This window comes from Ambystoma mexicanum, chromosome 14 (genome assembly GCF_040938575.1).
Source record: "Ambystoma mexicanum isolate Mex_15411 chromosome 14, UKY_AmexF1_1, whole genome shotgun sequence".
In the NCBI taxonomy this organism is placed as follows: Eukaryota; Metazoa; Chordata; class Amphibia; order Caudata; family Ambystomatidae; genus Ambystoma; species Ambystoma mexicanum.
Genome location: NC_090940.1, coordinates 574765979 through 574838067, shown reverse-complemented (window position 1 = coordinate 574838067; position 72089 = coordinate 574765979).

Here is a 72089-nt window from a genome sequence, read left to right as displayed (position 1 = left end):
TGGAGACAGAGGTGAGGGAGGAGAAAGACCCCAGGATAACCTGGGGGGGACGATCTGTGAGGAATGAGCTCAGACAGTCCAGTGCCTGCTCTGAGATACCAAGTGTATCATGGAGCCATTTTATGAGGATGGAGTGGTTGACATTCAGATGCAAAGGAGAGATGAAGTAGAATGAGAGCAGTGGGTGAGTTAGAGTCAAGAGATGCAAGCAGTTCTTCACAGGTATTCAGGAGAGCAGTTTCCATGATTCTGGATGCTCAGAATCCAGATTGATGATCATGTAAGCAACCAATGAGCTCAGTATGCTGGTTCAGTTGGGGGAAGACCAGCTTCTCCAGAGGTTTTCCAAGGAAGGGAGTTATAGAGATCGGGCAGTAGTTAGCTGGAAACAATGGGCCAGCGGAAGGCTTTTTCAGGAGGGGGCGCACAAGGGAATGCTTGAGGGCAGAGGGGAAAGACCTGGTAGTGATTGCAGAAATCAGCAAGTGCATGGTAAAAGGAGCAAACGTTGTCCTTAATAGTTCTGGAAGAACAGGGAAAGACCTGTTTGAAGCATACCTTCATAGAGTGGACAACCCTAGGCACCTCATCTGAAATGATAGAAGAGAAGAAGGAGAGTGTGGCTGAGGGAGGATATGAAGCTAGGGGTATCAGGGGAATGGGAGGGAGACCATGGGACTGGAATGATGAAAGAGTACTCAGGATGTCTCAAGGTTTAGCAGAGAAGGGGGTGGCCAGTGCAGTGCAGAGGGCCTAGGAGGGAAGAGGTGAAGTGGTGACTGCTGCAGGATTGGCTAGTTCTTTGCAGATTTTAAAGAGTTCAGCCATGTTGTTGGTTGCTCCAGAGATGCAAGCCTGGATGTCGGCCCTCTTCTTGGAACGGATGGAGAGACGATATTGCCTTTAGAGAAGGAGACAGGCCAGTTTTTCAGAAGAAGAGCTTGAGGTCTGCCACTTCCGTTCCGCAGCTCTGCACTTGCGTTTCAGGCTGCTAGATCAGAATCATAATAGATGTTATGTTTAGAGGCATGTTTCAGGCAGATCCACCATACTGGGGAAAGAATGAGTGTTAGTGATGGCGAGACGTAGGTTGCAGAGAGCAGAGTTGGAGGTAGAATCTGCAGTGGGAGGAGAGGGGGGATGAATGTGGATGCAAAGTCAGCAGTTGACACTCATTTAATTGGGCAGATGTCGGTGAACGAGGTTGGCAGAGCTGGGGGAGGTGAGGTCAGAGGGGCGAGAGGACCCAGGTGAGAGGAGAGGAGGGAGTGGTTTGACCAGGCGAGCGGGGTGGCAGGAGGGTGGGAGAGCAAAAGATCTGAGTGGAGAAAGGCATCCTGAGTGTGTCCAGCCAAGTGGGTAGGACCAGAGGGGAGAATGGAGAGGGAGAGTGAGGTGCAGAGATCACAGAAGAGAGTGAATTCCATGATAGAGGCATTAAGGTGGATGTTGAAGTCACAAAGGAGGAGGAGATTAGGAGTAGATATCAGGAGAGAGGAGGAGAAATCAGCCCATTCTGAGAGGAACAGGGAGCTAGAGCCAATAGGCCTATGGATAGGCGCAATGGTCAAGGAGAAATTGGAAAGATGACCAGCTTGCAGACCAGGCTCTTGAAGGAGGAGTAAGGCTGGGTAGGTACGAGAGAAGAAGGTACCCACTCAGGGAAGATAATGGCAACCCCTTTGCCAGCACGGTTATGGTGAGACTTAGACATTATCTTGTAGCCTCAGGGAGAAGGGAGTTAAAAGCTGTGACTGAGCTGGCATTGAGATTGAGCATAACAAAGTCAAGGTCTTCGAGAAGGAGGCAGATGTCAGCAGAGTGTTTGATAGCAGAGCGAACAATGTGCATGGCTAGACGAATCAGGTCTCTGCCTTTAAAGGTAGTCTGAGGAGGGGTTCAGGGACATGGCACCAGTCAAAGGAGGAGGAGGGACAGAGAGAGGAAGAGGGAGTAGCAGGCATAGGAAGGGAATTGATGAGGGACGGCAGGCACTGATTAAAGAGGAGAAGGGTGGGTTGAGGACCCTGAGCCATGATAGTGCCATTGCGATAGACATTAATGATACACCTGGATGATTAGAAGCCCACCAAGAGTACCTCCAATATAGTTCCACCATTAATGGGAGAGGAGGAGAAAGGAGAGAGAGTAGAGATCATATGAGGAGTCCAGAGATCTGGAGAGGGGACTCTCCAGAGTCCAGAGAGGATATGAGTGACAATCTGTCTGGAAGTTGTGCTGATGTAGGAGTCTAGGATGGGTAGACCAAGGTTAATGGCCAGGAACTCTTTTTAAAACTTTTTTCTTCCAGACCTCATGAGACAGTGAGGATAGGCGATAGCATAGCAGTCAGAATAGATAGGGGAGATCATGAGTGCCATAGAGGTGGAGGAGAGGTGAGGTCACTGGAACTCTTGAAATGGGAGGACCACACTCCGGGTGGAGATAAAGTTTGTGAAGTAGCTGGCTGCATACTGGGGAATTGTTCCAGGAAGGTGAGAGGTGGTGTGCAGGAAGATGTGAGAGGCCCTCCGAGCCCTCTCCAGGCCTGGACAGGGCCAGACAGGGGCCTCATAAGTGGGCCTTGTAGAGGGGGGCCGGCTAAGCCTGCCCGCTCCCTATATTGGCTTTCAATGAATAGCAACAGCCAATAGGAGGTTGGGGTGTACACCAGGCTCGAAAGGAGACTGCAATGGGAAGAGAAGTATAGGCGGTGGCCATGTTAAGAGGAGCATGATATGCTCAGGAATAATGGAGCCCAGCTAGGCCATTGCATGGCTTCAAAAAAAGACACAGCGCTTTCACTACACGGCTGGCACAAATTATATTCCCTTCAAATGCCTGGTGATACTCTCCTGCCAGGGCTTCTCATATGTCTGTGTTTGTCAATTAGGGTGCAAACCCCATGCCTGCTTTCAATGTGCCTGGTATACCCTCTAGCCAGGACTTTACCAAACTTCATAGAGTGTTCTTTTGAACCAGTATTGGGTTCTTGCCCCTTCCCTGTTGGCTGATGTTAGTGCTTGTACTTGTTCACTACTTCCCCTGATGGTTTTTCATGGTTTTCCGAGTATCTTGCTTGCGATAAATTAATTGCTTTCTTAAATGTTCCAGCTCCTTTGTTCATGTTCTCTGATTGGAGCCCTCCAATCTCAATCTCTGTGCAGTTCACTCAGTGAGGCGCTGCAGTGTCCCCCTTGCTTGTCTGGGCTCACCAACAGTTTCTGGCTTTTTTTGGCGTCCTCTGCAGGTGGCATTCGCTGCAGCAATCTTCTTTGCCTCTGCATCTCCTGTACTCTCCGGGCTTCTCATTGCTCTGGCATTCATAGTGGAGCCTCCACTGCTTCGTTTCTCGTAGCAGCGGTCTTCCCGGTCTAACGTTTCTTCTGCCAGTGTCCTCCCCACTGCTCTTCTGCTTTGCTGCATGCCACAACCTTTCTGCTTCCCAAACTGCATGGAGATTCTCCATCTTCCTTGTTGGTCCTGTTTTTTAAAGTTCCCGGCATAGGTCACATGATCAAAATGACTAGACTGCATAGCATGCTTCCTGCTGTTGTTAATCTGCATTGCTCTTGTCCTCTTCTTCGTCTAGGTGGCTTCATAGGGATCAATATGTTTTTGCTTATGGCTTTCCATATCTTCTACTACACAGTATTCCATGCAAGTTTGAGAGGAATATAGAACAGTATGTGTCCTTTCAAAGGCAGAGTCCCTAGGTATTTTCCATGATGAACTGCCTCCATTCTCCTGAGGTTGGTCTCCCTCCATGTGGTCCTCCAAAATATAGCCACCGCCACCCCCAGGGTTGGAGTCAGGTAGTTTCTGCCATTCCCTGGTGACATGGGGTAAGACTTTCCACGGGAGTCAGTGACGACTTTGTCAGATTTGTCACAATTGTAACCATATAAGGCCAGGAAAGATAAACATGTGAAGTATTTCAGGTTTTTTTTCCTTTTTCCCAGCAGTTTCCAGGCCTCCACTTTCCAATGTGCTTAGCAAAGCAGAACTAAAGCCCAAAGACTGCTTCAGCTTTAGTCTTGCATTTCAGATTCACTTATTTACTGTGCACTTTTGATCATAAGATTCTAAACTAAGGTTTCCGATAAGGCTACAATATGGCTTACACGGTTTATAAATTTGATTGAGACTCTAGAGAAAGCCAGTTAAAATACATGCATTTTTCACTGCTTAAAGCTGTACTCAGCCTTGAATCTTCTTAATATTTTGTTCTGCACTACAAATATGTAATATCCTGTTCTTGACACGTTGGGCTCAGGAATTCACACACAACAGAAATATGCGTTACCAATTATATGTGCTCAAACACCTATTAAAGGAGGACATCAAATAGGAAATACATTTCCAATACACTTTCTGTAGATTGCTCAATGGCCGAAAGAAAATATGTAATGGAATTGTATCTGAGCAAGATAGTGAGCACATTATGCACTCAAAGCTGACATCCTTTTAAGTTAGCAAGTGACAGAAATCCCAAGAAATGCCAAATTGGGTTCATTCCCTCGCTCTGTCAAGAAGGCCTTTCTCATTTTATTTCTTCCAGGTCTCATTTTTATTATAAAATGCCTAACAAACTATACCCCATTCTGTGCACACCACCTTACTTGCAGAAACAATGAACATTCCTTGACGGGTTAAAAAAGGTAAGTTATCACATTTCTTCCTTGTCAGTGGTAATTCTAAAAGCCTGGTGTGATGATTGCTCTAGAGGATCATGTAAGTGGTTTCAACCCAGCACTCCAACTAAGTCGATGGCTAGCTGTAATGCCCAGCTGGAACCCTTATTTATATATTTTTATTTCAAAGGTTCTTTTATTTCTGGATGATGTACCCTTATATAATGCCCCTCTCTTTGAAGCCCCCGGTTTCACAGAACCAAGAAGTAGGTTTGTTTTGCAAATTGATAGTTTTATTTGATGAATTGAACAGTATATAGATCACAACTTGGCCCAGAATCTGCCACAAACTTTTTTAATATGCTCACAATTGTTTTGTTATATCTCTCCACTACACCACTAGAGGCTGACCGGTAAGAAATGTGTAGCTTCCTTTTGACCCCAATTATCTCCCACATCTTTGTCATTACTTCGCTGGTGAAATGGCTACCTCTGTCTGACTAGATCCTTTGTGGTAGTCCAAAACGCGAAAAGATGTGGTTGATCATCAGGGCAGCTGCTGTTTCTGCCTTGCAGTTTGGGGCCGGGAGACATTCCAGCCATTTAGTAAACAAGCATGTCACGGTCAACATGTACTTATTTCCCCTAGAGGAGCGAATCACGGGCCCAATGAAATTGACTTGTAAATCTGACTATGGCAGTGTCATCCCCCTCTTTTGGAGAGGTGCAGGGTGTGTGAGGGATGTTGGCTGAAATTATGCACACACAAGACACCCCTTCAAGTATTGGTCGAGGTCCTGCCTCATGTGTGGCCAGTACGCAACTTCTCTTAAGATTTCAAGTGTTGTATGAAACCCCCTATGACCAGCTGTGGCCGCATCATGGGCATGACTTAACATCAGGCTTCGGAATGAGGTAGGAACCACCCACTGATCATGGCCATCTAGGGATCTCCTTACCAACAAATTGTCTTGGATTCGGAACATTTTTGGACATTTCATGAACACTCTGAGGTCCTCCTTCCCTATGTAATCGGTATCCGTCGGGGGAAAGTTCTCAGAAACCTCAATGTGTTGATAAAACTTACCAATTATTGGATCCCCTTTTTGAGCCGTAATCAAATCAGCTTCTGGGGTCTCCTTACTCCATTGTGCAGTTGAGAGTTCATTGTGAGCATTTGTCTGGGACCTAGTGATAGCAGTGACCTGGATGTCCCCCAACAGGGACTCGATCTCTAGTAGATCCCCTTGGATGGCCCCGGTTTTGGCCAGCTGATCAGCTAGGTCATTTCCAGTTTTGTCTGGTCCCTCTACTTTAGAATGACCCTTGATCTTTTTCCAGTAGATGGTCATCCCATTCGATGTGACCAGATCATCAGTATTTTGAATTAACTTCCCATGTTTCAAGGGTTTGTTATTAGCACATAGCATGCCTCTGGTTTTCCAGTTAACTAGGTGCTCCACGAACCCGTTCCGTACATAATCCGAATCTCTGATTATGACCAGTTTGTGGAGTTGATGTTGGACAGCAGTGAGAATGGCTTCATGCACAGCCATCGACTCTGTCAATTGACTACTCCGGTGGCCAATCTTGTACCCAGCTGAGGGTTCTGGTAAGAGCATCCATCCAACATAGACAGTGGGCATTCCCTCACACTTGTCTTCTTCAAAGACTTTGTGTGGGGAATTAAGGTATGCCTCCATGTTGTCCTTGATTTTTAGACTCTCGTTCTAGAGACAGTTTTCTCTGGCACAATCATGCAAGTCATGCAGACCGTGCGTGAGGGGACTCTTCTTGTTTTGGCCATATCTGACCTCCACAGGAAAGCCTTACATTGACAGAATCCAGGAAGTAATTCGGGAATTACTCACATATCCGGCCCGGATTCTGTCACTTTGGAGATATTGCAGAGGCTGGTGTGGAATCTCCACTATGATGTGTTCCCCCTGGATGAATGGGCGGTAATTATTCAATGCCCACACCGTTGCCAGGAGTGCCTTCTCACAATCGTTGAATTTTTCCTCCACAGAGGATAAAGTTTTACTTGCATAGGAGATTACTTTATTGACCTTGTCATGCTTTTGGTATAACACTGCAGTCAATCATGTATTAGAGAACCCTGTCTCCAAGAAGAACTCCTTGTTTTTGACTGGGTAAGCTAGGCAAGGTGCTTGAGAGAGGCTTCTTTTGAGTTGTTTTACTGCCTCGGCTTGTTCTGGACCCCATTCCCACTTGACCCCCCCTTCAAAAGATGAATCAGGGGTCTTGTGATCTCTGCGTAGCCCTCGGTGAAGTTTCTACTGTAATTAGTCAGTCCAAGGAGGCTCCTTAGTTCCCGCAGAGTTGTGGGGTCTTTTAATTTCTGGATTGCTTCCACTTTATTTTCCTGGGGACAGCGACATTGAGGAGTAATCTCATGCCCCAAGAAATTAACACAGGTTCTACACCACTGTGCCTTTTGAAAGGAAAGTTTTACTCCGGCCACCCTCAACTGTGTCAGAACATAACGGATCTCCGCTAAGTGTTCCTTCACAGTTGAGCTTTTGATGAGAACATCCGGAGGCTGATACAGGGTTCTCATTTCTCCCCTGGGCTGATCCCGGTTGGGTAGCTATCCCTTCTCTGGTTATACCCTGGGTTGGGAAGATTTGGGTACCCCTCCACCCTTGGCCTCCCCTCTCCTGGATTAGGTTGTCTGGGCTCAGGAAAGTGGGGAAAGAAGGATGGATTGATCTGGGGTTGGAAGTTTTGTGGGTACCCGGGGAAAATGTTCTTCCCACGATTTGGGGAATTTCTGCTCTCCTGGTGGAAGTGAGGAGGGAAGTTCCCTGGGTTAGGTGCTGTTTGGTTGGATCCCCCCCCTTGGGCTGGAGGAGTCCACACATAACCCAGGATGGGTCAGTTCCCCTTGTAGCAGGGACTTATGTAGTCAGGGGAGTGAGGGATCCCATTTGTGGGATACCTCCTTGGCTCCCTGTCTGTGACTGGCCCGAGGGCCTTCTGGGCTTGGGATTATTCTGCTGTTCAGGCAGGTTTTTAGACCCCCCATCTCCAAATCTAAAATGGGGGCAACCTTCACCTCTGCCACCTTAACAGCAGCAGGGGTGTTGGTTGGTTTGGGGCTTTTTTGAGTATTCTTGTTTTCCATGGGTTTTTTCACCTCATAGATTTGGGTGGCCTGTTCAATGACCCAGTCTAGTGATCTTTTCTCATGAAAATCTCTCACTAGCTGGGTCATGATGTGCTTTAGTAGAGCATGGAAAAAAGTATTGACAAATTCTTTGCTGTCCGTGTGCACCCTTCTGGTAGTCTGCACAAAGGCACACTTTAATTCCTGCACTAATTCTTGTGGGGCCTGATCCTCCCCACATTGCAAGTTGTCGGCTGCTTTGCGAGCCTCTTGAGGATTTCTGTGAACAGAAAAATGCTTCAAGATGGCCGTCCTATATGTGGACCATCTAGAATGATTTTGGTCCTCCAGCGCTGCAAAGAAGCTGGAGTATTCTGGTGAGACAGTCCATTTCACATACTGAATGCAGCTACTGCTGTCCTTCAAATGGAAAGTTGCCATCATCTGCTCAAAGAGCTCTAAGTGCTCCCAAACAGAATACTTAGCGTTCTTATGATAAGGCGTGATGACGCTCATTATTGCCTTGATTTGCTTTAAGGGGTCCTTAAGCAAGGCCCTTTTTTGCATTATTGGCTTTCTTGGTTCGGGTAACCCTGGTCCAATCCTCCTCTGACTCAGAGGCACTGCTCCCAGAGGTGCCCGTCTGGTCTTCTAGGTTCTCCCGGATTCTGCGAGCATGGGAATGGCTGACAGAATGTGAGTACCTAGTCTGCTGTGTCCTGGGACACTCAGAGGTGTCTTCTGATTCCTCCTTGCTCCCAGGATTTGATGGGTACCCCCCCACTGTCCTAGCTGGACAGAGGTTTTCAAGATGCCCTTATTGGGCCTACTCTCTTGGGGTATCCCACTAAATCTTATAGTACTTGGGAACCTTTACCCAGATGCCCGCCCATCCATTCCTGGGAGGTGCTGGTCTATGAGCCCCATACTTCTGACTGGATTGAAATCTGCCATCCCTGTGGCCCTCGGCTCATGTGCGAAGGTGGACATGGGGGTGGCAGAGTCCAGGGACTGGGAGAGATGAAGGCCTCTGGTACTAGGGTTCCTGAGGTTATGCTCAGGTGTTTCCCTTTCCCAGCAAACCTCATCTCTATCAGCCCCTGCTCCCTGTGGCCATGCAAGAACCTGAGCTTTCTGTTTCTCAATCAAGGCCTTACTAGTCTCTATCAGTCTCTCTTGCATGGCTACCTGCCTGTGGAACCTGTCATTGTTCTCACAGAGAGCCTCATTTTCTCTCTGTGCTTCCTGGGTTGTTTTTGAGTACTGGGCCAGTCTTTGCTGCAGCAGGGTTACCTCCTGAGTCCTGTCCAGATTGGCCTGTTCCTTCCTTGCCAGAGCATCTTCCACCCTCCTGGTGTGCTCTAGCAATATTTCATGCTCTTTCTGGAGGTCACCCAGTCCCTGAAGTGCCATGTGATTTCCATCTACTTTCCCTTTTAAGTGACAGACTTCATGGCCTAGGGTGTCCCTTTCCTGAGCAAGAGCCTGTCTCTGTGCCGCCAGGTCGTCCCTCTGTCTTTGAAGGGAACCAGCTTTCTGGCGCTCTTCATCAGATTCTGCCTTGGTGTCCATGTCTTTCCGAATTAATTTGTTGCTCTCTGCCTTCTCTCTATCTAGGTGGCTTTACAGGGTGACTACCTGCTCTGCACATGCCCTGTTAAAGTTTATTTGTTGCTCCAGCTTTTTCTGGCTCTGCAGTAGGGAGTCCAAACTTTCTTGGTACTCCTTCTGCAAGGCCAGAATTCTGGTATCTTGTTCTGCCTTTTCCTGCTGCAGGATAACCATGTCCTCTTTTATTTTGACTATATACTGCCTGCTTTCATTTTCTGACTCCTGGCTCCTCTGCAGCCTCTGCTCAGAAGAGTCCAGATCGGTTTGAGCCTTTTCTAATGCCATCAGTTGCCTACTTGCCAGATCTTGGCCTTCAGCATATTTATCCTGAATGGCTCCAATACATAAATATAGATATGCCGCTATCTTGGCAATCTTATTTTGCTCATCCTTGGCCTTGGGTGCCATATATAGTTCACTCAGGACCACATGTAAGGGACACTGGTCTTTCCAGATATCTAACCCTGTTGCAGTGATCTGTTGTGTGATTGCCTACAACCACACATTCTGATCCCGCTCCGTCCATTCACCTCTCACAAATAACTTATGCAAAAGGTGTTCTCTAGCCATCTTGATGTCTCCCAATGTTGCCATTCTGGAAATATTAATTTCCTTCCTGACTTATAGAAGTTTATTTTATTTTTGCAAAACAGACTGTTTCCTTAGAGTGTTTCCTTTTGAGGGGTGCTTTTACAGTGTAACACAGCGTGGTAGCCCAACAGGATTTATGTATCCTATTAGTTAGCACACTGTGTTAAGCTGTCATAAGTGGTATTTCTAATCCTGAAATCCCGTGACGAGCCCCCAATCTGTAAATGGTTTCAACCCAGCACTCCAACTAAGTCAATGCCTAGCTGTAATGTCCAGCTGGAACCCTTATTTATATATTTTTATGTCAAAAGTTCTTTTATTTCTGGATGATGTACCCTTATATAATGCCCCTCTCTTTGAATCCAGCTGGTCTCACTGAACCAAGCAGTAGGTTTGTTTAGCACATTTAAAGATGTATTTGATGAATTGAGCAATATATAGATCACACTTTTATGAATATGAATAATATCTAAATATCACACTTATTAATATCTATAATGATCAGCAATGGGCAGTATGACAATAATCAACAATCTCTTCAATCAATTAGGAGTAGGAATAGGAAGAATAATGTGGCAGAGAATAACTTTGTGTGTGTTCAATGAAATGCAATGATATGAAATTAATGCAACACAGAAATAAAACCTCATATGAATTCAATCAAAGACAATGTAATCACTCTTTCCCCCTGTTACTCAATCCCCCCTAATATGCAGTATGAAGAGATGGAATGAGGGCACACAGGTTTCAGGAATAACAATCAACAATTGCAGTTTCAATCCTGATTCCCCCAGCATGCTTAGAGAACAGGAATCATTTTAAACAGGTCGAATGCTTTTGAAATTTAATATGAAGTGATGGGAAAAATGCTAAAATGACTTTAATTCGCTAAATTGATTCAGAACTAGTGAGCGTTGCTTGGGATTGGTTCAGGTAGACACTAGCACTGATTGTTGATTGATGACAGGGTAAAAACAAAATTCAGAGCTTGAATGCAAGAAATGGCTATTTTTATATGGACTGAAATTGAGCCAAATGCAAATCGCTGCAAACTTGATTACAGAAAAACTATAAGGAATAGGGGTGCGGTTCTTAGTTCATTTGAAAGCTGAGGATGTTAGCTCCGTTCCTAGAATGTATGGTTCAGAAGTTACATAGATTTTATTAAAGGTCAATTTTTCTCAAAAGAGTCAGGATTTCAAATGAGAGATGCGCTTTTTGAAAATTACAAACAAGGATTTTTTAACACTAACGGAGGCTATGAATATGCGAGATACCAACAGTACATCCACCAGGCCTGAGGCGCCTCTGTTTGATCTTTGTCCGCTGCGACACTTGCCTTCTTCAGCAAAAATATTAGCGCAAAGATGATTATCACTACAATTATCACAGGATTATATAGATGAGAGAAGAAGTCAGGATAGACAAAAGAGATTCAATATTGCAGTCTGGATTTGTTGGAATGGGTTGGATTGGATTACTTAATACTAAGAAATTGGCTATGGACAGTTCTATGCTAAATACTCACTACTATGGCTTTGGAATGGAATGGGCCCGTCAAAGATCTAGTCAAAGGTTTGGCTGGAATTCACTCACCACCGGACAGGTCTCAGGCACTTGGTTCTGCTCTCAGCAAGGCATTCTGGTCTGCACGGCCTCTTGGACTGGATCTGATGGGTTGGTTCTGGGTACAGCTCTGCTCTACTGATCTGGATCTCGGGGTTCTAGCAAGGGTTCTGAGCCAGAAGCAGCCAAAACTGCACACCCAGGCTGTTGAATTGGTTAGGCCCTGTGGAAGTTTAGGGGTTAAAATCAAGTTGCAAGATTTCAAAGGCCTGCTGAGAAGGGTTCAGCTTTTTGTATTGGGCCCTTGCTTCAGGGTTCTGGAGTCTGGATAGTTCTGGAGTCTGGATAGTTCTGGAGTCTGGATAATTCTGGATTCTTCCTGCACGGTGCTTCGCCAGTGGATCAGTTCATGAGTGAATGTGTGTCTGTCTGTCCTCAGCAGTCCCTATGTATGTATTTTCCAAGGGGGTGGGCAGGCTGATTTTCCTATACCCAACCCTCTAAGAATCTGATAGGTCAGAGAATTCCCTGTCCCCTGATTTGAGAAGGGAACAGTGTGTCATGATGTGTCATGATGTGTCAGAGTGACAATGTGTTTATGGTCCAGAGAAAAACCCTCCCCTTTGTTTTTACCCAGAAAATCTATTTTTCATAAAAAACAAACATATTTCCAATATCCCCAACTTGTTAATAATACATATTTACATTATAGATTAACTAAGATACGTTTCTGTCAAAGTCTCCTCTTTCTACGAGTTTTGGTTCATCTGCTGAACAGTTTATCCTTGTTGGTTTCAAGTAAAGCTCTTTTTCGCCACTGGGCCTCATTACACGGAAGGCGGTGAGCCATGGCGCTATTAGCGCCATGGCTCATGCCGGTAAAATACCGGCGCCGCCTTGGCGGAAAGGGGATTTACCGCCCCATTCCAAGGTTGGTGGGGCGGTAAATCCCCCTTCCGCCATTGCCCTTCCCCATTCCCATTTCTGCCCCGTAGGGCTCTATGGGAATGGGGAAGGCGCTAATTACGGCACCGCAATTTTGCGGTGCCGTAATTAGCTCCGAGATCCCTTAGCGGGTTGGTTTTTAACGCCTGCAAAAAGCAGGCGTTAAAGCACCAACCCGCTAAGGGACCTCGTAGTAAGGCGGTAATGGTTAACGGTCACCGTTACCATTAACGGTGGCCGTTAACCATTACCGCCTTCCGTGTAATGAGGCCCACTGTGTCCTTTGTGATGTAGAAAAAATAAAAAGTAACAGAACAAAGGAGAATTCACAACTACTGTGCAAGGCCTAACCTGGAATGCAGTAACGAAAGCCACTTCTCAGGAACAGGGATTTGACAAGCTAACATGGAGACATATATTCCTATGCAGGCCCCGCCCATTGCTCATTATGGAGGAGCCAAAGCCAGCCATGGGAATATGCTCCGAAGTGCTACTGGGGGACTTTAACTGTCATAGGGAAATGTGGCTTCCATTAAACAGTATAACTCCCCCAATTTGCATTCCAAAGGGGTGATGCAAGGCCAGGGGCAATGTTTTGTGAACTGCTTGCCTAAATGGGCATAGGGAGCGATCAGAAGCCTCCTCTCACAGTTAGGCCTCCCTAGGGGGTGCTTAAGAGATGCTCCAGACGCCTGTGCATGTCTTCAGGAACGAGGAAGTGCTCTCTGCTTCCTGGTTCCTGTTAATACTGTGTGGGAGAAGGAGGGCCTCCATGGATAGATAAAAATAGATAGATAAATACTTTATTTTGGTTCTCACCATTTACAAACAGAATAAATTACACTACAAAATGCATTATGAAAACAGTCATGTTGAAATATACAGTACAGCTATTGGGGGCGAGACTTGATTAAAAGAAGAACAATATGAACTTATAATTTTATTTCCATACAATTAAAAGAGACAGTAGTGTACTTGTCTAAATCGTTAACAAAGCGAGCATCAACACAAGAAGGGACACAATTTAATGCATCAGAGACAAGCCTAACTTTGTTGGCAATAAAATATCTGCTCAGCCAGTGGTGTCTCATCTAAAGTTTTTTCACAAATAAAAAGTGTGTTACATTCTCTAAAGCCCCACTAGCACATGTAAAGAGCTTAGTATTGCTCGTAACTGCCATGACATCCGGGCCCTTAATGGTAAAACATTCAGTCGTGCCATAGCCATGATACGTCTCTGCAGTGGTGACCGAATAGAGTTCACAGAGAAATTCTTGTTCTAGATCTGACATGCCACCATTAGGTGTCCCACTGAGCGTGCGTTGTTCATCCTGTTTATATCAAAATCTCTTCTTCTTGCTTTCATGTTCACCTGCTGTTTAGTAATCAAGCCCACCCTCAGTTCATCAAAATCTATCCCCCACTTTCTACACAATATGGAGCTTTGCTTATACCATGTATGTGTGACATAGGTCTCAGCTTTTGCTAACTCTTCCATCACATTCATGATGTTAGGGATCTCCAAAGGGCACAAATGTAGTTTATGAAAATATTCGAGCAACCTAAGTTCAGCCCGAACCCCAATATTTACAATGCCGGCTTCAAAAGTAAGATGGAGCCCCGGGGTGCTCAAAGTCGAACCCAGCAAATTTCTCAGATACATTTGTAGAAATGCGATCACAGGCAGTACAATTGGCACTTCCCCAGATTTTGCTGCCATGCAAGATGGAAGAATAAACCTTTGCTTCCAGCATCTGAATGCATTTATCAAAACGGAAGCCACCATATGTTTGGTAAAATCTTTTTAAACTGCTCAGGCTAGTCCGTAAGCGATTTTCTAATAATGCTAATTGAGCAGACCACAGGCATTTTCTGGAAAACAGAACACCCAGATAGCAATATTATTCAATCACCTTTAAGTTCACATTGTCTATAAGCCGATTATGCTTACTTTTATTTAGCGCCGAACACCACTGTCTTTGTTTTCTTCAAATTAAGTTTTCATCAATTCGCTTTGAAATAGCTAGATGCACAGTACAAGCTATTAGCAAGTTCCTTTGTCATCAACTCCAATAGGATTTAGTTGTCTGCATATAAAAGAATATGGCATATAACCCCATTCACGCAAGGAGGAATTGTACCCATTTAAAGTGGGTCAGACATGAAATCTGAAAGGAAGATGATAAACAGCAGCAGAGCCAGTGTACGACCCAGGCACACAATGTTATTAGTTGAAAACCCATTGGTGGGCCTTGCTCTAGAGTTACCACCAACAAAAGCCCTAGTGTTAGAGTACAGGCAGACAATCAGTTGAAGTAGGGGAATTAAGACACCCATTCTTTGGAGGTTATTCCAGAGAAGGGGATGATCAATAGAATCAAAGGCCTTTGCTGTAGTGAAGCCTTTTCTGAACCCAGCCTGATATATGAGTTGTACATTAATTTAATTTTCCCAGCCCATGTGTCTAGCCTATACAGAAGGTAGTTAGTAAAACTGTTGTTGTTGAAAAACCTTTATGCAACAAAAAGTCATCAGGTTCAAACATCATAAAATACATAATATTGCATTAAAAAATAAAAAAAAAACATTACAAAATCAGAGTCCTTCCATATCTCACATCAGTACATCAAAAGCAGTGTTAACAGAGCTTAAACATCTTATAAAAACACCTACTATGAGAGCTATGCTCGCAGCCCAGAACACTTATTGGTTTTGCAATATTAGTACAGAGTTGGGATATGGCATTGTTACATTGTCAGTATCTTCCTCCTGTGCAGCCATGCTCTATGCAAATAATGAGCAACAGCACACATTACTGAAGAATTCAAAGATTGACTTAGAATTAGTTGTGCGGGGCCAAGTGAGTAGATACCAGCCTCCAGCAGGATAGGACTCAAATACATCTGCCTTAGCCACAGGGAGGACTTGCAGAGGGGAAGAAAATGTGAAACTGTCTCCTTGCCAGCACAACACACAGGGCCCTTCCATGTGTGCGTAAAAGCACTGATGGGCAACGCTCCTAGTCCAAACCTCACATACAGGAATCTTTTGTGAGCTGGTATAATTCCATCTACGTAAGTCTTAGGGCTAGACTCCTGCTCATGTTCCAAGTGCTTCAAGCCCAGCTTTAGTCTCAAGGCATGGAGCAAAAGATGATCCCATGCTCTTTGCTTAAGACAATGATTAAGCCAAGTCAGGCTTGAAGGACGGAGGCTCTGTGGATGTTCCCAAAATGTGCTCGCTTTCAGGTTGATCAATATGTTTTTCAAATGGGACATCCATTTCAAGCTTTTGCCTCCATCAAGAGACATAGGGCCTCATTACACGGTAGGCGGTAAGGGTTTACCGGTACCAGTATTTTACCGGTACCAGTAAATCTTTACCGCCTTACTACGAGGTCCCTTTGTGGGTTGGGGAATTTAACGCCTGCTTTTTGCAGGCGTTAAAAACCAACCCACAAAGGGACCAGTGGATCTAATTACGGTACCGCAATTTGCAGTACCGTAATTAGCGCCTTGGCCATTCCCATAGAGCCCTATGGGGCAAAAATGGGAATGGGGAAGGGCAATGGTGGAAGGGGGAATTACCGCCCCACCAACCTTGGAATGGGGCAGTAATTCCCCTTTCCACCAAGGCGGTGCCGGTATTTTACCGGCATGAACCATGGCGCTAATAGCGCCATGGTTCACCGCCTACCGTCTAATGAGGCCCATAATATGGAGCAGTGCATCCCTACAATGCCTTAGTCAAGGTTGAGTCCATACTCTTACCCTGAAGGACACTGGTCTGAACGCTATTTCTGCGCACAGAGGGGTGATGCCATATTCTAGATGGACAAGGGCAGTTGGTGCACTGACGGGTAATGATAATAATCTTTTCATAAAATGGGGTTCCCTAACAAGCATCCGCTCAACATTCGCAAATCGCCATAGTTCTTATCCATAAAATACTGCTTACATTGCTTACTTTTTTGAAAATCATTTTTTATTATCATTTTGAGTCATAACATCAAAAGCCATACGCAAACTTGACAATCCCAGCATAATTATAACAACAAAAGAAAACCCCCCACGATCCCAACCTGCCTGAGCTCATGTTTACATTTTATCTAGCGAGTTCATACATAGTATTTCCACTCCAATTCAGTTGTTACTTCTGCACACCAATGTGTCAGGTCCCGCTTTGAAGGCCTTTCCTTTTTAGTCCCTTTACCCATAGTTTTCCTCATCGGGGGGTGAGGGGGCCCGTCATGGTGTTGTTTCACTGAGTCAAGCGTCCATATTTTTCAAAAAAGAAGAGCCATGGCTCTTCTATGTTTGTCTTGGATTCAGCAATTAAGTGTGTGAGAAACTCCATATCATAGATGGTTCGTACTTTAGTGACCCACCCTTTTTCCCCCGGCATACGATGACTTTTCCACTTCTGTGCCAGATAACACCTGGCCACCACCAGCATAATCTGCAACATGTGCTCTTGAGTTCCCCCGTGTCCCTTGCCCACGTCTATTCCAAAGTGGAGGAGCCATGGGCATAGGGGTCTCTCCACCCCATCGACTCCCTAAACCCAGGACAGTACCTCCTCCCAGTACACCTGAACCACTGGGCATTTCTACCACATACGGATATGCTAGCCTTTTGCATTCTTACATTTTCACCAGTGTGGATCATATCCCTCCCATTCTCGCTATGCTTTGCGGGGGATAGTGCCATCGGTGTAGCACCTTCAGAGCCTGGTGCCGAAACTAGAGAGAGGCCATGGAGCAGTTTGCTCTCCTGCACATTTTAGACCATCTCTCGTCATCTATTACCTCCCCCAGGTCCTTCTCCCATTGTGTGCGCGCTGGTGGGGGTTCCCTCGGAGCAGAGATCAAAGAATTCTGTAAACGTGAGATATCATCCCCCTCGAGCCCCCAGCTGAAATAAGGAGCCTCTCAGATTTGGTTAGGTCTCTTCTAAAGGTGTCCCCCATGAGGGTTCCGTAAGAACTCCTTTGAGCTGGAGGTAGCGGAACGGTGACAGTGTGCCCAACCCTATAGCCTCCTCTAGATCCTTCAGGGGTAGGAACGAGCCCCCCACCCAAAGATGGGCAGTCCTGCTAAGGCCGACCTCGAACCATTTTTGTAAATGCAGCTGGTTCCGCTATCTTATCTATGAAGGGGGGGCCCAGATACAGCTCAGGGGGGAGGGCCAGGTCATAAGCCAGCGATAATAACCCCCCTCCCTCCATAGTGACCACAGCACTTTCAAGATTGGGTAGTTTAGGACCCTCCTGGGGATGTTTTTTCTTGGGACCCATAGCCATTCCTCCACAGTGACAGGGGCAAGAACCTTGTTGTCCATGGCTACCCATTGTTTTTCCGTACCTGGGGTAAAGTGATCAATCAACACCCTTAGTTGGGAGGCCCTATGATATGTCTCCAAGTCTAGATAACCCACCCTGCCGTCCTCCTTTGATCTGGTAAGCACCTCATAAGAGATCCTATATTTTTTGCCAGACCAGAGGAAGTTTAAGAGGATTTGTTTTACTTCCACAAAGAATGTCTTAGGCACCTTTACTGGGAGCATTTGGAATAGGAACAGAAACTTGGGGAGAATCACCATCTTCACCAGGTTGAGTCGGGCCATCCAGGACAGCCCCAATCTCGCCCACCTCTCAATATCCCTCTTGATTGTCAGCCAAAGTGGAGGAAAGTTGGCAGAGAAGAGGTCATCCAGGTCACTTGTTAAGTGGATACCCAGATATCGGAACCCATCCCTTTGTAATGTGAATGGGAGCCCTTTTACATAATCCACCTCTGGGTCTGCCAGGTCACCCCCAATGAAAGCCTCCAATTTCCCGAGGTTAACCTTAAACCCAGAGAGCTCTCCATAATGCGCCAGACCCTGCACCGTCTGGGATGGTTTTGTGATGTATATCAATGCGTCGTCAGCAAATCGGCCAATCTTACATTCTGTGTCCCCGATTTGTACCCCTCTGATGGCCTCATCCTTTCGGATGGAGATTGCCCAAGGCTCCATTACCATTGCATATATTAATGGGGACAGTAGACAACCCTGCCTCGTGCCTCTTTCCAGGGGAAAAATATTGGATTCAGTCCCATTCACGACCACTCTGGCTGATGGGGAGGAGTATAGTGCCGACATCCAACCAAGCCACCTCGGCCCCATTCCCAGCGAAGGGAAGACCTCTCTCATGAAGACCCAGCTAACCCTGTCAGAGGTCTTCTCTGCGTCGAGGGCCAACAAAAGTGCCCCTTCCTCCCGGACCACCTTTGAACTCATTACATGGAGGGTCTTGCGCATATTGTCGGAGCCCTGTCTGTTAAGGATAAATTCTACCTGATCAGAGTGGATTAGGCGGCGAAGGCAACCCTCCAGTCTGGTCGCCAGGATTCTCATAAACATTTTGGCATCTAGGCTCAGAAGGGATATGAGTCTATAGGATCCGCATTCTGCCTGGTCCTTGCATATTACAGTGATGATAGCCTGTAGAAACGTTGGTGGGATTGACTCTTGGCTTTTAATTTGATTGAATAATTTGGCTAGCGTTTTCACCAGAATGGATTGGCATTGTTTATAGAAATCCGCTGTGTAACCATCTCCCCCCGGGGCCTTCCCTGCTTTCAATCTCTAAATGGATAATTCCACCTCCTCTTCCGATATTTCCCTCTCCAGGGCTGCCTGCTCAGTGTCAATTAGTTGAGGTGGGGAGTGTTCGGCTAGGTAGGTCTGGATGTTTTCCAGTGATTCACCTTCCTGTTTGGTATAGAGTTCCTTATAAAAATCCTCAAAGGGTTCCGCAATTTCATCCCGTCCCTTGTGGGCCCTACCGCCTCTGTCTCAAAAAAGACCCACCACTCTCTCCATTCTACATCCCTGTGTCCTGTGCACCAAGAGAGTCCCCACTCTATCCCCCCATGCATAGTACCTTTGTTTGGTGTATCTGACTTTCTTAATAACTTCCCCTATGAGGACAGCATGCAGTGCCTGTCTTTTCCCCTGCATCTCCACATGGAGGGCCTCACGATCTTCCCCCGGTAGGCCTATCCTGACTCTTAGGGTCCCCAGTTCTGCCCAGATCTTATTTTCAATTAGGCCCCTTTCACGTTTACGCCGTGAGCCTTCAGCGATTAGAAGGCTCCTAAAGGTGGTCTTCGCCGCTAACCACACCGTGGCCATATCCGTCTCCCCGTTGTTGTTATTTTTGAAGTAGGCCACCATTTCCTTTCTCATAAATTCCAAGATGATCGGGTCACAGAGGAGCATATCATTACACCGCCATCGGGACGATCTCGGGGAGACCGGGAGTGACCAGTTTGCCACCGCTAATTCATGATCTGGCCATGTTTTTGCCCCCACCGGTGGGGACTCGACCACCCCTCTCCCTTCATCCGATATTAATAAGAGGTCGATTCTTGTGTACGTATAGTGTGGTGGCGAGAAAAAGGTGTACCCCCCCGGACCCGGCCATGCTCGGCACCATACGTCAACCAAATAATGTTCTCTAAGGAGAGTCTGTAGGGCCAAGTTATCCTTGGAGGCCCTCCTTGTCTCTGCGCCCTTTGCCGACCACCAGTCCAATCGGGGGTCCATTATGAGATTGAAATCCCCTCCCAGTATCATGACCCCTTCTGCCCATTCGTCTATTACCCTGAAGATTTGAGTCAGGAAGCCAATTTGGCCCAAGTTGGGCGCGTGCACCGTGGCTAGCATGATACGCTCACCCTCGCAGGTGCCCTTAACCCCTAGGAATCATCCCCCAAAGCCCCGCTTGGTCTCTTTTTCAGTGAGGTTGATGGCCTTGCCCAGGAGAATGCCCACACCCTCTTTTTTAGTACTTATATGGGAGGCCCAAAAGTTGTGCCCAATGTCTTTCACTTTTATCATTGATTCTTTTCCCTGTTTGTAGTGGGTTTCTTGTAGGAAGAGGACCATCAGTCGTTGTTTGCGGAACATATTGCTAGTGAGTGATCCCTTGTTCTGGGAGTTTAAGCCTTTAACATTCAGTGTGCCTATTTTCCCTTCAATCATTATAATTTCTCTTTTCGTATTCTTTGAACCCCTTTGTATCATCTGCTCGTGGAACACATTGTGAGGCAGAAAAAGAAAAAACGGCTCGAACTGGTCTTCCCTTGTACCCTTATCCCCAAAAGAACCCCCCCTTTTTACACCCCCTCACCCTCCTTTTCCCCAACTTCCCTTACCCATTTTGCGAGGCGTTCATCTATGTCTCCCAACACTTGTTGGGGTTGGTCAATGAACCACCAGGGATGCTACCCTGGCCCCGGGATGCTTATTTACGAGGGACTTCCCTCATACCATTTTACCAACAAAAATGAAAAATTTCTTCCAAATTTCTATTGACCTTGGAATCCCAGTGGGGGTCCCCCGAACCTGTATTCCCCTCCGTGCCCACACCATGGAGTTTGCCACTCCGATTGTGAGCCCCTCAATGGCTTGACGTTCAGTGTGGATCAAGAAATTCCCATGGTCCCTAAAGCAAGGTATAAAGTCCTCAAAACTTTCCAACCTCTCAGGCCTTTGTTCAGGCAAACTTTGTAACTTTGTTTCCTGCCCATTAAACAACAACCGGCCAACTGTGGCAACAACTTGGGGCTTCATTTGTCTCTCCTGGTCCTCAGGGCCCCCGGGAGACTGTGTAGTGAATTACAGTGTAGCGATTAATTCCATTACCCTACCATTGCATTCATGGGGGTCCCCCTCGGCCCGCGGGGGGATGGCCAGTTTTCTGGAACTTACGAGTACCTTTAACCTTTAGCTTCCCCTGAATCAGGTCCGGACCCCGAGGGGCCTGGACCGGGTCCCCCATAACCCCATTGCGTTCTCTTGATGTCCCCGGGGGATCTCCAAGTAGGTCTTTGGCGGTTCTCTGGATGTCCTCCTCCGTTACAAGTTGATACTTGTGATACTCTCACCTTGCCACTCAAATGCCAGGTGGAATGGGTGCCCCCAGTGATATCGGACCCCCTTCTCCTGGAGCCATCTGGTGATGGCCCCGCATTTTTTCCTCATCTGCATTCTAAGGGCCAAGAGGTCCTGGAAGATCGCCACCCTAGAGTTCTCATATTGTATGTCTCTCAAGTTTTTCGCCCTTTCCAGTATCTTGGCTTTGTCTTTATAGTAATGGAGGCGTGCCAGCACCGATCGTGGACCCCTTCCGCCACCGCCCGCCTGATGGGCCCTATCGATCAGGACAGTCTCTCCCGAATCATTTCCAAGGACGATCCTGATGACATCTTGTACCTTGCCCTCTAGGCCCATCTGAGTCTCCCCCTCTGACTCCACAAGGCCAAAGATCTGCAGGTTATTTCTCCTTTCTCAGTTTTCCATATCATCGACCCTGAGGCGGAGTTCCTCTTTGCGGCGCTGCATTTCCTTAAATCTCACCTCCATCTGTGTCTCCAGGAGGTCTGCAGATGCCTGGTTGTTTTCCACCCCCTCCATTCGGTCTTCCAATGTGGAGACCTTGGCCATGAGGTCAGCTAATTTAGCCCCCATGTCTGTTCTCATTCCCCTTATTTCATCGAGGATTGCCTGAATATTGTTCTGCATGCATTGCTTACTTTTGATATAATTCCAATGCTGGTGTCCCTTAAAGCACGTGCCTTTGGCAAATCTTGCTCTTGTATTCTAAAATCCTTAAGGACGAGCAAGAGACTATCTACTCGGAAGCACGAGAGGCATGCTATGCTAAGTCTGGGTAAGGCTCTGTTGGATTTCTACCTAAATTGAAATCCAAGAGTGAATCAGTACTTTTGGACCTTGGCTTAGACGATGAAGCCCTGAAAGGCACTCTGGGTAAGATCAAAATTGCCCTAAACAACCAAGATTAGAAAGAGACAACTGACAAATTGCACGGCTTTCCCTCATTCAAATAGCTTCCCCATGAAAACAAGCCAGAGGATTGGTAGCCCCCTGTCTCCTGATCTTTCCAAATAGATACTATCGATCCCTGTTGTTACATCTTAGATGGAATCTACTTCACACTAAGGAGATCTTAATAAGGAGGGACACAATTGATTCATTGGACACAGGCTGTGGACATTGTAGCGATACAGTGGCTGTAGAGCCAAATAAATATTTATTTGTGGACTGTGTCACTCTTCAACATGAATGAACCCCCTACTTCTATAAAATCATGAGTACCACTGACAATGTTGACTTGAATGAATTGTGGAAAAGTACGCTGAACCCAAACTCAACTGCGGAAGGGGTATGGTTGCAGCATTTGTTAAGGCATGGGCAATCCCCATTGTCAAAGAATTAACTTAATCTCAAAAAATGTTGGAAATGTAAAGTACCAAATGTTTGGCTGTGAAGTGATTTTCTGTTTATTTCTTTTTTTTGCAAGTTTGTACCTTGTTTTCCTTTTTTGGATACTTTTTTATTTTAATTCAGTTGCCATTCTATGTGAAATGATTTTACGATGTTGAAGATTCATGAATTTTAATGTTAACAGGTAATTATGATGATAGATATTTAACAGTTTAAAGTGCAATTCAGTGTTAACTAGTTGATAAACCAATCACAAATAAAAAAATATAAAAATTAAAATAATCAGTTTAATTATGCTCAGCGTCCAGCACCTTGGAATAAGCAGCAATCAAATTAAACACCCTTAACAAGACCAGCGTCAACCATTCAGGGAACCACTTGTATATTTCTGGCCTAAGTCCGTCTGGACTTGGTGCCTTGCCTGGTTTAGCACCTATAATAGCCCTCAAAACCTTGTCTGCTGAGAAAATAAGGCTTGTATTATCACTAAAGGGATACTTGGGTAAAGAAGTGGAAGGTGCACCATCTTCAAACAAAATGGACGTACAATGCTACACCCACTCGGGATCTGATATTGGACAGACAACGTCCTTTGCACCCTCGCGGAATCTGCTCGCTACCAAATTTCAAAATTCTTTTATGTCTCTATCCCGTATGGTCTCTTCTAGCCTTTCCCACTGTGATTCAAAGGACAGTCTTTAATTCAACCTCAGCAGTTTTTTATAGTCACGCTTAAACATATGCCTGAACGCGGATGTATTATTTTTGGACATAGCAGCCAACCACAAACCAAACATAGCTTTGGGACATTCTGTGTCAAACTATGGAGCATCATTGTGCTCTCCTGTACAACTATAATAAAAGGGGTACAGGGATTCATACACCTTTTGGAGATGAAACCAGTTAGTTTCTCACTTGCCATTACGATAGACACTGGGAAAAATGTTTTGCTCTCACAGTCAGTGCATTTGCCAATATTTCTGCCAATTGTTCTTTAGGCAATTTTATCAGGTGGGGTACCATAGGTGATTTGTCGCGATTCGCGAAAGGCATTAAACCAGTATGTGAAAATGCCATTATCCCCAAAATTAGTAAAAGGTTATGATCACTCTTGGGGTGGGGACATACCTCGAAATGATGCACCCTCCAAAAGCAATAACAATTGACCAAACAATAGTCGATCAAGGAATTTCTGCCAGCTAGGCTATAGGTGTATTTTGGAGGATCATCTCCCAAACATCTCCGATTCAATTCAACAAGAGAAGAAGCGTCCAGAAAGGAATCCAGTAGAGCCCGCCTGGATCACCAATATGCACATTTTGATTTCTCTTGGGAATCCCACAAGCTGCTTCTAGAAGGAGCCTATCCGAGGGCGCCCTCATGCCCGACAATTTAGCATTCAAGTTGCCCAAAACGGCTGTGCTTGATGCGCTCTCAGATATTAGAAGATCAGCCAGCCACCCATTTGGAGTTAATAGGTTATTTCAATCCTCCTTTGGGTGCAGGTAAATATTGTCTTTAAAGAGCCTCCCATTGACCTTGTTACCCTGAATGATATACTTTAATAGAATTTGGTCTAAGAGGACAGGGATATGGATTAGGCTCCAATAAACCCAGTATTTGGGGAAGAATTTCACCAGCAGAGAGTCATGGCACAGCCACTTCTCTTGAAAACACAATATATCATAGTTTCTTAGCTACGTTAACCAATCAGGGTCATCTAATTTATTAGCAACGACAGCCACATTCCAGCTAAGCAGTTGTGCTATGGGTGGACAGAGGCTAATACTAGTGTTGGTCTCTGCAAGGTTAAGCACATCCTTGGTGGTTCAGCTCAGGACTGATTTGGCCACAGCTAAAGTGACCCAGCAGGGATGCTCTGTTTTGCAAAGCTGTACACTTTCTCCTTAGCTTGTTTAGTTATATTCATCTTTGGAGAAGATATATGAGCCAATCTATGCTCTAGTTCTTCCCTTGTCAGATCTATAATTAGAACATTCCCATATTTGGAGTGTACCAAAGTATATGGCCGTAGGGAAGTGGAGCAGAAAATAGGTTTTGCCAGGTCACTAAAGTCTACCAAGTGTCGTGGAGGTGGCAGACTAGGGTCCTTTCATGTTTATGGACCCGATCCCTTTATCTGTCAACACCACAAGACAATTTGAAATACATGAACAAAGGTATGAATTTGCAAAGGAGAAACAAACATTACAACCTTTGCAATACATACAATTGGAGAGAATTCAAACACAGGGAAACTATTTGAAAGAAATGCCATTAATTCCTACAACATCTGACAGAACTCTGACTAACATTCTCTTATACGAGTTTTTGTTTCCATGAGTAAGACCCTTGAAGCACAATATTCAATTGTTCTTGCTCCAACCCTTCAAAGGGTCTTCAGTGTGTAATGTTTGACTTGTATTCAATACACACTTACAATTGGAAGTAGAGGTCCTGGTACGCCTGCAGGCCATATCCAGTACTGAGTTTTCTGCCAGCTGAGAGCCAGAATCTGCCAGATATTTCCAATCATGATGAACAGAGGGGGAAGGAGTGGAAATGCTTATACAATATTTGGTTCGAGTTGTGTAACTTGGATACAGCCACCTGGTCACCAGTAGAGCTGGGATGAGGACCTAGTACAATATAACCAGCTCCCTCAGACCTGCCATTTCACCTTACATTGTTCATAGATCTAGCCCCTGTAGATTTTGGGTCTTTCGCAAGCACAAACTACCCCACAGACTCAGGTGCTGTGTGCTTTTAAAATCCCTCCAACATCTAAGTCAAAGAGCCAATTATGTCAAAATATGTATCCATATAAGCAACATCTTTTGCTCTCTGATCAGCCAGCATTCGTAAAAATATATTAATCTCAGAGTAGGCGTTCATTAAGTGATTAACACAGTCTACAAGAAACCTGGAATTGCACAAGACCCTTTCCGGTCCACTATTGTTTGCAGAGTTAGATAGCGCATCGTGCACATCCTGTAACATAGGCAAAAACTGTGCCCCAGAATTCTGAGTACAAAGGTCCAGCCACCCTGGTTGGCCCAGGAAAGAATGCTTTATTTTGTCCCAAAGAGAGGCATTGAACATTAGAAGCTGAGCTGAGTCTACACCAGCTGACGCATTTAGAGACTTGTTATGGGTAATAACAGATAATGGTGATCAATCGATGCCTCCAATGCCTCAAGAGTAGCTCAATCTAACAGTTCTGAGGAAAGAGGTGGAGACGGTACTGAAATATTTAGAACGTTCGAGGGTTTTGAACTCACCCAATGTGCATAGCAAATGGGCGATGCAAGCCTGGAGGCAATTTGTTTCCCTAGACTTTCATGGCCAGTTAGGGATGCAGGCTGGGAACTGCAGGTCTAAATGGGCATAGGGAGTGATCAGAGCCCTCTCGCAAAGTTAGGCCTCCATGGGCGGTGCATAGGAAATGCTCCAGATTCCTGTGCATGTCTTTAGGAACGAGCAAGCTCTCTCTGGTTCATGGTTCCTGTTACTGCTGTGCAGGAGCAGGAGGGGCTCCTTGGAAGATGGTGTCGGACTGCGGTTGCAAGTAACAATAATGTTTGTTTTAGTTTATTGGATGTATATATGTATGTATGTATGTATGTATGTATGTATGTATGTGTGTTGTGACAAATCCTCGGATGTCGTCCCTTCTCCCCTGGGGGAGCCCCTTCCCATGAGGTCAGGGAGTTGAGGCTGCCACCTGGTCATCCCCTTGGGGATGGTACTCAGTAGGAGGATCTCATGGGAAGGAATTCCCCCCTATGGGACTACGTATGAGTATCCATCAGGAATACAGTATGACCACATTACCTCAGAATCTCCCTCATCCTCCTGCGCTACACAGGGCTCCACAATCCCACATACTTCCATGTACCTCTGTAGAGTAGATGCTGTGATCTCCATGAGAGGTACAGGGATGAGGCAGAGTAGGGGTTTCCTGTATGGGGCATATACCGAAACTGTGATGAAGAAGATCATCAGTAAACCAGTGGAGGAAGAAAACATGAATACTGAGACTAGGAAGATCCATGGAGCAATTGTGGGGTAAATAGCGCCCCAAGACAAGACTGATGAACTGCTAAGGCTTTGTTAGGCCAGACAATCAGGAAACCAGGGAAGGAGACAAAGGCTCGGATCCATACAAGGAGAGGCAAATAAAGGGATGGATTCCGTAGGCCTCCATGACTGAACCTTGAGAGGCCATATAACCAAGTCCCTATGTTTCCCTTGAGTATGACTTTTTCTGAGCACAAATCTCAGAGCAGTTCAATGAAAGTAAACTTGTCTAACAGAACCAAGTGTTTATGGATTGGGTGGAGAGACCAAGTAGATTCTTATCATGTTTACTAATAATAACTCCCATATAGTCAAAGAACATCGGGTGAATCCGGGGGAGTTCAAAACCGCCAATCTCTCTCCTAGCGATGATTAAACGTTTTGTCTTTTAAAATAAGTGGCTATTGTTAAGGCATCATTAAGCAAGATACAGACAACAGAATTAAAGTTCAAACAAAAGATATGTATTAACTTAAATGTCAGTGAGGTTCAAGGTCTAACTTGCCCTATGCCCTAATGTCACAACTCATGTGTGAAAATGATGGAGGCTGGCTTAGAATAGCCTATAGAGGTCGGGGGAGAGTTAGATTTGTCATCAATGGAAAATGGGGATACCATGCCTGGCAAAAGGTTTCCCTACTCCCAATCCTCAAGGACCCTCCACCGAGGTGATCCTCCCTCGATTCTCCACCCCCAGGGTCAGGACCCAAGAGTGATGGCCTTTCCCTGGCCACCTGCGCAGAGGATCCAAGGGGAGTAGGAGTGAGAATACCCTTGGGATTCTCACAGAATCTCTTACCTTAGTGTGACCAACTCCAAAATGCCATAAAGTGAAGCGGTGTATCAATGCAATGACATTCCCTACTGCTCCCCCTTCCCCCTTCCCCATATCCTACCTTAAAGCAGAGGCATGTCCATAGTAAACTGAACATCTGGGTTTGTGCTCGGGCAGAAAAGTGTCTTGCAAAAATAAATCGAATGGAGTACCTCATTTAAAAGCACACTCTCTATAGAGAGTGGGAAAGTGACTCCAGGTAAAAGTGATATTTGTCCTTGCATAGTGGTGAAGGACAAAGTGTTCCATTGATGTAAAAATGTATTGTTCTTAAAGGTGTGTTGTGCTCCAACACTGCTAGCATTGCCCAGTGCACAGGGAGATCAAAGTAAAGAGCACTGCAGGTGTTAAATTCCTTTGACCAATAGAAAAGTGCTGCATGTTATTTAAATCAAAGTTCATGTAAATTTATATTGCCAAGCGTATGATCCGGTCATGTTTGAAGCTTTTGCTTACCTTTTTACATTAAGTATATTTTGAGTGACCCCATCATTTGAAGTGCTTACTCGACCTGTGTGTCTTTTTACATGAGAGCAGGATGGAAAATGCACATGTGGTGTTTTTTTTTTTTAATAGTATATTTTATTGTTTTTGACAACAAACATAATCAACAAGAACACAACGAAATAAAATCAAATCAAATCATATGCATTCAAAAGAGTGAATCAATAATAAATCATATTTGAGGTCTGACAAATTCCGTCTGCAGCTGCCTCTCTGCGTTCAAAAGTGTGTACCCTTGGAATGTCAAGGATTAGCAGGAGTCGCGTTCCTCCCATTTCCCCCAGATCTTGAAGGCTTTAGCAGGGCAGCCCCTTGCTTTGTAAATTCTGTGTTCCAGCATTGCGCATGTGTCCATGTCATCTGCCCACTGTTCCATTGTTGGGGGATCCGGAGCGCCCCATTTCCGTGCGATGTTTCGCTTCATTAGTCCTGCGGCTGTTGCGAGGAGCAGTCCTTCCCATTTGTTCGCAACGCTTTTGTCTGGTTTACCCAGTAACAGTATTTTCGGGTCTAGTGTTATGTTGCGGCCTAATATACCAGACAGTCCCTGCAGCATTCCCCCCAGAAGGCCTGAATACGAGGGCATTACCACAGGATATGTATAAATGCTCCGGTATCTCTCCCACATCGAAGGCAATACGGGTTTGGGGCACGGTTCCATTTGTGTATCGTAGTTCTAGGATAGTATATTCTGTGAAGGATTTTCAATTGCACCAGACGGAGCCTGGAGGAGATGGCGATTTCCCTGGGGTGCATTAGAATCTGGATCCAGTCTTCCGGATCTATAATACCCACATCCTCTTCCCATTTAGATTTAAGGTGAGGGAGTTCCGGTGTGGCAAAGGAGGACATGGCGTTGTATAATATATAGGTGCATTTGGCAGGAATATATCCCGGGAATATGTTGCGCTCTATGGGTGTATAGTCAGGAATGGGAGAGTCTGGTTGGATATGTATTCGTAAGGCGTGAACTAGTTGGGTGTAGTGATAGTGTTCGGTTATTGGGAGCCGGAATTGTAGTTTCAGTGTTTCGAACGAAATAAACACCCCTCCCGCCAGGACGTCCCCAATTTTATTGACACCGGCGTCCGCCCATTTGGACCAAGGTTTAGGTTTCCCAAGTTCCGTCAGGTTACCATTGTGCCATAGGGTTTGTGCAGTGGTGATCTTGTCTTTCCAGCCCACAAAGGCGTGTGCCCGTTTCCAGACCGTAGTAACATGTGCTGCCATCGTTTGCGGAGGGGGTCTGCGGAGGGGCTGATAGAGCAGGTGTAGTGGATCTATATCGTGCATGGTTGCTATTTCGGCTCTTATGTGTGGTAGCTCTCGGTCCCCATGTAGTAAGTCGTTGACCACTGCTAGCTGGGAGGCCCAGTAGTATACCCGAAGGTGGGGCACGCTGATTCCTCCTTCTCAGATCGATCTCTGAAGTGTGGTCAGTGCGATGCGGGGTTGACCCCCCCCCCCCCATATGAGTTCTCTAAGGAGATTATCAATGCGGTCGAATTCAGGATCTTGGATCTCAAGCGGGGCATTTTGTAGTACGTAGAGAAATCTGGGAAGTGTAATCATCTTGAACAGGGCAGCTCTGCCCATGAGTGTCAGGGGAAGAAGTTTCCAATGGCGGACATCATCCCTAAAACGGTCCATGATTGGTTGGAGGTTGTGGGTAATATAGCGTGTCAGGTCCTCGGACACCCAGATCCCCAGATATCGAAATCCGTTCGGTTCCACTTTCTATGAGCATTCCTGGGGAATGGCCTGTGTGCCACCCTTCACGGGAAAAAGGATAGATTTGCTCCAGTTGATTGTCAGCCCACTAAATTCACCAAAGCGGATGAGCATCTGCGTTACTATGGGGGAGGATCGTGTCAGTTCGGACAGATAGACCAAGAGGTCGTCCGCGTACAAGGACGCCCTATCCTCGTGGCCCTCCGGCCACCTGAATCCCGCCCAGTCCCGGCTCTTACGGAGCCATAAGGCAAGTGTCTCTATTGCAAGAGCGAAAAGAAGGGGGGGACAGGGGGCAACCCTGTCGTGTGCCCCTAATAAAGGGGAAAGGGCTCAGAAGGCCACCCATTTACTTTCACTTCTGCTAGTGGTTCTGTATAGAGAAGTTGTACCCATCCTAGAAAGTTGTTACCAAAGCCCATTCTCTGCATAGTTTCCCAGAGGCTGTCCCAGCGAACCGAGTCGAATGCCTTCTCAAAATCTATGGCTAGTAACGCAAGTGGCTTGTCTATAACAGGGGCCCTTTCTAATAATAGGTGGAGACGTCGTATGTTCATGCGTGTCGATTTATGCGGCATAAACCCACATTGGTCCGGATGGATCAAGGAGGTGATGACCGATTGTAGTCGGTTGCCCAGGAGTTTGGCAAGGACTTTGGATTCAGTATTAATCAGTGAGATGGGCCTATAGGAGGCGCATTGTTCAGGTGGTTTAACCGACTTGGGAATTACAACAATCGTGGCTTTGCGCAAGTCCGGCGGGAGAGTGCCCTGGTCTCGAGCCCTGTGGAACATTTTGTGGAGGTACGGTGCTAATTTTCCCCGCCCAGTTTTTTCCAGAGTTCAACTGGGAAACCATTGGGGCCCGGTGTTTTCCCAGACTGTAATTGGGCTATAGCTTCTGCTATCTCTGCTTCAGTAAGGGCTGCGTCCAGCTGTGTTTTTTGTTGTTCCGATAGCTGGGGCAGAGTGATATCGTCTAGCAGGGAGGGGTCCAGTGGGGATACTGGGGTGCTATATAGAGTTGCATAGAAGTCTGCAAAAGCCTTTGCTATTTCCCGGTCTGAGAGGCATTCACCGCCTTGCGGGGTTATAATTTCTCTGACATGGCGTTGACCCTCGTCCCTCCTCTCAAGCCAGGCCAGCATTTTCCCGGTTTTGTCCCCTTGTTCATAGACTCTTGCTCTGGACTCCCGATGGGCGTGTTTAGCGTTATCTAGTTCGATGTTCCGAAGCCTCTCTCTGGCACCCTTAAAGGATCTGAGGGTCTCAGAGCTCGGGTCAAGAACATATTTGGCTTCCCAGTCACTCGTTTCGGCTTCTGCCTTCTTTAGCTCCCGCAGCCGTTCCTTTTTTTTGTTTGCCGTCCAGGAGATAATCTCCCCCCTCAGCACTGCTTTGTACGCTTCCCAAATCGTAACAGGATTATCTACCGCATTAACATTGTTTTCAAAGTATTCATTAGTCGCTTCCGTGAGTTTGTCGACAAGCTCGGGGAAGCCTAGATAATAGTTATTCAATCTCCATGTCTTGGGGGAGCCACTCCCCGCAAGCACAACACCATCATCAGGGGTGAGTGGTCTGAGATACCGCAGGAAAGTAGATCCGCAATAGTCACCCTGTGTTTGTCGGTACTTGGGAGAAGGAAGTAGTGTAGTCTGGACAAGGAGCCATGCGCCCCGGAGTGGAACGAGTAAGCCTTGGTGTCGGGTTGGAGGTGTCGCCACACATCTCGGAGGCCCAGGGCTGACGCGAATTTAGCTAAATTAGTGTAGATATTCGGATTGCGATCCCTGATGTGAGTGCAGTCTTTACTGTTACACATGACATCATTAAAGTCACCCCCCAGTACCCACATATCGGGTTGGTGTTTTGCCATGAGGATGACAAGATCTTTTAATAGTTCTTCCCCCAACCCCGGCAGAGAGTACACTGACGCAATGGCTAGAGTTTCTTCACCTAGCTTTCCAATGGCCACCACGTAGCGACCCCTGGGGTCTCGCTCGACTGTCTGTACCATGTATGGAAGGCATTTGTGTAGCAGTATGAGTGTCCCTCTGGATCCCATAGAGTATCCCGCATGTAGTGCAAATCGGTAGTTGGTTCTCCGAAAGAGGGTGCAGTTGGTTCCGGCTAAATGTGTTTCGTTGAGTAGGGCAATGTCTGGGGAGTATCTGTTCAGGAATTGCATCACAAGGCGTCTCTTGATTCCGGAGCATAGCCCATTCACGTTCCATGTGATCAGTTTGAGAGATTTGGGTCGCTCGGGAGGTAGTGGGGTGGGTCAATGTGGGTGCCATATGTAAGTTATAAAGTCTGATTCACAGGTTTTATGGAGTAGTCTTATGGGGGCATTATGTAGGGGTTGGTTCCGGAGGGGGTGTGCTGCTATCTGGGGGTGGCATCTGACGGCATTTACTGATTCGTGTGATTCATTAACCTTCCGAATGCATTGTAACTTTCAGGTAACACAAAAACAACATAAACTGTCCCTTTCCCCCATCCTATACTCCACCCCAACACGAAGTACCTGTCGCCCAAACATAGTTGTGACCTAACTTACAAATACAGGTCTACAACAAGTGGTGATAATTATCATGGGGGGTCCGTGCTTACCGGGGTCGCCAGCTATTCTTTAAGCACATATCTCCTCCTCGTTGTCGGGTCAGTTTTAATGGCGGCCTATTGGTTCTTGATTTTTTCGAGTGTCGTTTGTTTAAGCCAGTTCAAGTTACTTATCAATCGTTGTCTTCATTCGGTGGTGCTTCTATTACCCTTTGTGGGCACTCTGGGGGCGCCCTCCCCGGTCTCGGTCTGTTTCTGCCAGTGTCTTGTCTCCGATACGGTCTCCAGTCGCCTTCCAGGTTTGTTTCGGCCCAGTTACATGCGTCCTTGGGATCTGAAAAGTGCACGGTTGCACCATTGTGGTAGATCTTCAACCGAGCGGGGAACATAAGCCCGTATTTGACATTGAGGGCTTGCAGGCGCTTTTTAAGCGGATCGAAAGGCAGTCTCGCCTTCTGTACCTCCCTGGTGAAATCCGGGAAAAAGGCAACTTTGGAACCTTTATACGTTATTTTGCCTTTGGTTCTAGTCATTTGCAAAATGGCATCCCGATCCCTATAGTTCAGGAGTTTTGCGATCACTGTACGTGGAGGGCCCCCGGGGATCAGCCCGCCCGCCGGTATACGGTGAGCATGTTCGATGGAAAAGAATTTTGATAGTGTCTTGGGAGCGAAGAGGTCTGCAAGCCATTGCTCCAAGGGCCTGGACATTGGTGGTGTATTGTTCCATTTTGCTCTGTGTTGTAGTATTTTTCGTCCTGTCCTTCCCCATTTTGAACGACTGAGCGTCGGAGTACAGTGGCCTTCAGCTGAGTCAGATAGCGATCCCGCTTTTCCTCTTCGCTAGTAGATTCCACAGCGTAATGTATGTGTCTCGCCTGGACAGCTAATGTGGTTTTAGCGGGTTCCCTCCTAGTCACAGGCCGTTTCTTTCTGCTTGCAGGTTGTGACTCTGGATGTGTGTTCGGGGCCTGTCACACTACCACTGCGGTGGAGGGGGATGTCCCGCTACCGGCGTGTGATCCGGGGCTGTTCCGGAGCAATTGTGTATCTGGTGCGAGCGGTTCCAGCCACAGCCCATTTGCCGGTTCGCCCGGTGCGAGCCAACGTCCCCTGGGGGGGAGCCGTTCCTCACAGGGGTGTGCCAGCCGGCCGGCTCTCTCGCTCTCCCTCGCTCCAGGGATCGGCTGTGTTCGGTCAGCCGTGTTCCCGCAGCTCGGCCTCGTCTCAGCGGTGGTCAGGGGATTGCCCGTTTCGGAGTCCACGGTCGGGGCCCACGGATCTTCTCCAGGAGCCGGAGTCAGCGCAGGATCCTCCGTCTCATGGCACAGTGCAGCGATGGACGCCTCCTCCGCGGTTGTCCCAGCCAGTGGAACCAACGCCACGTTGCGTATTTTCTAGTCAGCACGCGGCTTCAGCAGCCATCTTGTTCATGGTGCGCAGTGAGTCGCTCGTACTTTCTCCCCTCACATCTCCAGAGCCCTTCACCGATTCTAATTCAAATTGCAGCGAAATGTTCTACAAAGGTTCCGCCATCGGATGGTGTCTTTTGGGGGAGATTGTGAACAAATGCGTCAGGATAATTGCTGGATTTTGCTGGTGGCCCGGGAGTGACGGGGAATCACGTCCTCATGCCACGGTCGCTGACCACGCCCCCCCACATGTGGTGTTTTGAATATTTGTGAATTCTGTTGTCAAAAAAGTAAATAGTGTACTACTTATTTGTTTTGAAGCTTTGTTTGTGCCATATGGCATGTCATGCGATTTTGAGCAAATATTTATTTTACATATCAGTTCATAAATATATATTCTTTCTACACACCAGCCTGGTTCTTGGCTTGACTATTGCTAAAGGGGGAGGGATTTACGTGGTATGCAAGGGTTCAAAGACAGGGCTAGACTGAATCATATGAAGCGGTATATTGGTATGGCGCTTCTCATTAAGGGGAAACAAACTCCGTGCATTAATTGTTGCCCTATAAATATACCCCACACAATGCAGAGAACCACTCAGAACCAACATGAGCGGTCTAGACAATTTGGAACAAGTACTGGGACAAGAAGGCAATGCAGAAGCATGAAGAACCCTCCTAGAACAACTAATGACCATTCCAGTGGTTCCCAAAATTTGATTGATCTAAAGCCATTCAAAATAGAAGAGTGGAAACCAGTAAGGAAAAAAAGTCCTGGATGCAGGGCAGCCCAGGAGAAGAGCAGCAGGAGAACCAGAGTAGCTCACAAGGAGGAAGGGAGATACAACAAACCCTGTGCAGAGGACGAGGTTGGTAGGTGTCCTCAGAAGAGAGGTGGACAACGACAATCCCTTGCTCATCAGTGCAGAGCTACTCCCCAAGTCTGCTGGAGACACCAAGATCCTCCCTGCAGGCACCAGGAGTTGCAAAGCCTGTGGTCAGAAGCCAAATGAAGCAGTGAATGACGGGACACTTGCCCATCAGCAGAGGCCCCGTGTCTGGAAGCAGAGGAGGGATCACAAGCTGGTTGAGAGAGCTGGAGCACGTGGTCCCCCTGAATGTGCTGCCCAAAAGCAGGAAGCCTCTGCAGAGTCACTGAAGATTTTGAAAGGAGAAAGAGGTACCCGAACGGTTGCAAGTAACCCAAAAGCAGCTGAAGGGGAATGGTAAGCAACCAATGGAGGGTATGGAGACTGGGAGGCTTGCTGGGAACCCACAGGGACCATATCGTAGTGGGACACGTATCTGGGAACCACACCCAATAAGTAATGATATCAAGAGTCCTCTTCTTTGTGGCATTGCCTGGCAGACTGGGAGATGTACAGATGCTGTATATGAGGGGCAGTAAATGACATTATATTCAGAGGAAGCGGTAAACGGGATATATTGTCACTTACTGCCCCTCATATACAGTATCCCTACATCTCCTCTCCTACGGAGACCAGGTTGACCAGGACCACAGGAGAGAGAAAGAAACCAATCCCAACAAAGTCTGGGACATGAGAGAAAGAAACCAATACCAAAGGGGTCTGGGCCCCTAGGGGAAGAAACCAATACCAAAGTGGCCTGGGATCCGAGAGAAAGAAACCAATACAAAAGGGATCTGGGACCCGATAAAAGGGATACCTGACAGGATAGTGAACCAGGTATAATTATTGAAACATTAGAAGAGCTAAGAAGGGCCTGGAACCCACATCTAATAATGAACTGTCTCAAAAATCATTGCCATAGTCACAGTGCCTGCTAGAGAAGTGAACCAGGTGGGCTGTGATAACAGTGAACACTGTGAGAATTTTGTGAGAAAGGCCAGGGGAAAAGAGACATACCTCCTGGTGTTGATGAACATTGTGAAAGAGACCAGGAAAAGGAAGACATTCTCTTGGCACTGTGAAGAGCTTATGAGAGGCCAGGGGAAGGTAGACATACCCCCTGGTGTTGATGAACATCGTGAAAGAGACCAGGAAAAAGAAGTCATCATCTTGGCACATGAAGAGCTTATGAGAGGCCAGGGGAAGGTAGACATACCCCCTGGTGTTGATGACCATCGTGAAAGAGACCAGGAAAAGGAAGTCATCATCTTGGCACTGTGAAGAGCTTATGAGAGGCCAGGGGAAGGTAGACATACCCCCGGTGTTCATGAACATCGTGGAAGAGGCCAGGAAAAGGAAGTCATTCTCTTGCACTGTGAAGAGCTTATGAGAGGCCAGGGGAAGGTAGACATACCCCCTGGTGTTGATGAACATCGTGAAAGAGGCCAGGAAAAGGAATTCATCATCTTGGCACTGTGAAGAGCTTATGAGAGGCCAGGGGAGGGGAGACATACCCCCTGGTGTTGATGACTACTTTCAAAGGAACCAATAGGGGGGAGTCCTTCTCTTGGCTTTGTGAATAATCTGATAAAGCCCAGGATAAGAAAGACATTGGTCCTGGCATTGGAGAAACCATTGAGAAACCAGAGAAAAGTCATGGGGAGGGTGTCACACCCCTTACAATGTGAAGATCAAATACCTTTTGTTCTATGTGCCTTTCTTGAACCCCAATCCAAGGAACCTTTTGAGACTTTTGATTTGTATCCTTTTATAAGAACATTTCATTTGCATCACCTAGAATTGAACTTTGGCTGTTGTCCAGAAGAATGGGGTGATTCTTCTGGACAACGAAGACCACCCCTTTTCCTTAGTTGAATTTCTAGTCTAGGGGTTGGAAATAGGTTTTGGACACAGGATGGTGGACTCTTTGCTTTAGATGGACACCCTGACAGATTCCTTGGTATATAGTCTAGGCAGGGAAACCTCTCTTAGAACGAGGGTGAGACAGGGTTTTCTCTTTTATTTTCTCACTTATAAAAATCTATAGCCAAAAGCATCCCACATATATATCAGTCTCCTAATTCTACACCCTTACAGTGTGTATGCATGCATGCAAGTGTTTATATATGTAAGTGTGCATGAGTGAATTTCTGCTGTATGTGTGTGTGAATGGAGAAATTAATGGAAGTGCTATTGTACATTTGAATGAGAAAAATTAATGAAAGAATGTGTGCGTGAGTGAAGTGGACCATACCTGTCTCTGATTGTGTGTAGGGAAGTGTGACGAAACCTGTGGAGTCCTCACTGATCCCCAGCCTAAAATCTCCTCCAATGTGGCTAGGGAACGGCAGCCACTTCCTTATCCTGACATTGGGGGAGGTTTTATGAGGGAGAATCACATGGCAGGAGATGGCTGTCAGTGAGATGTGGTGACCCCATCACGAGTGATGAGGTATTCTTCTCTTCTATGCGAAGAAGACCCTATAATACCTAGATTCCTGATTGCATGTTGTTAGTATACCAATACTTCCAATAGTAAAACTCATAGGGTCTCATTACGAGTAGAACGGAATGGGTTTAACGGCTCCGGTAATGGTGCCGGTGCCGTTAAACCCACTCTGCACTATTACGAGGTCCCCTCGCGGGACCCTCTCTGGACGTCTGGTTTTTCCAGATGTCCATAGTGGGTTCTACGAGGGAACCGGGGAGCTAAAAACGGGCCTGTAATTGACGGGCCAGTTGTTAGCTCCCTCCCCATTCCCATTGAGCCCTATGGGGGCTCGAATGGGAATGGAGGAAGGACTGGGCCTGGGTTCCCTGAAGGAGGAATTACCAGGCCCTCCGAACTCAGAATGGCCCAGTGATACCCCATTCAGGGAACTCGGACACGATTTTGGAGGCAGCCATGGCGCTAATAGCGCTATGGCTACCTCCAAAGTCGTAATGAGGCCCATGGACTTTTTATTGCCAGACACCCTTAGCAGGATACCATTCACACTTCATTTGCCCATAATGTTCACTTAAAATCTTCTATGTCTGGCAGTTTTGATTTGAACAAAGATCTAAAGCAATATAGCTTTACACAGTCTCAAATTCCAATGCACTCTAAATAGCATAAAACCTACAATACTCGGACGAGCAAGAGGAGAACAGAGTTGATATGGAGCAGAAAACATACCAAGCTGATTGTGCAGTCTAGTTGTTGTAATACCAATCAACTGTGAAAGACAATTAAAAATGGTGTGCCTTTGAAAATGGAGATTGGAGAAGAAGGAGAAGAGAGATGCATAGCGGGCACAGCAGGAAGCAGAACTAAAGGCAGACACACGCAAACGAAAAACGCTGAGGAAGCAGGCACTTCCACCATAGAGGAGAGAGACCAGAAATGCCATAGAGGGTGCAGAAGTGGTACCGGGGAGGAGCCTGCAGGAAGGGAAAGGCTGTCGGGCATGGAGTTGTGCTGAAGAGCCCCCATTTGAAGAGCAGGTGAAGTAGAAGCTGGCTGGGGTACTGGAAAAGTGCCTGCAGTTTGGGGAACACATTCACAGCAGAAACACGCCAAGGGTCTAGAAAGCCAAAAAACACTGGTGAGTCTCCCCAGGAGTATTGAGAGCCCCGTGGCATACCGACAAGGTTAAAAACAATTTTAAAACGGTTTTGAATTTCAGCCAAGTAATATAGAAAGAGTGCATTTTCACAAGTCTCCATATATGAAAGGTTAATATAAGGAAAGTTGGAGTAAATGGAGTAAAAGTTGGAGGTAATGAGACCGGTGACGTTAAACCCTTACCGCCCTACTACGAGATCCCTTTGCGGGTCCATCCTTAACGCCTGCTTTTAGCAGGCGTTAAGAATGGGACCCGCAAAGGGACTTTAGTGCTAATAACGGTACCATAATTTACGGTACCGTTATTAGTGCCTTCCCCATTCCCATTGAGCCCTATTGAGGCTCAAAAGGGAATGGGGAAGAGCCCTGGTGAATGGAGAATTACTGGTCCCTCCAACCTTGGAATGGACCAGTAATTACTCCATTCACCAGGGCGGAATCGGAACGAGTTTGGAGGCAGCCATGCTGAAATAGAGGCGTGGTTACCTCCAAACTCGGAACGACGAGGCCTACTGTCTGAAAACTTATCTTAGGAAAGAAACCTGCCTTGGTATTTTTTCAGGGAAGCTGCTCACTCAGCTCAACTTAGGGAATATACTTACTACTCTACACTTTAAACATTCCCCAGCCATTAGGCAAATAAACAGGTGTAGGAAGCATTGTAATGCATCTGTGAAGACCTGCTTTAACCTTGATTCTAATCTCCCTTCCGTTCTCATCTTACTTGAACTCTCTTCTGCTTTGACACGGTCAACCATGCCATCCTGCTCAATCGTCTCCATGATAACCTCGGTATCACCGATCATGTCCTGGCGTGGCTGACCTCTTTCCTCTCTGATCGACTCTCCCAGGTCCAACTTGATTCTTTCCTTTCCTCTATCTCACTCTCTACCTGTGGTGTGCCCCAGGGGTCTAACCTCGCTCCCTGGCTGTTTACCCAATACCTGGCACCTCTCGCCCACTACATTGCCGCTCTCTGCTGCAAATTCCAGTGCTATGCGGATGAGATTCAGATCATTTTTAGGCTCCCCTCTGCCACCTCCTCCCCTTCTCTCATCTCTGACTGTCTGTCTGCTATCCAGCAATAGTGTGCTGCCAGCGATCTCTGCCTTATTGCTAGTAAGACGGAGATTCTCCTCATTGGCACACCTGCACCCTCCTTTCCTGTCACCCTCTAGTTGGCCTCCATTGGCCCTTTCCAGATTTCCAGATCCCACCTGTGAGGCTAAGAACCTCAGTGTCATCATCGACTCAACACTCTCCAACTCTCCTCACATCTCTGATGCCTATAAGAAGTCAAACTACCAACTGCTCCTCCTCAGAGGTATTCTTCCTTTCCTCTCCTTCCCCCAGAAGCTCACTGTCTCTAGAGCTCTGGTTCTCTCTAGGCTGGACTACTGCAACAGCCTCTTTCTAAATCTGCCTGCTTCTACTCTCTGCCCTATGCACCTCATCCAGAACAGGACTGCAAGACTTGTCCTTGGCCTCAAGCCCAGAATTGTATCTCTCCAGCACTGAATTCTCTGCATTGGCTCCCAGTGGCTGTGAGGATTAAGTTCAAGACCCTCTGCATTGTCCACAAGGCCTTCTGGGGTCTGAGTACCCAACACATCTAACTCTCACTTCGTAAATACCTTCATACTCAAGCTCTTCACTTGTCCACCTCCAACTCCCTAAGGGTCAGTCCAAGCAACGAGTTGGTGGTAGATCACCTTCTTTGGCTGAGGCCTCTCTCTGGAACAGCCTCCCTGCCTCTCTGAAACTTGAGGAGAACCATCTTTGGTTTCCCGGAAGCACTTCAAGACCTTCCTATTTGTGTCTGCCTTCTCTCTTCCACTCCCCTGCTGATATCCTGCCTGATACTGCAATGGTCACCTGGCTACCCTCTGATTTCGGGCACAGGTTCCTGCCCACCCATTGTACACCTGCACTACTTACCGGGCACCCTTGCACTTGGGTCTTGTTCTGTAACCCTACAGTCCCCCTACCTACACTTTTGAACACCTGCTGTCTGCACTTACCCATGCACTTACCACCTGCTGGCTGCACTTCTTGTTATTGTTTTGATCCCATGTACAGCACTGCCCCTCTCCCCTTTCCCCTGGCACTTTACCCCTCCCCCGCAATTGCGCGATCTCAAAGTAACTTGGCCTAGTAAGATCGTTTTCTCGGTCCTACCGCTGTTCCCCTTCCCTTGTCTCGTCGCGCCTTTAAACAGTTGTGTATAGGCGCGTTATAAATGCCATATCATATCAATCAATACGAATGACTAATGATAGTACTCAAGTATTTATTGGGTTTCTGTACATGTTTGTTTGAAATACTTATGTGATAAGATGTAAGGTTTGAGTGGTTTGCAAAAACCTTATTTTTACCAACATAAATACAAGTATTTTTTATTAACAAAGCACATCCTTTCACAAACAGTGACTGCACACAATTAGGTCACCTACTTATCTACCAGAAGCGCCATCCTACCTTTGGCCAAAATACTCATCATTGTTTTTTTTCAATTCCTACACATCAAGGATGTGTATGTATGAAACTGGTTAACAATTTGGCATCAAAGAACCATTTCATACAATTTCTAAATTCGTTCACGGGCCACTCTCCTGTGAAACTATTTCACAGAAGCCGATGGATGTTCTGTTCTGCGGAAATCATTTTTTCTCCTGAGCGAGCTTGCAGAATGTGCGGCCTTCAAGGCTCCCCGCCATGCCCGATCTTGCAAGAGTGGCGATAATTGAGAGAAGCTCATTTTGAAAGGATGGATGTAAATAGCATGCAATTTTTAGTCCATTAACTTTGTTTTTTGCAGCACTGTCTTTCGATGCAATTATATAGAAGACTCGGATTGCATTTTCATGGATGAGCTCTCATTTGCAGCCATGCTCTCTGCGTACATTTTGTTTCACGAGGTATTTGGAGAACTTCGGCTGCCTCTCCACAGAACTTTCTAAGTCGGGGAGAGCTCTGGAATAGCCTGGATCTTTCAGCAGACACAGTGGGGGAAGGAGGCCCACTGAAGCCTGGGACCTCTGTCCAAGTTCTTATCTTCCTGTGCTGCTTATCTTGTAACCCTACTTCCTTTCACAGTACCCCTCAATCCTCCAATGTATCTTCCAACCTCAACCACCCTGCTCTCCCCTCCCCAAACTATTTGGCTGCCTTTCCTCCTTCCATCTGTAGGTCTTTAATACAAGTGGTATTAAGCATTATGTAGTGACCTGGTTTCCCTGTTGCCTTTGTTAGTATGTATGGAATGTTGGGTGAGTGACATGGAATGCAGCCTGTGAGAATGTTGATGCATGGTTGAGAGTTCTGAGTGAGTCAGTTGGAGAGATGTAGCTTACCTGAGAGGATGCCGGTGCATGTGGCCTTAAGCTCAGATGTACTTGACAAGTTAAAATTAATATAATGTACTGGAACTTCAGTAAAGAAGCAACTGGAACATCACCATATGTCAGAGTCATCTATGGAGAACCTGAACGTTACACATTACACAGGATACCTACATGTGGTATGTCCTGATATGCTTTGTTATCCTATGTTATGCTGTTAGGCCTTCAATCGTTCCATGCCTTCTTGACCGTTATGCTCATGCAATTGATGGATTGTGTGGTAATTGGTTTAGGTCAGTAGGAAAGCAAGGTAGCTATTGCTTGTGTGCACATCGCAGAAACTTCTAGTCGTTTTTGAGGCATGGTGTCCAGTCAGGTCAAGCCTGGGCAAGTGTATATTTCAGACCTGCACACATTATAACCAACCTCAAATCGACAACCAGCTTCTCATAAAATGTAGATGGCAACCAACCAAATCTATATTTATTTATTTAATTTAGTTTTGTTATAACGCGCCGAATACCGTATCTGAGTTCAGTTTCACAGCGCAGATCTGGGATTTGAACTTCTGTTGCTCTGCGTTGTCTTGCTTCCAAGACCAGTATGTTGCCCCTGTGCTATCCTCCATACACCTTCATCCCACTCAATAGCTCCAACTCTCAGTATGTCACGTGATTCGAGAAAGACTTAGAGATCCCACCACAGGCCGCCCTTCACCTTCGGATCAACAGCATGCTCTGTAGCTTCTCTTCACGCCCCTATCATCCTGACATCAGGGTTAAGCGCTGCACATACCAAATATGCCACCTGTGAGACATTATTTAACTACAGAACGCAACTTACAACCAATTTGCATATCAGAGGCGGGGCCAATAGAATCGCAGCACCGTGGCGCACACAATTCCCCTCTAGTGTCCTGTTATGAATGTCTCTATGCCCTTGACACAGAACACCTAGAAGCAGACCTGGGTGCAGAGCTCTGGATGCCTTTGATCTGCATGCATCAACACAACAGCAAAACATGCTGGCATTGCCCCCCTCTCTCCAAACTAACCTACGCCCATTATTGATCCTCCAGACGGCCTGCACGCAGTAAACATGGCAGTGGCGGGCAGTAAACAACATAACATGATTTGCTATATAAAGTTATGTCATATTATGCCATGGTACAACATAGCATAACATAACATGTCTTCCTTTGATATCAACATAACATGATTTGTTAGGCTATGCTATGCTATATAAAGTTATATATATTATGCCATAGTACAACATAGAATAACATAACATGTCTTGCTTTAATATCAACATAACATGATTTCTTAGGCTATGCTATGCTATATAAAGTTATGTCACATTATCCCATGGTACAACATAGCATAGCATGACATGTCTTCCTTTGATTGCATGCTTCCTCCCCTCATAGCCCATGAGTCTCTGTGCTTCCTTTCCTAAATTCTGTGCAACCCCAAGCTCCAACTCCACATTGAATTTGAGTCCATGTATTGACCATGAGGCAGTGTGCTCCATCTCGTCACAGGCAATGAGTCCTCATGATCTCTTCTCTAATAGTCCATGAGTCCCGTACTTCCTCAGAGTCCTTAAACCTCATGTTTTCCTCAATCATAGCCCATGAGCCCATATCCTCCTCCACTTATAATCTCTGTGCCCCCCCATGCTCCCTGTCCTCTTAGGTTCCTGTGCTCCCTCCCCTCATTGTCTATGAGCCGCTGTGCTCCCTTCATTCATAGTACATGTGTACCCAGACTCCCTCGACTCATAGTCCATGGGCCTGAAGTCCCCTGAACTGCAAGTCCATGGGTGCCTCTACTCGTTTTCCATGAGACCTGTGTTTGCCTCGCTCATAGTTCTTTGAGACTGAATCCTTCCTCCAGCCATGGTGCATGAGTCCTAATAGTTTCTACTCTCAAATCTACGATTCCCTTTACTCTCTCATAAATCATGCATTCCATGTCCCCTTCCCTCATAGTCCATGAGTCCCTGTCCTCGCTCAACTCATTGTTCATAGCTGTCCGTATTCCTTCTACACATAGTCCTTAAATTCCCAACCCTCATAGTTTGAGTCCCTGTTCTTCCCCCACTCATTACCAATGAGTCTTGTATAATCCATGTGCCCCCGTGAGTCCTCCAAACACAGTGTGTGCCCATTCCATGCCAACTCTACTCAAAGCCTATGAAGCGCAGTAGTCCTCCATAATCATCTATTCCTATACTCCCTCTCTCAGCCTATGAGTCCATGTCCTTCACTTACATATAAACCGTGAATCCAAAATCTATGTCCACTCATAGTCCACGAGTTGCAATGCTTTCTATACTCAAATCCGAGAGTCCCTTTACTCCTCTCATAATCCATGCATCCATACTCATGCACTCTTCCCTCATTATCCATAAGTCCCTGTCCACCCTCAAATCATATTCATGAGTCTCCATGCTCACTCAACACCTGGTCCTTTAGTTCCCTGGCTTCCTCCACTCATAGTTCATGAATCCCTATGTTATTTCCACTCATATCCCATGAGTCTTTGCTCTCTGGAGGATAGCTCAGGGGCAACGGGCTCACTTTGGAAGCAAGATGATGCAAAGCAACACAGGTTTGATCCCTCGGTCCGTGCTTAGAAACCTCTGGATATTAAGCACGTTATAAATGACATATCATACCATATAAATAAACTATAATGTATGTTCCTCACTTATATAGCCCATTAGTCCCAATGTTTTGCCACTCATAGTCAATGGAGCTAATTTTCAATGATATGATATGGCATTTGTAACGCACCTATACACAAGTGTGTCAAAGCCCTGACTAAGAATGCTATACATGTCATTTACATCACATCTCATTTTCCACACTATGTATGGCGCTAATAAGGCTCGGATACTTAGTTGCAATCCCTCCTCGCCCTTCCTCTCTGCCATACAAATGCCTCACGCATTTTTGCGAGCATGTAAATTCATGCATCGTGCAAATTCTGTGGATTCCACCATTTTACACCACCAAAAAGCAGACGGACTCCAAAGGAATCCGTTGCAAACGCTGCCTCCCATGCATACATGGCAGGTGGCATTTAATCATTTTGCATGGCACAGTGCAAAAGGGTGGCGTAAAAGCATGGACGGCGTCATTTTGCTCTTTACTTTGTACTTTGCCTATGCAAAAGTGCATATGCATCAAGCCCTCTCTGTGCAATTTACAAGCATCTCATAAAGGGAGCCCTGATGAGTCAATGTACTGCCCCCATCCATTACCCATTCATCTTTGCCCTCGCTGCTCATCAAAACGGGCCTACATAGCCAAAATGTGTCATTTTCAAGCTTCAGAAGTACACAAATATAATTTTGATACTCATCCAAAAAAATCATACAAAATCATGTACAACTATTTGATAGAACAACAAAACACATTATCCTAAAAAAGCCTACCTCCTTCCCTCTTTGAGACAGTTAAAGCCTAGCAGAGGTGACAAGCTCTGACTCTCCCCCAGCCCCGTATATCTGTAAGTCTGGATCCTGTGCCAATATGTACACTCTACTCCCAATCCCATTGTGCCTGAATTAGATTATGTGACACAGTCACGGCTTGACCCTATCAGGGGAGAACAGGGACCCCTCCTGGTATGGGGATTAGACAAGAGTCAGTCCTACCACAGAGGTGGGGTACAGACATTGGGAGGCCCAGGCCCAGATACCCCCCCTGGCTGTTTCGTGAAGGTAATAACAGATATCACTTTCAATAACCCAATTCTATACCTCCTCAATTCTGGTCTGATTGCTTTTTGTTTTTTTACAGGACTACAAGGACCATCAGGCATTGCTATTTCAGGCAGAATGTAACATACGATTGCAAGAAATACGAACTGCTAACACAATATTTACAAGAAACCCTACCAGAAAATGATTGAATTACGGCACAACAAAAGAGGGCAGTGTACTATGGGAGGATAACTCAGGGGCAACTTGCTCGCCCCTGAGTTAAGCAAGACGACACGGAGCAACATTGGTTCGATCACTGGGTCCGCACTTAGAAACCTCTGGCTATTAAGCGCGTTATAAATAACCTATCATACTAAAAGTTTTTATTTTTTCGTAGAATTTCACTGCAGCAACCCTGTCCTTGCAGAAAGACTGCAACAGGTTTGCCCCTGAGTCAGCTGGAGCACACCATCGGTACGGTGGGTTGGGGAGGAGGGGGGGCACTAAATGCAGGAGGATACAGGAATAAAAGGTCTATGGGAGTCACAGAGTGTCTGGTGTTTGGGTGAGGTGGAGTGGAGAACTGAAGAGATTGTAAACATGTTGGATAGGAGTACAGTTGAGGTACTTACTGTGTGTGTGAAAGAGTTGCAGCTAGTGGAGAGGATGTGGCAGTGATTGTTAGAGTGTATGTGAGAGTAAGTTTTTGTAGAGTGGGGTATAAAAGAGTGGTAGAGTGAGAGTATAGAGAGATAGAGTGAGTGGCAGAGAGTGTAAGTGATTTCAATCCGGCACACACCCAAGTCAAAGCCCAGCATCTAGTGAACAACTGAAACCCTTATTTATTTGTGTCTATAAATTCAATATTCTGAACGATATACCACTCATATCACACCCTTCTCCTGGAACCCCCTCGGTCACACTGAACCAGGAATCAGGCTAGTTTGCAAAGGTAAATATGTATTTATGTATTTGAAATGTAATAACAATTTGTTTTAATAGATAAGCATCAATCACCAATGGGGTGACAGAACACAGAATAATATCTTTAATACACTAGGAATAAGTAATGAGCAAAACAAATGCAGCACAGAAAACAATACTTTTGTGTTGGTTCAGATCAGATAGCACTGTGGTTAGAGGTTCTCCCTGCAACACCCCTCAACCCCCCAATAGGCAATGTAAAGAGATGGGAGGAGAGAGCAGATAGTCATGAATAGCACACATCAAACATAATATCAGTCCCACTTTCCCCCTTCAAACACAAGAGAAAAACAGAGTTGATTTTTCAGCTGCAGGATGGCTTTTAAAATATCTTTAGAATTGACTGGGCAAAAACACCAAATATGGTCAAAAATACTTAAATTGAAACATTTGAAATCTTAAAGTCCAACTCAGAAGCAGTTTAGTGCTATTTCACATGTGTAAACCTTTCAGATTTTTAAAATTGTGACAACATTTTTCGTGTGAGATATTCGATACAAGTAGGAGTTGAAATTTCGTTTCTATCACAAAAACTGAGGGAGTTATAGAGGTTTTAGTAAAGGTCATTTTTGTAAAATAGGCGTGAGAATGGAAAACGTAAATGCACTTTTGAAAATGACAAATGGGTTTGCTTACACTAGAGGATGACTCTGAAAAAGCGAATACCACACAGGAATCTTACAGTCACTTGATCAGGGTTTCCCGCCTGCTAAGGAAACTCGACTTCTTCAGATGAGAAAAGGGCCAGCGCAAAGATAGTTCTAACAATACTGGTTCTGAAGGAAAGATAGGATGGGTTTGAGATAGGGATGAGAAAATGCAAATATACTATGGGCCACAGTTCTTCCTATTAATACTCACAGGATAAGTTTTTAAATTGGACCGTCAGCTCTGGTCATGGGATTGGGTCTGGTCTAGGAAAGACAGCACATCAGGCACGGTACAGGATCATCTAGGCCGATCACCGGATTGGCACAGAATCTGCTCTCCTAGTCTGTGGGTATTTGAATCAGCTGTATACCGAGTTCCTCAGGCAAACCTAGTGGTGGCAAGGCAGAGAATTTCAGGATACTGGTTCAAAAGGCCTTCTCACACCACCCAGCGCTTCACTGGGTAGAGAGAATACATTTGAGGATTTGGGCCTTGCTGGAAATCAATGGTTATCTATTGCTGGCAAGAGATTTGGCATCTGGATCTGGAAGAATATTAAAGCTGGAAGTAGGATGCTGGATCAGAGTGCTTGGCCGGAATCAGGAAAGTGGCTGGATCAGTGAGTCCCTATGTGTTGTCAGCTGTCTCTATTTATCCTTTAAAATGACATCACAAAGGGGGTGTATGGGCCAGCTTAGCTAAGCTTGCCCCTGTGAGCTATGATATGACCACACTTAATCTCTGCCTTGCAATTTGAGTGATTGGATCAAGGCCGGATGATGTCACATTTTATGAATTGCTTTACAGTCCTCAGGGACCTCCCTTTAGCCACTGGTCTCAAAATCGGATTTGATACTAAATGTACATTTCTACATTGATCACCTTTATACAAATCACACACAAAGATGCCATATTTTATGTAGCAGCTATTCCTCAAAACCCCGCAGCGGTGGGATCTTGTCTCAACTTTCTACAGAATGTTGCCCTTTTCGCTATGAACACAATTTCCAAATGTTGTGCAAATTTCCACAAATGTGCGTGTTTAACATAGGGATGTGTGTGTACTTTCACGATTCTAACAGTAATACATTTTGCATTAGACCCCATATAAAGAACATGTCACACAGTTCTAGCACCTCTTCACACGTGCAGCCAGAAATTAAATGAACAACTCTGTCCTTTTTATATGTTTCACCATTTTGAATAGCAAATTATGAGTCTTTTAGAAATGGTTCTTTGTTCATGTTCAGCAATAGATGGTCTGCCCTTTTTGTCTCCCTGAAGTCCAGGCATCCCCCTCCTTGTTTGTTCCTTCCAGAGGCCATTTACGACCCCCTTCACACTTCCAGTTTCCCGGGCTGAAGCTTTGTCATTGTTTCTTCGCTTCTGTAGACAAGATTCTGTTCTAACCCACAATTAACACCCGCCAGTGAGTTTCCGCTGAGAGGAAGGCCCCCTTCTGTGAGAAAAACCTGCTTTTCCAGTTCTTGGAGCTTCAGCCAGGCTAATTAACTTCTTAAATCCAGCAAAAAACCACATTTGTTACATCAAACATAAATACATTTCTTTCTTGGCCTTAAAATCTGTGGGAGAAAACACAACTAAAATCTGTATTCTTTTTGGCAACAATCCTGTTTATATTTGCTAATTCAGAAGACTTTTTAGTTTTAGGTCATTTTAATGTTTCCTCAGTAAACCTCTGACAGATGTCATTCAGGTAGCCCTGGGTACTGCACCCAGATTTTGGCCTAGGCTGTCAGTTTTCAGACTTTGTATGTTTCTCAATGCTTCATTTTATACATGGATTTTACCCCCTGCAAGATTTTGAATGTGGAGAAGTGTTGTGTATAGGCATTTAGCAGTTTTTAGCAACACAGCAAATATCATTTGCCGGCACATTTTTGGGATTTCTTTTGCAAAGTGCTGCTTCTCCCTCTGAACTATGTTTGCTGGTTATGGAGCCCACTGGCACATTTTTGCAGGTTGTGCTCTAGCCCACCGCACATGCACCATTGGTGGCAGGTTGTGCATCCTTCTTTTAGTGTGCTGAAGCACACGGTTTTTGTAGGTTTTTGGCGCGCACAAGGGTTTTGCCGCCATTGTTGCTGTTTCTTTCCCCATAACTGGCAGGGTGATGCCGCATAGCATAGCGGAGTGGGTCAATACATCCCAGAAGAGGGTAAAGAGAGGAGTAGGGAAGGGGTTCTGGAGTGGTACGTGGCTGATAAGAGCAAGTGATGGGGGAAAAGAGACTAGAGAACGGTAGGTGGGAGAAGAGTGTGAGAAGACCAGAGGGAAAGAGGAGGAAATAGGTTGGAGGAGATAGAAGATGAGAAGGGGGGAGAGCACAGAGGAGGATATAGGTGGGAGACGAGAGAAGATTAGACAGGGAGAGAATAGGAGGTTGAAGATTGGAGGAAGTAGGAGTAGAAGATACCAGCGTAGGAGGTTAAAGAAAGAGAAAGAAAGATACATGATTGAAAAGAAGGGTACAGAATAATGAGCAACACGATCAGGGAAAGGAGTGATACAGAGGGAATGAATTTGGGATATTTGAAAAAGCACGGGCACCCTCTTGAACCCTCTCTAAGACCAATATTGTGGGAACACCAGAGCAGGGTATCCCTGGAAAGTTCAGAGGGAGTACAACTTATCATGTCTTGGCTTTAAGGCCCTCCCGTGGTAGAGAGGGTATCTTAGTCAATTGTGGTCACTGATCTCTAGTGCCCACACTGATCTGGCTTAATGGGGAAGTCTGGGATAGGTTGGCGGGTGCGGTTAGAACAGCCATTCAGGTGTTGTGCACAGGTCAGCTTACTTATGTATTTCGCACTGGGCAGCTGTCAATTAGTGTTTGCTTTCGAGGCGCAGCTGCCACAGGTGCCTTTCATCTATCTGGCCCACCCATTCATGATATATGCAACTGAGTAGGACAATTACTGAATAGAAAACATTTGGTGTGAATATACTTTGCAAATGGGCATTAACCTAACATTATATTCAGAATGCCATATAAATCAGCAGCACACCACTGCTACCCCTTACCACTATTTGACAACACTGTAGTGTTGTGGTTAGTTTGGGTCTATTTGACCTAAAACATTTGACCTAATCACATTTCATCAAATATATTTGACCTTTTTTTGGTCTAAAATGCGGGGGAGACCCCCACAACCCACTCTACTTCCCCTCAGCTTAATCTATACCCTTACCCTCCCCATATATATATATATATATATATATATATATATATATATATATATATATATATATATATATATATATATATATATATATATATATATATATAATTAAATTTGACCAGAAAAAAAGGTAAAATAAAATCGACAAAATGTTTTAGGTCAAATTTATTTGGGTCAATTATGCTAATACCTTGTGGTTGCCATGCAGAATATAATCAACAATTGCAGGTGCATTATGCTTGACCAGTCTTTTACTTTATGGTATAGTGAGTGGGGTCTTCAGGGGACACCCACGCAGCCTTCCGCTTAAAAAAAAAAGAAAAGAAAAGGACCCTGTGGCGCCGGTTCCCGATCACAGAAGTGAAAGGGAACTGGCGCTGCAGGAACCCAGCGTGAAGATGAAGGTAAGTGGGGTTTGTTTATGTTGGGGGTGTGGGTGGGGGTGTGCTGAGGGTGTGGGTGGGGGGTTTTATGGGTGCGTTGTGTGTGTGGGTGTGTGTGGGGGTATGAGTATGTATATGTCTTCGCATGAGAAAGGTGCAAACTTTTGGTAGTTCGTACTTTCCACATGCAAACGTTTTGCCCGTGGTAGTATCAGCCGCGGGCAAATCACATCCATGCCAAATAGAGACACCACGGTCAGGATCCCGTCTAAATACCAAAATCTCCCTAACATTCTCACCACCTCCCCCTATAGACTACCTACATGAACAAGGAGATATCCAGGCAAAATTAACACCTTAGTTAATATATGTGCATCAGTATGCAATACTAGGCTTCTAACCTCCATAGCAGGGGTCTGCCATCTGTTACTCATCTTGGACTACAACTCCCATGATCCCACGCCATTGGATACAAAGGCTAGAGTTGTTGGGAGGTTTAGTCCAAGACCTCTGGCGAGCCAAAGGTTGCAGACACCTGCTCTATAAAATGGACTCCAGTTGTATTTGTTCCAATAGCTGGGTGAACATTGCCCCTTACACAGAACCCTAATGAGAAGCTCATTCCCTTTCTGCATCTTAAAGTTCCAATCCGCCTTCATGCCTGCTCATTTATATCACTGGCAACTGATAAATGAAATGTTTAATGCAGGCGACATCCTGCTACTGTAATTAGCTCTTGCAATTAGGAGCCTTCTCTTATATTTTTCCTAAGCAGAAATAATGATGTTTATTTTGAGCCGAATTACCATTTGCAGGCCACTTGGGGATTCCGTTTGCTTACACTAAAATACAAATGCCATTGAGGACTGGGAGTTGTTAAAATCCTGCTGCGGTGTCGTATAGGGGCCCTGGGATGACATATTTAGGAATAAGGATAGAACGGGAGGATAGCTCCGTGGCAAAGCGTTTGGCTTGGAAGCAAGACAACGACGATGGCTCGAGCGTGTTACAAAAGATTAATTAACTAAGGTCACCTATCAGAAGGTGTGGAGTTCTCCTGACATATTCTTTAAATTGCTGGCCCTTTCCATGAAACATTCTGCCTCCACTATCATTTTCCTCCTAGGTGAATATTATTGCTGATGATACATATCTAGTGGGGTTTCCAGTCATTGCATCGAATACAAAGCATTGAATGTCAAAGCATCGAAATAATGCACTGAAAAAAAGCATCAAATGCATTTTTTGCAAAGGTAAAGGTTTTACTTTAATTATAATGGGTTTTAAGGGGTAAAAAAACGGGGGTTGGGGGACCCCACCCATTTAAAAAAAGAAACAAAAATGCATTCAATACTTTTTAATGCTTTTGTTAGATGCTAAGGCATTCAATGCTTTGGCATTCGATGCAATAACTATAAACCATCTAGTGGTCTTTATGATACATCCTAAGCAAGCTGCAGAGAGACACATTTTCATGAATTTCCTTCAGGGTTTGGTCAAGAGGTTTGGGCAAGTTTGGGTCAAAATGATGTGTAATGGCACTTGGCAGTTGAAGCACGGTGGTCTGGAGGGTTGACCAGAGCAATGCTAGAGGCTAAGATTCATTCTAAACCTTCCAGCCATCACCTCTTTTATTTTGCCTTGTCCCCCTGAGTGGGACGGGTATGTCCAGACATAACATGTTTGAGGATGCTTGTGGTCTAATACAGAAGGGGTGTGACCATTCAGTTCGGATTGGACTGACCCTTTTGGGGTCGAATGATGCTTGATTTGAATATGGTCTCTCCCCTTTTGTAATGGCTCGGCAGGCGAAGAACGATGGTCTGGAGGGTTGCCCAGAGCAATGCAGAGGTTAGGATTAATTACAAACCTTCCAGCCATCAACTCTTTTGTTTTGGAAGAGGCAACATTTGCCAGAGCAATTCCCGGAGAGATAGAAAGTTAAAATAGGATTTATTTGAGTGTGATGTAGAATATCAAGGTTAGTAAAAGCATTTCATAAAGTGTGTTGATGAAGTGGCTGAGAACAGAAAAAGGCTGGGGACTCTTTATGGGACTAGTAGATGAGAGGTATTAGCATAACTGACCTAAAAACATTTGACCTAAAACATTTGATCACATTATTTTGATCTTTTTCTTCAGTCAAATCAAATTAAATACATATATGGGGGTGGGTAAGGGTATAGATCAGGTTGAGGGGAAGTGCGGTGGCATTGCGGGGGGTGCCCCACCAGCATTTTAGACCCTAAAAGGTCAAATAAATTCAATCAAATGTGATTAGGTCAAATGTTTAGGTCAAATAGACCCAAACCAGAAGAGACAGTCTAGTGACCGCTATGCATGGTTGAAACAAATGGGACACTTCTTTTCTGTCACTTGAGGGGTGGTCAGCAGAAAATCATGGAATTATTGGGGGGAAAAGGAAATTAAATTTAGTAGCTGTAACCTAGTGTGCAAACATTTTGTGATGGACATGGCAAAATACTTGTAGCAAGGTGATATTCTTACTGTTTGGAAGGGTGACATTATAGTCAATGGCTGTAACTGAGCATACCAAGATGTTGTGATGGATGTGATTTTATGCTAATTCTGTATAACGATGCTTAGTAACATTTGAGGAAGGGCATACCCTTCACTAGCTGTACATTATCTATGACTACTCATTTTTGAGACAGGCAATATGAAACACTAATTGAGAGGACTAATTTGTAGAATTGTTTGGCGGGAAGAGATTACATTTTGTGGCAGTGAGTGAGTGTGCCAACTTTTCGTAGTCAATGTGGCAAAATATTAATTGCAAAGAAAATATCTTAAATTGATTTGGGGGGTATATTGCATTCAGTGCTGAAACTAATTGTCCCAACTTTGCTGGATGGATTAGACAAAATACTATTTGTAGAAAAAAAAGACCTGGTTGGTGGCAGGAGACTATATTGTTTCATTGTAGCGGAGTATGACTACCATTCACAGAACATAAGAGAATTGTTCAGAGGGAGGTGAACACAAGCATTGTTTCCAATTGAGTGTGGGAACAATCGGTGATGAATGCAACTATAGACTAGTTGCAAAGAAAAAATCTTGTCATTGTTTGATTTTATTTTTAACGCAGAAGAAACAATACTAGTTGCAATGAACAATTCTTAGAATTATTTAGTGAGAGGGAATTACATACACAGGTTGTCATTCAGTGTGAGAACATGTTTTGATGGATGAGGCAAAATACAAGTTGCTGCAAAGGAAACTTCTTAGAATGATTGAAAGGAGGAAATGACCACTGGTGACAAAGAGCAGTGCTGGAAACATTCAACGTTCTCCAAACTACATGAGACCCCTAAACATAAGAATGGGTTCTCCCTACTATGCCAACATAGGAATTTGTCAGATGTCTTTCCTACATAAGTGCTGCTATGAAGAGACATTTTACAGTATTTACCACTACATGAGAGGTGCCATCGTTAGAATTGCTCAGGTTCTTTCTTCATCTCCTGAGAGTGAAATCCAAACAATTTCTCAGGGTCACTCTGACCGCTTCGTGGATGAGCACCTCCCCCTCAACGCATGCATCGAGTGCAGGTATTCTGGAAGTGGTGATCAGGGTTAATGTTTTCTTCTCTCACATGTTGCCCTAGCCTACCTTTTCACCACAGGATGTAGCCACCACAGGCCTGATACGTCCAGCCAATGCCACGGGCTGTGGTTGGGGCTCCTTGTCATGTCATCACTCTCAATGTCATAGTGACTTGCTGGCAGATGCATCTACACCACTGGAGGAGTGTCCTACGGCGGCGGGAAAGGTGCATGCTAAGTGTGTGCTAAACACTACTTCATGCCACTGCGGCATGTGTTTCCACATAGCAGTCATGTCCAAAATATAACACTCACTCTTCTTGGGTCATCACACACTCTTCTTGTAGCTCCTTTATGCAAATCTACTTTCTCTACCTGTACCTAACTCTCAGTCTGGGTCAGTACTCTTCTTATTCCCCTTCTCTAGCTGCCCCGCTACCCTCTCAGCCTGCTATTTCACCTTTTGCCACCTTGTCTCCTGCGCCCTGCAGCACCTCATGTTGCTCAACATGCTTCCTCTCCTCCTCCTAACCCTTAACATAGTTGCCAACATGATCCATTCCAATATGTTGGTGCTTATCCAGTGCAGGTTTTAAAAAAAATAATTCTGGGACTTGTAGTCTGAGTTTTATAATGGGAAATGCAGAATGCCAACAAAAAACCCTGAGTGGATAAGCACCTACAGATTGGAATGGATCATGTTGGCAACTATGCCTCATCCACCTCCTTGTTTTTCTCCTCTCGCACTGTGGCTGCCTACTCTTTTTCCCACTGCTTCTCATGTTACACCCAATGCTCCACATCCATTTATTCTTGTTCCTTTCCCACCTGCCCCACATCTTAATGTTCCTCCGCCTGCTGCCACTCCAGTTCTGCCTCCTTGCGCGTCACCTCCTGCCCCTCCAACCCCTCCCTTCCTTGTTCCACTTCTGCCTTTTTTACTTGATACCCCTCACCGTTAGAATGCTGCTGCAACATCTCCTCCTCAGTTCTTGCTGACACAACAGCCTGTTCCACAGCAACAACCTGATGTGAGTTTGTCATGGCAGGGAGCGCACAACATGTTGTTTGAAACAAATGCTCACCCAGTAAGGCAGCTAAGGAAACAGAGTTGGGTAGCATAGATCAGTGGTAAGACGACACAGGTTCGAATCCCCGGTCTGCGCTTAGGAACCTCTTTGGTATTAAGCCTGTGATTAGCACCCCTCCGTACCCCTTTCTATCAGACAAACCTCTGGGAAAGCAGAGTTGTCTTTGGGGTCATGGAACACCCACGGATTCTTACATTTGACCAAGAAAGGGGACCTAAATCTTGGGTGCTTTGATATAATCTGCTTACAAGAGTCCTGGATGATTGACCGTCCCTCCATGGAGGGATATGACATAGCATGTGCTCCAGCAACTAAAGGGATCTTTGGCTGCCCCTCATCCGGCCTCATAACGGCCATCCGCTGTGGCTGTGGACTACATCTCAAGAAAACTCTGAGTTCTACTACATACCTGCTTGCCACGGAAGTAAGCTGGGAGAGTTTTGAGGAGGAAAAGGGCAAGACCAAACCACAGCCCTTAATTATCATCAACGTTTACTGGAATCCTGTAGCCATGAGTGATTCATCCTTCATACCCTTGACTGGAGATTCTATTCATGAAGCTCTTGTGAATTATCCAGAGGCCTTGTTGATTATTTGCGGCGACCTAAATGCTACTTCGTCCCCGCATGAAACGACTGGTATTCCTCCTCCTTCTTCATCACCCAGAAACAAACGTGGAGCAACGTGGCTGTCCCTGATGTCGTCCAGAGACTTGCTCTGTGCTGACGACCTATTCCCTAGAGAAAAGAGGCCACCAACCTGGGAAAGAGGCAACTCTCATGCAGACATCGATCACATTTTCATTCGCAGATATCTGGCACCTTTAACCTTCTCGTTTGAAGTACTAAAGTCCTCTGCGAGCGATCACAATTTGCTGGTCCTGAAATGGAAGACTAGTCTGACTCACAACTTACAAATGCCTGCTCAAGTGGAGTCAAATAACCAACAAAACCTTCTAAAACTATCGGCAGCTTCCATTTTGAAGATAAAGTACCATTACTTAAGTAAAGGAAGCGAGCCTGGTCAACAGAAAGACCCGCAACTACCAGACTATCAACCTCTCCTGGTGCCATTCAGATCTCAATCCAATAGCTCCAGACGGAGAAACAAACTCGCTACACATGAGTACAGCAAAGAATTGGTCGTGCAATGGCGTCTAGTGAGGAAAGCGAGAAGAAAACTGCACGCTTTTCCCTCGTCAGAAAATCAAACAAGCTTCAATCGGGTCCAGCTAATCTACAAATCCTGGATCAGACAACATCGGATTCACCTATCCCAACAAGACGCGGAAGCCATGTTGAGGTTGGTCTGTCGTCATCACCCACGAGATTTCTGGTCCCTCCTCAGATCCACATCTACTACCTTAGAGGAATAGCCAACAAACCCGATCTGTGAAACAGACTGGATGAACTTTTATTCAAATTTGTTCCAGACGCCCGCAGCCTCTAACCCTCCAGAGACCAGCACTAAGCAGGAGCCATGGGTAGACCTGAGCAACGAAGCAGAGATTATTAAAGTTCTTCAAAGACTTAAACCATCGAGAGCCCCCGGCCCGGATGGATCACAAACCTTGACCTTAAACAACATCCAAAAGAATGGTCTACACTGATTAGCGAAATTGTCAAACGATGTAAACAGGCTAGGCAAATCCCGTCCTCATGGGTTACATCAATTGTAGTGCCCATATTTAAAAAAGGGTGCAAAGAAGACCCAAAGAACTACCGCCCTATGGCACTCCTGTACACTGTCGGCAAGGTCTTTGGCTCACTGCTACTGCAACACTTTCAGCAATGGGCAAGTAACGCAGAGAGTGCTGACCCGTTTCAAACGGGATTTACTAAAAACAAGGGCACAACGACAAATATCATGTTCTTCAACGCGTTAAAAAGCAAAGTCCTCGGAGGAGGCCCAAGATTGTTCCTGGCAATCACAGATCTGGCGCAAGCTTTTGATCAAGTAAACAGAGCGAAATTGTGGGGAAAACTGAGACTTTGGAAATGCCCTACAGAATTTCTTCAACCGATTCAAGCACTACACCAAAATACCAAGCTGTGTGTGAGGCTAAATCAAGCTGGCTTGTTATCGGCAGAAATCCCAGTTGGTTGAGGAGTAAACAAGGCTCTTTATTGCTTATCTCGTCAATTTCAAGGATTCCGAACTACCTAGTCGCTCCTTTCCGCCGTCCATGGGGAAGCAGAAAACCACAAGGCTACTATACGCGGATGATTTAATTTTAATGGACATGACCCCGATTGGCCTCCAATGCCAGCTCGATAAATTGGCGGCTTATACTCGAGCAAATGACTTAACCATCAATGTATCTAAAACCAAGATCATGATCATGGAAAAAACCAAACGACCACAAGAAAAACTATCCTGGTTCCTGGAGGGGGTACTGTTCCAGAATCAATGTTAATGAATTGCTTAATGAACAAAGCAAAAAAAACTAGCGGCACAAGCCCGCGCCCTGGATAAGAAATTTGGATGTTTTTCTTAGCTAACAATGATCAAATTTTACCGTGCAAAGGTGGTTCCGTCACTCACCTATGCAGCGGAAGCTCTCCCTCACACACCAGAGCATTTGTGGCTGAAGTTAGTGGGCTATTTCTGGCACACGGTATTAGGCCTTCCAAAGTCAACATCTGCGCCACTCATCAGAAGAGAGTTAGGTCTTCTCTCCCTGGAAGGGACTACGGAGATAACATCCATGATGCTTTATAGGAATACGCTGCTCCAAGACTTTCCACATCTATCAGCCATTATACGCACTGAAACCCTGGCCGCACGTTGTAATGTGTTAAAATCTTGGGAAGCAGCGTGCAAAACAAAACTACTGGAAATTCACTCCTCAGAGCAAGACCCCATCTGTAATCCGACGAAAATAAAAAGGAAAATGGGCGAGCTTGACTGGATCAAAACCTTGGACAATGTAGCAAAAGCAAAATCAGTCAGTCATCTTCCACCCTATCAAAGTAAATTGAACATTGTTCCAAACTATCTGAGCAAGTTCCCGAGCAAAGCAGCCAGAAACTTGTTCTTGAGAGCACGTCTAAATTTACTGGAAACCAACGAGATCTTAAAACTCAGAGGACAGAGTAATTCAGACATATGCCGTTTCTTTAAGAACGACAAAAAGGTGGAAACCATACACCACCTGCTCTTAAACTGTCCAGGAACAAGAGAAATAGGCGAGAAATTCCTGTTACCACACCTTTCGGCATCATATATTAAGGAACAGGAACTGTGGTGGAGCCGCTTAATGAGCGGAGAAAGGAACACTTGGACAATCGCCACAACACACACTCTTAAGTTCATTCTATCTTTACGAAATCTAAATCACTACTCAAACAACAAACTTAGCCACTAGAGCGCTGTTTACTGAAATGCAAAAATGTTTTTCTTCTTGGTTTTCTTGGTTCTCTTCTTTTACACTTCGAAAGCATCGATCGTCCTTCACATGAATCTCTTTCTTTGATATGCAGCTTCTTTTTCGATATACAGTTTCTTCTTCTACAATGTTTTGTAAAAATCATTAAGTTGATTAAATCAACTAAATAAATAAATAAAACAATGATGTTATATATTGGGGGTCAGTGCGAGCATAACCCTGCAGCTTGGTTTGGGGTCAAGGGAAGAGGAAAGGAGGCAGCAACAAGGATGCTGGAGAGAGGGAAAGAAGATACTGGGTGGGTGCAAGCAGCATTAAACCTTCTAAGAACTCAGGCATGGGACATGAGATTTAGCCTGCAATCTGAGCAACCTGGTTGGTTGCTCCGTCCACCGTGGTGCTAATATCAATTAATTGCCTCCTAAATGTTCCCTCTACATATGCCTTAAATGCACTTTTCAGAATGAGAACTAGTTAAATATAGTGAAAAGAGACAATGTGAATGTTGATCATCTCCAATCAATATTGCTCATTTTGAGTCTTTAAAGAGAAAGAATAGCAGGCCCAAATTAATCAATTAAGCTGTTCATTTAAAGAGGGTAAGCTACAGAAAAAAAACAACTGACACCGAAAAACGCACCTCCTACAAAAATTGGCACAGCAGGCAGCGGCAACAATGCCAGTGATCATTGAGAATGTTTCCACTACACCACAAGTAACTCACTAGTATTACACACGTGCTAAGGGATGCTGGAGGTGTATTTGACCAGCATAATTGTGTAGGAATCTCTTTTCTGACAAAATTAGGAAACAAAAAAGTGTGATTTCCTTAGAATTTCAAGACTACACTGATTGATAACGCCACGGACCACAAACAACTAAGCACCACCATGGAGAAGACAACAAAAGAAACCCACTTTTGGAAGGATTTAATTGAAAAGAATATTGGGACATCCAGTGCTCGGTGGCACTGGTACAACGCCTTAATGTTTGGAGATCAGCCAGAGATATAGTTGGGTCTTGGCCACATACCAGTGAATAAAGGGGCCCATTGAATGGCCAAGTCACTTGCTCATTATCATGGTAAATAACATGGATGTGACTTTTTATCTTTGAGGAACATCACAGGGCATGAGCAGAGATTTCACCCTGGACACTGCACCTCAACATGCTGTCTTCGATTTCTACAAAAGGTTGAATGCCAGTCCAGAAAGGATCTCCCGTACCCATTTGGATGAACGCGGTTTTAATCATGGCTCCATGGCTCACTGCATCAATTTCACTAGGGCCCTGAGAAGACAGGTTTAGCAACATCAGCTTGCTGATCGGTAGCCGTCTACATGCTACATTTTATAGCAGGTGTGTTTGATGAGCACCTGTGCATTCATACAGGGATATCCTGCACTATAGACAGATACAGATGCTCATTATTTCCTAACTCAATGGTGCTCATGTTATCAACTGTGGAAGGATGAAGGGCTGATTTGATTTGATTTGATTTGATTTATAAAACGCAAAAAACCAGGCCCAGGGGCAACCGGGCTCATACTCTTAAACTGAGTGGACCTGCTAGGATTCAAACCAGAGCCCATGGGGTCAACATAGGTCCATGTAGCGGATACTGTAGTCCACTGAACGACAAACCCAACTACATGGAGACTGACTGATAGGACCTCAGAAACCATGCTGGATTATGTAACAGAAGAGTGATTTGCTTCTAACCCCTCAATTTGATGGCCTAAATATTGCCTAAACGTGGGAGTTTGGTGGTAGGCCGAATGTCCGATGGGGTAGAGACACATAGCTATTTCAGGGCGAGAGGTGCCAGTGGCATTAGAGAGATCCCCTCAACAGGGAGGCATTTGAAGTGGCTACTCAATAGGATCCGCTATCAGCAGAGCAGGGAGACCTCTCATTAATGACAACATTGATTGAACTCATTAGCAGCGTTAGGGGCAGAATGTCTCCAATGGTTGCCATCTTAGTACTGGGAACCAATGAGTTTGACATATTTCTTTTTATAGTAAGAACTTGAGAATTGGAAATGGTTTGGTAAATAATAGGCTAAAAACGGATCCTTGTTGTAGAGACAGAGCTGTAAAAAGAGTGCGAATGGGGTTGTTGTGCCTTGTTCTTGATCCTGGACTTGGCAGATGTGGAAGGCGATTTTGGGCAGCAGTAAATCGGCTACTTTTAGACAGAGTGCCACTGCTTATCCTTCTTCAATGTGTGACAATAACACGCCGTTGTTCGTTGTTATTCCTTGTGGTATACAGCAGATATTGGTAAATGCCAATTGGCTGGAAGTGGACACAGCAGAAACAAAGCTTCTGAATATGGGACCTGTACGTATAAGTGGGGCCGGGATAGAATTTATATCGCTGCAGTAAAACAATGTTGCTATATTTCCTAGGCATTGGTTTGATTGGTGTTCATGAAAGCAGCTTAAATAATATCTAACACTGTTCATTGATTTTCAGAATTGTCAGTCAACACGAGTAGCTCCGACATGGTACATCATTGTGAGACAAGGCAGCACAGTTATTTTTCCAGGTGATCCTGCCTCCAAATTTGCTAAAGTATATTATTTATTTACATGTATTTGTATTTAGTTCAGTAAGAATGTTTACAAAATGTATAAAAAACAAATATAATACAATCGATGTCATCACATCCTTTCTTATCTCAATAAAAATGTCATAATCTCCTAATTTCCTTTTAACATTATCGCACTTCACAGCAATCATACAGTCATCAAACCTTAAAATCTAATCTCAATGAAATGAACAACCAAGCATTAAAGCATATTCTAAAAGCACTTGGAAAGGGATGCTATATTAAGGGTTTTGTAGGTATAAGAGTTTTGGATCGGATAAAAAGACACCCTTTAGGAAAATGTGGGAACATGCTGTAGTGTTTGACTTAAACAAACAGACAGGGAAGAGAATTACACCCAATGCATGCACTTTGTTAGATGGTTCGAATAGGATGATGACCTACATGGCTTGCATGCAGTGATTACATCGAATAGAAAAAAAACAATGAAGAAGAAACAAATGAAAAAAAAAACAAATTCCAAAATAACTAAAGATGGGGTTGTGAGAGGGAATAGTGTTTTTTTTTTGGGTGGTGGAAAAGTATTATTAAAAAAAAGCGGAAGCTTGTGTGGTAACCCCCTCCAAAAACAGCCTAAATTAATTTGTTATTTTCGAGTTCATTGTTTTGTATTCATTATTTTTTCATTAGTTATTATCTCATTAGTTATAATTGCATGTAACCCACATGGCTGCACACTGGAAGCCAGAATCCTGGGGGGGTCGGAGGGGGCATTCTTCACATGAAAGGGACACAAGGAAGAAGAGATCTGCAATTGAAGGGATGACAGCAGCATATCGGTCGCCCACTGGGAGAGTGGGGGGATCAATTAGTCGCACCAGAGCAAAAAAGAGCTGTGCCATAGATATATCTCTTAATTGCTGAAGATCTGACACAGATGTGGTGAATGTTTTTTTTGTAAAACAAACCAACCAACCGATTAAATAATCATTTCTGTCTTGTATTGCCAGCAGTGCCTGAGAACATGGGGAGTGGATGACAGCCATGGGACAGACTGCTGCCCTCTTAGAAAGCCCCTTAAACTCTGGCTCAGTTAAAATGTTAATGGCAAAAATTGATGAATGAATACTAAAGGGAAGATTAAGAGCTATTAATGTCTTAAGAAAATCAAATAGAGAGATTTTCGCAATACATTTTTATGAGAATAGAAGAATGTTTCATGTTGTTATTTGGAGTTTTTAAAGGTTAGTTAACCTCTACTTGTACCATGGACTACTTTGTCAGCTCGGCTTCTGGCTTTATCAATGTGCCTGTTTAGCAAATGTTTGGCAGTACATTTGGTGGTATTGCTGGTAATTGAATGTTGATGGTTAATGTTGTTTGGCTTATTTTTCTGCAACCTTTGGCTCCCCAGACATTGTGGATGGCAGCACCTATCTGCCCTAGCCAGCATAATCAAAAGTCATAGTCCAAAACATCAGGTTGCAGATCCTTAAGAGGGAGGAAGAGGTGAGGCAAGGCCTGGGGGATACCATGCTGTCCAGAAGGAGGGGTAACCACTCTGGAGATATGCTTACCACTGGCATTGAAATGCCAGCATTTTTAAAAAGGATTTATTTTTCATCTTTTTTGTTTAGGAACTTTTTTGATTTGACACTGGTCATCAATTAGCAATTGTTTCGCAAACAACTGGACTGGGCATTGGCACATCTTAAAGGATAGGTGCCCTGGCTGTGATTAAACTAATCCTTTGGTGCCATTTTCATTTTTGGCATTGTAAAGGAAAAACTACCTTAAGATGGAATTTTTGCAGGATAGCATAATTGGTGGAAATGCTCGTGAATATTGCAGTTCATAATTGATATGATATGCTATGGCATTATAATTCTATGGAAACCAACTCATTTGGGTGGAAATGTGTTTGTAGTTTTTTATTGCCAAATTTTAGGCATAGTACACAAATGTTACTGTCAATCTTGTATAAACAATACTGAACTTGTAAATATTGTAGCTGTTATTTTGCAGTCTACAGCTAAATAAAAAAAAGGGTAGATTATTTCAATATGTACAGAAGTCCACAATGGGGTATGCTATGTTATTGAAATGTATACCACACATCACTGCGACCTGTGGTACAATCTAGAGATTTCGACGACTGCCAAAAGTCAACATTCTGCCTTATTTTATCCTAATTTGAAAATCAAAGCCCATTGAGGTCTGTGCGTCCTAATGGATGCACCAAACACAAATCATAGTATTGCATTACTGTTAAAAGATGTCAGCCAAAACGCTGGCGATCCACACCGTGTAGAGTGCTCAATTGCTCTCAAGCTAAGTCGGTGCTTTAAACAATAATATAAAAAATCAAATTTTATTCATCAAGTAACTCAGATTGGTAACCATGGGGGGTAAAAGTGATCGTATGCTTTTACTGCCATTTTTGACAATCTGCAGGGTTTTGTATATTTTTTCTGGTGGTATTGGCGAGCAGGACAGACTTATCATGTCTGCCAGCTGTGCCCGCTCTGCTTGACAAATTCTGCTGCACAACCAGCAACATGGATTTTCACTTTGGAGGTGATGCAATGTATGCCTGTGGATTGCCCCTAAATTCACCACCTGTTAGAAGCAAGTGGATCCCGAGGAATCCATTGTCAAGGCCTCCCCCAATCGTTAAGGCATTTTCAGTTTTCGGCAAACGCGGAAGAGGCGATTTTGCCTGTGCTTTACTCTTTACTTTTCCACTACATGACGGAGATGAAGAAAATTGCACAGAGATGATCTTTTCACACAAGAGAGTAAGTGGTACAGTTCCTTTGTGGGGCAGTAAAAACTTTGGGGAACCAGAAACACAAAAGCAGTGCTTGCATTATGAGCTGATGATGACACTTTGCTTTATGAATTTATGATGAAACAAAGTTGGCTGCCCATACTGTTAGCGCAACCTTTGCCTTGAGGTGGTGCCACTCTGAGTTGCATATTTTAACTGACACACTAGTGGGAAGTGTTCGGTTCTTGAAAGAAGGAAATGCGGCATCCACAGTCAATGCTAAATGCTGCAAGTTATATTGGGATGCCGTGACAGCCCCCCCCCCCCCGGAGCAAAGTCAAAGCAATGGCCAAGAATTGCCCCAAACAATTCAGAGAGGGTTATTTTAGCGTTGGCTTGTTTTCAAGGTGTGTGGCGTGTGTGCGCTTGCGTTCAAAGTTGAAGTGTTTCTCTGTGCCATCGCTTTGGAATGGTGAGACGTCTTTGTCGGATCAGGGCCTGGCAGTCAAACCTGACAGGAGAGCATGTTTGTAAGTCAATTCTAATAATGCTGATTATCACAGGGGATAATTATCTGGCTGATTTTTAAGGCTAAATGTGAAATGGGAGGATGATTGTACACGCCACATTCACCCTCATGTGCTCACAATTAACTCATCCAAGTGTGACGTGTAGACAGGGACGTCAATTCAACAAAATGTCAGGGGTAGGGCAAGTGACATCGCACGACCCTTGACCTCTGATGACATCACAATAAGTGATGGCATTTGACCGCACCCCAAAATGAAATTATGGGAAGTGATGGAAGATGATCTTTCACCCCTTGAGAAAACAGGAGGTGGCATCAGATAGCATTGTTCCTAAGTACACTATGAAACATATGGCCACGATATCACTGTAATGTTATATATATTTCATACAAGAATGGATCATTATGTGTACGAGTAATATCAATGTCTACTGGCCAATATTACCAAATTACTGTGAATTATTATTATTAAGTTTCTTAAAAACCTCAGTTTGTTTCTTAAAAACCAGAGGCTTTGTCAAAAGAGAAATTATATCGTGCCTCCTATTGCAATAAATATATGTATATTGGCCCACGCCAATCTGCTCGAAAGTCGCTTGCAAAAGAATTTGTGTTGCAAGGTCCTGACCTTAAAATCAATGTAAGCCGCCATTTTAGGTCAATCCGCCATTTTAGGATTCGCTTTGTAAAAGTCACCCTGTGAGTTAAAATGGTGGACGATGTCATTCCAAAATACAACATGGCCGTCTTGACCTCTGTACATAGCTAATATGTATCTTGCTGCAGGCCACTTGTTGAGGTCGTGAACTGAGACCTTGTCCTTCGTTGACCTGTGTGTAAGGGATTACTTGTGTAAAAAAACGAATCCACGAGTATACTATAAAAACAATGTATTCAAATACTGAACATAGAACACTGGTTTAACCACATTGTATTCATGTTTAAGAAGACTAACATGGAAAATCCCAGAATACACAGTTGCTGTATAGGCTTGTTGATACATGTATTAAAAGCCAACCAGTTATATGTCGTTGTTCGAGACTTGGCATGAACCCTAGATCGGTGATGTATTAAGTGGAATATTAACCCGAAGAAGGGCTGGACATCGTGCTCACAAAGTGTATAAAAAGCCAATTCATTCTAATGTACAGCGTCTCTCACTGAACACATTGAACCACGCTGGAGTTCGTTGTGTTGTACTGAGGGCCGATAGCTATCTGATTTTGCTCTGTTTTTGTAACTGGATTCAGTATAAAATAAAGTACTCTGTATGTTCCCTTGTAACCCGTGTTTGATGTATTTCCTTTTGAGCTACTCAGCCTCAATATTTTGATTTTGTTTTCACAGCCTCAGTGTGCACAATGCAATGCAGACGTCCAAGGCCAAATGATAATGAGGTGTTATTATATAACACTTACGCTTAAGCATGTTGTGTTGAACACATATGCATACAATATCTCCCAAACTGTGTTTATACTAATTTATCAACCTCAGAAGGATGAAAGGCTGATTTACCCTTGATGGGATTCGAACCTGCAACCTGCAAATAACACACACATCGCAGCAGCGAGTGCTCAATCTACTAATTTACAGCTATAGTGAAAAAAGCAATTACATGTCTGAATGTTCTCAAAGTCAGAAACAAAATTACACTCTGTAGTGGATACCATTAAACTGGTAACTGAGATTTCACAGCAGGCAAGTTCATCTGCAGGTCTGGCGCAAAGTTATCCACAGGTCAAGCCTGCAAGGATCTACTTTTCAGGCTTCCGAGGTTGGCAAAATAAATACCATTGGGAGGATTCATAACTGTGTATTAAATAATTAAGTTTAGCACAGGGAAAGCAGTGCACTCACACAGCATCCCGTACTCTAGGCACTCGTTACCTTATACATGCAAACAAACATCCTGAACAGCATGCCAGGGAGATGGGAAAGATAAACACATTACAACAACACATTAATTGTGGCACAATGAAATCGAGAGCCACTTTATGTGCTATGGACAAACATTTCTACACTGTACACAAGCTTTTAGGAACAAGGATTTTGTCACATGACCGAGGACACCGAGATGCAATGTTTTGTGATCATCGTAACAGAGACAACAGCAGAAAAAAACATGCTATAACTGCAACGTACGAAAAGCAAAATAGATAGTCTGAAATGGATGCTTATTCTACTCTAAATGCTTTTTTGGGGGTTTTTGTCTGCATTGTTAATTTGAGGTGTATAAGAACAGACTAAATCAGTGACTCGCCACCTGAAGTGTGCCTGAAATACACCTTTTATGAGTCTAGCAATTATTTTTTTAGGATTCCAGAAAGAAAAAAGTGTTTGTTATTCCTATTCTTTCTTATTTAGGGTCACTGCTCAAAGTCTTACACTTGTGGAACTCCTGTTTTTTTAAGAGACCTGAACAAGAACGCCAGCCACTCCAGAAACAAAGAGTCACATGCTGCTGGCCACAGCCCGGGAGCTTCACTTCTTGCAAAAAATATATATATATTTCTTTTTTTTAGGGGTTGCAAGCGAGACCGCAGGTGTAGCAAAGGAGACGTCAGGGTTCGCAGGTCGGCCCCTACCGACCCCCAAATGACATCCCTGCATGTTGACCACAAAGGATTTTCCACTAAGCTCTGTTATGTTAGGAACAGAATCACTGTATTAACAAACACTCCCAGTGCAGTGGAGGAGAAGTGTAGTGTTCAGTGGAGTAGAAGTGTAGTGTTCAGTGGAGTAGATGTGTAGTGTGCAGTGGAGTAGAGGTGTAGTGTTCAGTGGAGTAGAAGTGTAGTGTGCAGTGGAGTAGAAGTGTAGTGTGCAGTGGAGTAGAGGTGTTGTGTTCAGTGAAGTAGAAGTGTAGTGTGCAGTGGAGTAGACGTGCAGTGTGTGGTGAAGTAAAAATGTAGTGTGCAGTGGAACAGAAGTGTAGTTTTCAGTGGAGTAGAAGTGTAGTGTTCAGTGGAGTAGAAGTAGTGTTCAGTGGAGTAGAAGTGTAGTTTTCAGTGGAGTAGAAGTGTACTGTTCAGTGGAGTAGACGTGTAGTGTGCAGTGGAGTAGAAGTGTACTGTTCAGTGGAGTAGAAGTGTAGTGTGAAGTGGAGTAGAAGTGCACTGTTCAGTAGAGTAGAAGTGTAGTGTGAAGTGGAGTAGAAGTACAGTGTGCTGTGGAGTATAAGTGTACTGTTCAGTGGAGTAGATGTGTAGTGTGCAGTGGAGTAGAAGTGCACTGTTCAGTGGAGTAGAAGTTTAGTGTGAAGTGGAGTAGAAGTGCAGTGTGCAGTGGAGCAGAATTGTAGTGTTCAGTGGAGCAGATGTGTAGTGTGCGTGGAGTAGAAGTGTAGTGTGCAGTGGAGTAGAAGTGTAGTGTTCAGTGAAGTAGAAGTGTAGTGTTCAGTGAAGTAGACGTGTAGTGGTGCCACTGTGTTTACAGTGCTTTCTGTTGACGCGTTTCCTGTCTCTTAGCGAAACAATGTTAAACAAGGAGTGCAGTATAGATATGAAATGCTAACGTCGATGCCAGGGAACAAGGACAACTGCCAATAGCCCTGTACTCATAAGGTGCATGTATACCGCCACGTTAGTGTCATTAGCACCCGCTGAAGGACTGCAGCAGCACATTCAAAGTCCTGGCCTGTTAGTGATTAAAGAGACATAACAGAAGGTGTGCTTTTCACATATGTAATGAACACCTGGTAATAACGCACTCCTCGAAGACCATCTCTGTATGTCACTCGTACATAAAAAGGTAGCATGAGGTTTTCTTGATGTGCACGATCCTTTTCCATGCCTAGGAAAAGTGCCTACACCCACTAACCCTGATTCCAGGGGTCACACGAGTTACTGTGGCATTTGCAGGGGCCCCCCCAGGTTGGCTGCTGGTTGCCTTGACCCCACAGCGGAACCGGAGTTTCCCTCATCGCTTCATGAAACTCGATCGATCTATCGATAATCACCATCATTTTAAGATGTGATGTGGGGACTGCAGTTGGTAAATTTTTACTACCTGAAATCATTTTATCTTTGGCAATACTTTAGCAGTAAACCAGCAACGGTGGTTTTCCAGTTCAGTGGTATTTACCACCAGCAGTGATTACCGCGTCCTACCAGCAGGCGGTATCAATATAACTACTTCGAGAATTAGATATGTCTTTAAACCAGTTGAATTATTGTCCGACACGAAGACAGTTATTTGCCTAAGGGCACCCATCTCGTCAAGCGGTTGAGCTGCAACATGCGACTTCCGATCTGCATAAACAGTTCCTCAACTATTAAAAATCCTGCCTACTGTAAACCCGGTTTATGCTAATTTCACTTTGTTACACATTTTAAAAATAACTATCTAACCATCTCTAATACCTAATAGTTCCATGTGCCCCCAGGCAGCTGAGAATTGTCATTCAATGTACAAGGGCAGAGCACCGAGCGATGGATTTGCATAAAGTTATTTAAGCAGCTGTCTGAAGTTGTGTCACCTTGCCTGGAACGTTTCAGAGGTTTTAATAAACAAATTAAATTGCATTTGCAACACAATGTTTAAATAATGTTTGTTATGCACAAGAGCGGTGCGTAAACCAAGAGTGGGGAACGTTGCATTCATCCAAATAACGATTTGGAAAGGAATAACATTCGTTTATTACAATGCTGGGAGGCACCAAGACAATGCGACGGCTCTAAGGAATTGATTGGATGGAGATCCTCCTCGTGTGTTTCATTGGATGCTGAGTGTATCAGATGTGTGAGCTGGCACGGGGGCGGGGAATCAGAACGTCAAAGAGCTGTAGCATGGACTGCGGGTGGACGCACTGTTACTGACAACTCTCGGGAGGATAGCTCACTGAAGCAACAGAGGTTCGATCCCCGGGTCGGCGCTTAGTGTTGAAAATAACCAATCATATCATGTCATGGTGGGAGTGATGTGAAATCTCTCAGATTGCAATCAAGGTGCCTCTTCTGATGTAGAACCATCTCAGGATTGGGGCACGTGGTAGGATTTTTCATGGAGGGAAAGACTGCGTTTTCAAAGCCCCTGCACACAGTTCACGCTTCACCCTTGAAAGCCAAGGATGGCTGAAGGAACTGGAAGGCAGACTGTGGCTGCCAGGCGCCAGCTATGATCACACTCAAAGTTTGGGAAAAGTTGTCAATTTGGAAAAGAGTTTGCTTCAATGAAACGTTGGTAATTGGTGCAGCGTTCCTGCTGCCAAAGGCCATCCTCCTCTTCTTTGTTCCTGGAAATCCTGCTCCAATGCACTGTGGCTCTGTATCCTAGTTTGCTAAACTAGCGCTGCATTGTAGTATTTACGTTGGCTCTGCCTGGCATTTGTCCGGTTTTCATGTATTTTCCCATTCCTCCATCAATTCCTAGGTGAAGGGGATGGGGCAAAGGGATGTTTAGATGTATTCTCACTCCCTGTATTGATGGTCTCTGTTGCAAGTGGGTGCAGTCAGCAGTTTCATTGTCGTACATGATGCTGAAGTATTGCAATGCTGCCCCATCTGTCCTGTGGTGCACTATCCCTACTTCTGCTTGAGTGCTGTCATGGCTTAAGGTCTCCACCATTTATTGATGTAACATTTCATGTTCCTGAGGAATTCCCAGGTTCTGTAGGCACAGCTGCCACCCCAGGTGGAATTTATGTCCGATGTTAATACTGTATTTCAATTGCCATTTAGAGCTTCACAAAAGATGGCAACATTGCGTCACCGTCACACGAAGCAAGCTGACCTACAAGAAGAGGAGCAGAGACAAGAGAATGAAGATATTCTATAAGGCATCAAGAACGTATCAAAGATAATGACATCTTGGGATCAAGATGAAGAAACTTATGCTACAGAACTGATGAAGATATCAAGTCATCTTACACGTGTAAATGTGCAAAGGAACGAAAGCAGATGAAGTATTCTTGAGGCTAGCTTTATAGTGAATAGATTGCTGGGTATTGTACAAAAATGTTGCCCTCATTTGTGCACCCCTGCAGTCACTGCGACTTTGGAGGCGCACAAAATGAGGGTGATATTTACTGCGCCCAAGCAGAGCAGGGGTTGCAGGGGTGTCCCCTGCTTACCATTTAGGAAAGCGGGGGACACGTAAGAAAAAAAAAGGAAAAAAAAGCACCCTGCATCGTCAGCTCTAACCCACGTTAGTGGGAAGAGCTGACGCTGCAGGGATCGCAGGGGGCGGGTGGCACACTTCTGCGTGTGCCGCCCTTAAGGTGAGTGGAGTGGGGGGTTGTGAGGGGGAATGTACTCCGGTGGAAGCAGGCACAGTGATCCATGTGATCACTGCACCGTGCCATAACTGGTGTCAGCATTTTCGGCCGTCGCATTTACAGGGGCGCAGTGATCACATAGATCCGATTGCTGCATGCACCAATGTATACGCATATAAGAGCGAATGAAGAATGCATGTTTCCGCTACGTATTATAGCACAGCTGGACTAAAAAAGGAAGGCCTCTTTTCCAGTGTGTCACAGTTAAAAACAATTAGATGAATTAACAGGAGTGAAACTCAGAAAGGCGAGGCTGGGTGATTCCAAGAAGTCAAGGTCTTATCAGTCTGGGGTGAGCAGACATTGGGTACAAATCATGTGAAAGAACAAAACTCCTGTTCAGAAGACATGGACAAAAACAAGATGTCAGAGGTCTATTAGAAAATAGTATTTTAAATACACTAGAGCTAAATGTTGTGGTCTTCAGCTACGTGGAAGGATCAAGTTGGACGAACATGACGACCAAACCTACGCATAAGGGCAGAGCGTGCCTTCACTCCCTGGAATTCTGCAGAGCAAAAGAACACTCCCAAGGACAAGTTCAAGGCCTTAATTGTCAGCAGACCAATGAGGTGATGATAGATGATATGCTAATTGGTGGGAAGTAATGGTTAAAAACTAGTTCACCAGCACCTGTAAGACAAGCCTGCGTGCTACTAACGTAGGTTGAAAAGTACTGATGGAGGTTAGAGTGCCAACCAATTATTGTAAGAGGCTGCTTGATTAAGGGTCCTATAGATTTTGTAACAAATGGGACTTTGTGTATTTAGTGACGTTCATAGTGACTTATTTGATGGGAGGGCTTAGTTGCCCCACCTGATGTTAAGAAACCTATCACTTTTCTTCACTTTCTTAGACTAGTATGGATCATATACTTAGAGGTTCCTTTAGAACCAATCACAATAGCCACCAGATTTTTGTAGTTTGCCATGTAGGATGACGTTAGTAAATATGTAGGCTGACGTCACCTATGACGTGTTTTTGTTATAAAAGAAAGCTTTTTTTCAAGATGCATTGAGGAGTTATGCACTGAGATGTCCGTTGATGTCCGTTGTACTCCCTGTTTTAGATAATTGATATTAAAACAGTTACCTTTTTGCAAACTACCTGAGTCGTTACTATTATTGATGTTTGAGTAACTTCTGCATCCCCATTCATCTCAAGGGTATTGCTACCTCGTCTTGAAGGGCTGGAGTCACCCAGTTCATGTGGTAGCAGAGGATGGTTTAAAATCCATTGCGATAGTAGGCTTTGAAGTTCCGGAAATA